Source organism: Theropithecus gelada, chromosome 7b (genome assembly GCF_003255815.1).
Source record: "Theropithecus gelada isolate Dixy chromosome 7b, Tgel_1.0, whole genome shotgun sequence".
NCBI classification, from domain to species: Eukaryota; Metazoa; Chordata; class Mammalia; order Primates; family Cercopithecidae; genus Theropithecus; species Theropithecus gelada.
This window is the reverse complement of record NC_037675.1, coordinates 47,936,685-48,008,773: the sequence shown is the minus strand read 5'-3', so window position 1 is coordinate 48,008,773 and position 72,089 is coordinate 47,936,685.

The following is a 72,089-nucleotide window of genomic DNA, read 5'->3' as shown; positions in this document are numbered from 1 at the left end:
TTGCAGCTGCAGGCAGCAAGAAAAGAGCCACTGTGCCTTAGCCAGATTTCCTTTGAGGGAATTGGATAGAGAGAGAAACTCCAGTATCCTCTAAAAAACTGACAAATAGACCCTATAAAAGACTCGGCACTTGGCCATGAAATATATGAAGAACCAAAGGCATGTGTCTTTACAGTAGAATGATTTATAATCCTTTGGGTATATACTCAGTAATGGGATTGCTGGATTAAATGGTATTTCTGGTTCTAGATCCTTGAGGACTCACCACACTGTCTTTCACAATGGTTGAACTAATTTACACTCCCATCAGCAGTGTGAAAGCATTCCTATTTCTCCACATCCTCTTCAGCATCTGTTGTTTCCTGACTTTTTAATGATCGCCAGCATTTGGCCACTAATTATATGGAGAAACAAGAGTAGTATAAAGAAAACCACCAACAGCTGAAAGGGAACCTGTCTCTCATGACTTGAAGTCATTTAACAAAGAGAATATTGTCTATGTTTACATTCTGTTATCAATAATCTAAACCAAGGGATGGGGGAGAAAAAGAGGAATAAGAGAGCATATAATTTCCTTTTTCCTGATCTAAGTAGCTGAAACTGCTAGTCTAGGTTACACTAATGGAACAGGTGAGAGATTTAAAAAGGATAAATAGCAATTTTCATAATTGGCAGTGATTGAAAAGTTTTGGAAAGAACCTCAGATATCATTAAGGAAATGCCTTAAATATAAGCAAACTTTAAATTATCGTCACTGAAACCCATGTTCATGTGGCTGTAGTCAAATTTTATCTCTCAGCTACTTACCTACCTGTAGCTTGTGTAAGTCTACCTACCTATAGATCTCCCAAATTTCCCATAAAAAATGCCTATCAGTCTTATCTTCCATCTACTTAATAGGAATTTGATTTATACGTACAATGGACTGCCTCAATTTATGCCAATACTCTGCAATTGTAAGCCGTCCATTTTTGAAACAAAATGCCAAAAATGACATTAATAAAAATGCCATTTTCACAGTTATATATATACATTTTTCAAATGATAATTTTAAGTTGTCAAAATATAACAGTCTACAAGGTCAAAATCACCTTATCTAAAAGCAAGGCTGAGATTTTATGAAGTTTTATTCATAAGTACAGTTCATGACATATTTGTAGCAAATGCCATTAGGATTTATTGACAGAACTAGTGAATTTGAAGTCCATGGACCCCTGAACTTGAGGAAATATTTTATTACATAACTGATTTGAAAAAGCCTATGTCTTAAGATCCAGTAATAACACTATAGATATCTATTGTCGAAAAGCTCTGTTATATGAACCAGAAGATATATGCAAAGGGCCTTCATAGCATTGTTCATAGTAGCAAACACTTTTTATCCTTAATTTACATAAAGAGGACAATGAATATATCTATTGTGGTATATTAGCTATGGGAGCTACTATGCTCACTGAGAATCAGTGAATGACATCTACAGCTAAAACATGGATAATTCTCAGAAGATATTGAATGAAAAAAAGAAAATAAGACTCTAAATAATATTTTGTCATTTTTTTAAAGCTCAAAATGCAACAAAACCAGAGGTAATACTGTGTTATGTGTAAATAAATATATGATAGATCTAGTTTTTAAAGGTAATGCTAACTGAAAATTTAGGATAGTAGTTGCATGGGTGGGGCATAACATGGCAGGGGAGGAACAGGGATAATCTATGGAGGGTACTTTATAATAATATTTTATCTTTTAAAGCAAGTCCTTCCAGGTCATTATTCATCAGTATGTCTGGGTTATTCTTGGAATTTTTCCCTTCCAATGATTCTAAATTTGAAAATCAGCTTGTGGGATTACCATAGTCAGTTGCCTTGAAAAACTTATTAAAGTAAATTTATAAAGTTAAAAATATATTACTTTATATTTTATAATTGATAATTTTATTATGGAGGTCTTTGGAGATGTAAGTTTATTATTTGTTGTTTATACTTTTATTCCTATTTCATAGTAGTTTGTTTTGTTTTGTTTTTGTGGGCCTATACTTTGCTTAACTTATCCTTTTGTACACCAAGATCTGTATTGGGTACTTTTTGCTCGTGTTTCTATCCTCTTTCTTTAATTCACACACTTTTGCCACCAGAGAAAATTTGTAGTTGATTCTGCCTGTTCCCTAGGATGCTACCATCCTGAAACCAATTTCTCTTGTCATGAGAGATAAAAAATGTGTGGTTCCCAGGTTGAGCTTTCTGACTTTGCTGTGCCCTCAGGTTTTGTATTTGTGTGTCCCTGATAAATCCACCACCTTACGTACACTAACCATTCACAGCTCTCTGCTCCAGTTCCCATTTGTTTGTTTGCTTCTGGCTTAAGTCCTTGAAGATTTATTTATTTTCTAGTGAACTTAGAAATGTATTAAAAGGTAAGACCGTAGGCAAAATCTAGTTATATCTAGATGGGTGGATCACTTACAGTACATAGTCTTCCATACTGCTAAGTGGAAGTTTTGTGATATATTTTAATTTCATCTCTGTTTCTTGAAAAATACCGTGATATCTATACCCTGGAATCATATTAATGTACACAGATTCATACATAGTATAGTCTTTATAATTTTATTGTCTACTGCAAAAATTTAGATCCAAAATACTTTGTACAAAGTGGTGGATTTTTATTGCCTTATCTTACTTATGTAAGGAAATATGTTTTTCAAAATTCTCTTCTCCATAGGGTGCTTAATCACTATAGAAATTGACATGAAATTTGGAAGGCAGAAATGAAGCAACAATTATAAAATTGGTGCAGGGCCCCAGGCATCATTATGATTCAGAAATGTTGTGTTTGATTTGTTGGTTCACTTAATTGAAGGATGCCAGCTATGTCAGTTCCTCCAGCCCTTGCTACATCTTGCCCTTCACCTCTCTGAAACCCAGGCCAGCCATAAGTGCATCTTTGTGCCGAGTGGCACAGACTTCTATTCACAGACATCGTTGGAGTTAGAGGCACTGACCTGGATTTTAGATTGTCTTCATGGGTTTCAATTTATCCTTGTGAGTTCCATTTGTCCTGTGAGATACTGAGATACTGTTTGTCTATACTTACCTTTACTTTGCATTTTTTTTTCCTCCAAATTGTCTGTCTTACTTGCTTGTAGCAATTTTGTGCTCACCACCAGAAAAGAGGCAATCAGATTGAGGAAATTTCATTGTCCCTGCTTGGTGACTGTGTTAGTCTGTTCTCACACTGCTCTAACGAAATACCTGAGATTGGGTAATTTATGATGAAAAGAGGTTTAATTGACTCACAGTTCTGCAGCCTGCACAGGAAGCATAGCAACATCTGCTAGTGGGGAAGCCTCAGGAAACTCACGATCATGGTGGAAGGCGAAATGGGAGCAGGTGTCTTTCATCGCAGGAACAGAACCAAGAGGTGGCGGGGGAGAAGATGCTACATATTTTAAAACAACCAGATCTCATGAGTACTCATGCACTATGGCAACACAGTATGAAGGGGAAAATCTGCCCCCATGATCTAATTACCTCCTCCCAAGCCCCACCTCCAACATTGGGGATCAATGTGAAATTTGGGCAAGGACACAGATACAAACTATATTAGTGACTTAGGTGACTTTTATCTGATCACACTGTCTCCTTCAGGACTGTTATTTTCCCAGCCTTTCTCACTATTATGCAAAGTCTAACACCTATAATAAATCTCTTATTCTATATTACGCTTAAATCTTCTTCCTTGAGCAAACTAACTGCTATGGCCGTTACGATCATTAAAATCAGGAAAAGATCAAAACTTGGTTCGATGTAGCTATTGAAAAGAGCAAATATATTGGAATATACAGACTTCTGTTTAGATCCTCATTCTGCCCACTACTTCTCCTTTCATCTTGGGCAGTTTATTGAACCTTTCAGGGCCTTAGCTTCATAAACTTCCCATCTGTAAAATAAAGTGGTATTTATGAGAATATGCACTTAGCACAGCTTCTGGGACATAGTACACTCTGAATAATGTTGCCTATTATTATTGTCCTTTCTTATTAAATATTAGAACTTAAAGGAATTCACTATGTATTAGTTAAACTAGTTTATATCATTACTCTGGTTATGAAATTAAAGTGGCACCCATTTTGATTGCAGAATCTCCAAATCTCTTGATGTTATCTTTAAAATTCATGTTTAAAGTGTACATTGTATTTATTTTTTTCTCAGTAAATCTGATAGTGATGAAGTATTTGAATATAAGTGTGAAAGGTATGTAATAGCCATCATATCCAGTATTGCCTGGCATATTCATTCTGATTCTGTACTGAAGACACAAAAAATTTATGTGGAATAACTATTGTAGCTTAGGCAATTCTGCCATATTTTAACTTTTTTGTTGTTATACTTTGTTCTGGGATACATATGCAGAATGTCCAGGTTTGTTACATAGGTATACACGTGCCATGGTGGTTTGCTGCACCCATCAACCACATTAAGTATTTCTCCTAATGCTATCCCTCCCCTAGTGCCCCACCCCCTGACAGACCCCAGTGTGTGATGTTCCCCTCCCTGTGTCCATCTGTTCTCATTGGTCAGCTCCCTTTTATGAGTGAGAACATGTGGTGTTTGGTTTTCTGTTCCTGCATTAGTTTGCTGAGAATGATGGTTTCCAGCTACATCCATGCCCCTGCAAAGGTCATGAACTCATCCTTTTTTATAGCTGCATAGTATTCCATAGTGTATATGTGCCACATTTTCTGTACCCAGTCTAACATTGATGGGCATTTGGGTTGGTTCCAAGTCTTTGCTATTGTGAATATTGCTGCGATAAACATGTGTGCATGTGTCTTTATAGTAGAATGATTTATAATCCTTTGGGTCTATACTCAGTAATGGGATTGCTGGGTCAATGGTATTTCTGGTTCTAGATCCTTGAGGAATCACCACACTGTCTTCCACAATGGTTGAACTAATTTACACTCCCACCAACAGCGTGAAAGCATTCCTATTTCTCCACATCCTCTTCAGCATCTGTCATTTCCTGACTTTTTAATGATTGTCATTCTAACTGGTGTGAGACGGTATCTTATTTAAAGTATATGTTAATATATTTTAAGGCATTTAATCATAATTTTAATTCCACAAGTGATGATGTGTGTTATGAAAAAGAATATTATAAAGTAATTATTTTTATAGCAGTATAAAAATACCAAGATAATTCATTATTTCCAACTTACAAGCTATAGCAGGATATTGATATATATTATATTAGATTGAATGAACCATGAAAAGCTATGATTAAATTGGAGAAAGCATTTCAATTTGTCTTCATGTATTTTAAGAGGTTTATAAAATGAAAGAATGGGCTGTATAAACACAGTGATTTAAAAAACACTGAACTGCAACTGTAAGATCATAAGGAATGTGACCTAGGCATTGTCTTTAATTTGGACTTAACCCTACCAATGCATCAAATTCTCACATAATTGCAAAGTCTTCATGCTAGATTCTGATTTGTAAGATTTTTTCTCTCTCTCCCTCCCCCCACTCACACATACACACACACACACATACACATATGTGTGTATACGTTTTTTACATACACATATATTTGAGATGGTCAGTAACTCAGTAGTCTAGCAAATTTGGAAGTTTCATATTCAATCCAGTCTAATCACAGGCTAATCAACTAAGGGTAGAAGAAAGGAAAAATCACTCTGGAATGAAACCTTTTAAATATCAACTATTTGTCCAAAAATATATTATATTTAAATAAGCATAATATTTTGAACTTTGAGAATAATAATTACTATACTGATCAGATGTTAATATATAAGAAGGAATTAGAAATTATGTGTAGAATTCCTAGTTAAGCTTGCTCTTTGCAAATTACAATAATGCCCCTAAATACTCTTAAAACAAAAGGTAGTCTGAGTAATGTAATAAGGCTCATTATTACCAACCTCAAATTAATCCATTATTCATGTAAATATGGAGTAGCTGTGTGAAAGGTGAATAGTATTCTTTCTTAATACAGATGTACTTTTAGATAAAATATATTCAATTTATTAGGTTAATCTGAATATTAAATACTTTTAGTGGGATGTGGCAGACTGAGACAGAACTGAACCTAGAAATGGAACCCCTGGAATGAAGTTCCAATTTCATCTGAAAGGTAGAACATTCTAACAAAAATGTGGACACAGGTAACAATTGGCAAAGCTGTCATTACAATTGGTGCAATTTCAAGAAGTCTTAGGCATCTTTACAAGCTGGTATGGAAATGTTATGGAAATTCCAGTCCCAACAAGGTTGGTAATATCAGTGCAAGAAAAAAATCTCAATAACTATTAGGATAAAAGTCATAAGAATTGGATTTAGCCACAGGATTTTAGTTTCAGATAGAAGTATTATCAAGACTAACAAAATACTCTCAGGTCTGTAAAAGGGAAAATAGGCTTGTTATTAATACAGTGATTGGTCAACTTGTCAGAATTGGGATAAAAGATCAAAATGTGGTTCATAATTATGGTATGTATAACTGTTTTTAAACTTGAGTAAAAGTGGTCCCTTTATTACTCCATGTGATTTAGAGGATTCCATACATTGCATAGGTTTCTTGGTACACAAGTGCAAGAATCTCTTAATCTCTTTAGGGAAAACATCAATGAATAGAATTGTGGGTGGTAGAATGCTTCAATTTTGCCAAATAACACTAAATCCTTTTCAAAAAAACCATGTGAATTTATTCTTCTACCAGCAATGTATGAGATTCCCATTCCCAAATATTTCCCATAACTTTTTTTGACTTTTTATGCTTTTAAACAATTTTATAATGTTGAAATTATATCTAAATGTGATTTTAATTTTCATTTTTCTGAGGAGCTTTTACAGGTTTTTAAATGTGATTTGGCCATTCATTTTTCTTCTTTTGTGAAACAACATATTCTGTCTTTTGGAAATATTCCGCATGGCTGTTTTCATTTTGCCTTTGAATTTAGAGTTTTTCTGGATATTAGACCTTTATGAAATATGTTTTATATGTTCCTTATGTCTTCTGCTTATCTGTCATTTATCTTTTCAACTTCTTTATGGTGTTTGGATAAGCTGAAATGAAGCTTACTGTATTTATATATATAAATTATTTCCTTTATTGTTTGTATTTTTAAAAAATTTTCTTTAAGATAATTCCTCTATTGTTTTTACCGTTTATATTTTCTTTAAATGTCTTTTTCTGGAGAAGAACTAAGGTGGCCAATAGACACAGCAAGGAAGTGTATCTCCCACCCAGAGACGAGACCATCAAGAAGACCGGCACACTCTGAGCAGATCTTAGAAAGGAAGACACTGCGAATGGGTGGAGGGTGAACATAGATCCTAGGCTGAAGTGGGAAGAAGCTGGGAACCCTGCACAGGGATGCTGAGCACCAGGACTTGTTTCTGGCCCACAGTGGCTCTTGGCGAGTTAAATAGGTGAGGGGTGGCCTACTCTTGCCACAGACCTCCAGAATTCTAGCTTCAGGAGACTCCACAACCCCCATGGACACTTGTGCCACCTTAGAGAGGTGGCAGGGACAGGACTCCAGACTGTGCTGAGCAAAGGTTTGGCATGGGAACAGCTGCATTGGAGCATGGCCAGGGATGCCCAGCCTCAAGGTTCATGACACAGATCTAGGTGACTTTGGCTTTTGTTGACTGTCAGACCTGGACAGATCAGGGCAATCTTGCCTGTGGGAAAAAGCCAGTCTGATCTGAGTGCATCTCTGTCTACCAGCCTCTCCTGGGGTTCCTGCCTGGCCAAGTCTGCTTGGAGCACAGCCCTGGATGCCCAAATGGGGTACTTCCTGGCAGCAGCCACCATAGGTCATTTGCAGGTAGGTCCTGCCTAACTGTTGGAGAGCTTCTGCTGATGGTACCCCACAACATGCACCCACACATAGCTTCCCACATCATTTTACTGGCAGGCACCCACGCACAGACTCTCAACCCTGCTTTGCCATTGCATGAGCAGACCTCAGTGCCCCACCTCCAGCAGTGTACTTGTGCATGCATGGACTTCACTGTAGTCACCCCACTCCTGCCAGTGCACACTGCAGATGCCACTGTCACTGCTCTGACAAAGTGCTTTTGCAGGCAATGCCCATTGGAGTGTTGTTGCCAGCACACCAGGAATACATAGGTTCCCCAAGTGCAGCAGGTGCTTAACTTTGAGGTGCCAGAGAACAAAGCTTTGGGCCTGGTCTCAGCCCTCCAGGGATAGAGTGCAAAGACCAGGAGTGCTGAGCTGAGTCTTGGCCCCCTAAAGTTATTCAGAAACAAAGCCAGGTTACTGAATCCAGCTTATGCTACAGTCAAACCCTCAACAACAGAAAAAGAAAATAAAAGTAAAAAGTCTCATCGAAAGGAGAGCAAGTTCAAAGATTATAAGGAATATTAGCCCACAGAGATGAGAAAGAAACAATGCAAAAACTCTGGCAATTCAAAAACCAGTGTGTCTTCTTACCTCCAAGTGACTGTACTAACTCCCCTGCAATGATTCTTAATGAGGCTCAAATGGCTGAAATGACAGACATAGAATTAAGAATCTGGATGGCAACAAAGATCATTGAGATTCAGGAGGTAGTTGAAACCCAATCCAAAGAATCTAAGGAATATAGTAAAACAAATCCGGTAAAATGATACAAGGGCTGAAAGGTGAAAATGTCACTTTAAGAAAGAACCAAACTGATCTGATAGAGCTGAAAAATTCACACCAAGAATTTCATAATACAATCAGAAGTATTAACGGAAGAATAGACCAAGCTGAGAAAAGAACTTCAGAGTATGAACACCAGTTCTTTGTGTTAATTCAGTCAGATTAAAAAAAAATTAATTAAAAAAAACTCTGAGAAATATGGAATTAGGTAAAGAGATCAAACCTACAACTTATTGGCATCCTTGAATGAGAAGGAGAGAGAAAAAGCAATTTGGAAAACATCTTTGAGGATACTTTACATAAAATATCCCAAACATCTCAAAAGATGTCAACATTCAAATTTGGGAAATGCAAAGAACCCCTGTGAGATACTATATAAGATGACTATCCTCAAGACACGTAGTCATCAGATATTCCAAGGTCAATGCAAAAGACAAAATATTAAAGGCAGCTAGAGAGAAACAGTGGGTCACCTACAAAGGGAAGCACATCAGGCTAACAGCATACCTTTCCGCAGAAACCCTACAAGCCAGAAGAGTTTGAGGGCCTACGTTCAGCTTTCTTAAAGAACAAATTCCAAGTAAGAATTTCATATCCAGCCAAACTAAGCTTCATAAGTGAAGGAAAAATAAAATCTTTTTCAGACAAGCAGATACTAAGGGAATTGTTACCACCAGGTCTGCCCTCAGGAGGTACTTAAGGGAGTGCTAAAACACTAAAAGCCTATTACCAGCCACCACAAAACACATTTAAGTATATAGACCATTGACATTATAAAGTAATTCCTGCATAACATCCAGCTAACAACACAATGACAAAAATCATATCTGCACAAATCAATATAAACCTTGAATATAAATGGGTTAAATGCTCCAGCTGAAAGGCAGAGTGGCAAGTACGATAAAAAAATAAATAAGTGAACCAACTCTGTGCTATCTTGAAGAGACCCATCTCACATGCAATGACATCCATAATTTCAGAGTACAGGAATGTTGAAAAATCTACCAAGCAACTGGAAAACATAAAAAGAGCAGGTATTGCTATTCTTATTTCAGACAAAACAAGTAGGATAAAAAAATAAATAAATAAACCAACTATGTGCTATATTGAAGAGACCCATCTCACATGCAATGACATCCGTAAGTTCAGAGTAAAGGGATGTTGAAAAATCTACCAAGCAAATGAAAAACAAAAAAAGAGCAGGTATTGCCATTCTTATTTCAGACAAAGCAGACTTCAAACCTAGAACAATCAAAAAGGATAAAGATGAGAGGCCAAGGTGGGAGGATCGTTTGAGGTGGGAATTTGAGACAAGCCTGGGCAACAAAGCAAGACACTGCCTCTATTTAAAAAAATAAAGAAAGAAAAAGAAAAGAAAAGAAAATTAGTCAGGTGTTGTGGTGTATGCCTGTAGTCCCATCTGCTTGGAAGGCTGAGTTGGGAGGATCATTTGAGCCTGGGAGGTCAAGGTTGCAGTGAGCCATAATCACTCCACTACACTCCAGCCTGGGCAACAGAATTTAGACCCTGTCTCAAAAAAAAAAAAAAAAAAAAAAAGAAAAGAAAAAAGGAAAACAAACAAAGAAGGGCATTGTGTAATGATAAGAGTTCAATTCAACAAGACGACTTAAATATTCTACATACACACACACACCCCTAACACTGGAGCACTCAGATTCATAAAACAAGTTGTTAGACACCTACAAAGAGACTTAGATGACCACACAACAGTAATGAGAGACTTAATACTCCACTGACAGTCTTAGATGATCATTAAAGCAGAAAACTAACAAAGATATTCAGGATCTAACCTCAATACTTGACTAAATGGACTTAACAGATATCTACAGAGCACTCCATTTAACAACAACAGAATATGCATTCTTCTCATCTGCACATGGCACATATGCCAAATTCACCACGTGCTCAGCTTTACAATCTAAACAAATTTTAAAACAAACAAATCATACCAACCACACTCCCAGACCACAGTGCAATAAAAGTAGAAATCAATACTAAGATCTCTCAGACTATACAATTACATGAAAATTAACCTAATACAGAATGACAATTTTGGGTAAACAGATTAAGGCAGAAATCAAGAAATTATTTGAAAGTAATGAAAACAGAAGTACAACATACCAGAATCTTTGGGAAATATCTAAAGCAGTGTTAACAGGAAACTTTGTAGTACCAACACCTACATAAAAAAGTAAGATACCAAATTAACAACCTAACTTCATACATAAAGGAAACAGAATAACAAGAGCCAACCAAATCCAAGGCTAGCAGAAGAAAATAAATAATAAAAATCAAGTTAAAATGAATGAAATTGAGACATGAAAAACCATATGAAAGAGCAGTGAAACCAAAAGTTGGTTCTATGAAAGAATAAATAAGATTGATAGGCCACAGCTAGATTAATAAAGAAAAAAAGAGAGAAGATTCAAATAAGCACAATCAGAAATGACAAAGGGGACATTACCTCCGATCCTACAGAACTACAAAAAAAAACACCAAAAAACAAAACAAAAAAAAAACTCCTCAGAGACTATTATGAACATCTCTATGCACATAAACTAGAAAACGTAGAAGAAAGAGATAAATTCCTGGAAACATACACTTCCCAAGATTGAACCAGAAAGAAATTAAAACCCTGAACAAACCAATAACAAATTTGGAAATTTAATCAGTAAGAAAGTCTACCAACCAGAAAAATCCCTGGACCAGAAGAATGCACAGCCAAATTCTACCAGACATAAAAGGAAGAGCTGAAACCAATCCTACTGAAACTATTCCAAAAATTTGAGGAAGAGGGACTCCTTCCTAATTCATTCTATGAGCTAGAATAATGCTAATATCAAAACCTGGCAAAGACATAGTGACAATGAAAACTACAGGTCAATATCCTTGATGAGCATAGATGAAAGAATCCTCAACAAAAGGTTGAGTGTGGTGGCTCATCCCTGTAATCCCAGCACTTTGAGGGGCCGACACAAGAGGATCCCTTGAGACTAAGAACTCTTGCCATCAGCTGCATGCCTGAGTGCCAAATATTCAGCAAAGAAAGAATCTCTTAAAGCCCCATAGAAAAAGACTATGCAAGGTACTCTTGAGCACTATATTAGTCTGTTCTCACCCTGCTCATAAAGACATACCCAAGACTGGGTAATTTATAAAGGAAACGGGTTTAATTGACTCAGTTCTGCAGGGCTGGGGAGGCCTGGGGAAACTAACAATCATAGCACAAGGGGAAGCAAACACGTCCTTCTTCACTTGGTGGCAGGAGAGAGAAGTGCCAAGCAGGGGGAAAAGCCCCTTATTAAAAAGTAAAAAAAAAAAAAAAAAAAAAAAAAGGATCGCTTCTCGGCCTTTTGGCTAAGATCAAGTGTAAAAAAAAAAAAGGAGATTTAGGTATAGTAATGGTGGCTTTGCATGGTTAACACAGACATGAGTGTTATGAGATAATTTTCAAGAAAGGTAAAATTATGACTATCATACAGATATAAATATGAATGCATGTTAGACATTTTATTTAACTAATAATGAGGAAACCAGGAAAATTTCATAATAGCTTCAAAAGAGTATCTAAAGAGCAGTTATAATTATAGGAGAAGGACATTAAATTGAATTCATAAATGGAGGTAAAACTGACTTCTTCTACATTGAGGGAGAGAAGTCAGTTTAGCCACTCCCTGACAAGGCAGAGTTTGTATGTCTGAAGAGAAGAACTTTTTTGCTTTGCCATCAGTAACTTACAATTCATACATTTGTAAAACAGCTTCAATGGATGCCAGTCACATAAAGCTAAGTATTGTGCGAGAAAAAAATACATAACTTTTCATCAAAACAATCATTTTCCCAACAGTAACACTAGTGTTTTATTCATGTTCATTTAAATGATTAATATTGTCATATTTAACACAATAGTTGACCCTCTTTGTGTGTGTGAGGGATGAACATTGCAATGTTATCTTTTCTACCTGTTTGTTATTATGTCTCCTTTCAAACTATTGAGATGTCCGTGTTAGTGTTTTTCTATTACATTTTTATGTTCCACTCACGGTGCATCATGTACAACCTAATTTTATTCTCCTTTCTCATAAACCTATTCACACTTCAAGTTTCCGCACACATGTGAAGACTTTGTAGTGCTTCGGTAGCAGAGTGAAAGAAGCAGAGACAGCCCCCCTTGCTTGACAAGTGATGCACTCCAAGCACAGATATGAGACCCATTATTCTATGATTGCTATGTGATTTGTAACTCTGGGCATTTTGTGTGGTGGTATTTTTGTTTTTAAATGGCAATATACTCTCTTTATTGCAGAGCTTCTATTTCAGGAGTGCTCTTGTTTATCATTATTTGAAAGCCCTTTTTACAGATGATAACATTTTAATTTAGTTTCAGGGAAAGGCTTTTGTTTAAGCAATTATGGCTAGTTCTGAATTTTTATTTAAGTCAGCATTAACTAAGAATGTCAGTTTTACTAATTTGTTTTTGAAATTTATGGCAGAACTCAAGGAAACGACAGAGTGATGTGTAGGAGAGGGTTCTACCTTCTAGTCATTATACATGTAATACACTTTTCCTGAATTTGTTGTCTTGTTTTAGAGCTATTTTTGTTTATTTCTTTACTTGTTTTAATATTTCAGAATCCATTCTGTTATTATTGATTCATTTTTGTTTTCTTTCCTGTGTGGCATTTGAACTCTTTGGCACAGAGCTCATGAGTTTCTATGGTCATTTAGATAATGAAGAGATTGAGAGCATGGATTTTGCTTCACATCTCTGACACAAAGTAGTTGCTTAAATTCATAAAGGGCTAGTTTCTTCTCACGTAAAATTGTAGATAAAACTGAAATGTGATAATCTCTGTAAATTTTTCTTAACATGATCATAAAATCCCCAAATATGAAATAATTATTAGCTGTTATTAGATTATCACCCCTTGTTTACCCTTTACCCTTGCTATAGAGCACTTCTGTATCTTTGAGTATAAAATTAGAGCACTAGTACTACTGGAGAAATAGTAATAATGATGATAATAATAGCTAATTATTGGGAATTTACTATATACAATCCATATTAATTATTAAACCTATTTTATAAATGAGGTATACTAGTGACAGAAAGAGTTTTCATCATGATTGTCAGCTTCAGCTTTTTTGTTCTTTCTTTTATTTATTCATCTAATATTTATTTAGTATTTGTTCCTCATCCTACTCAATGTGTGGACATAACATCCTCAACAAGACAGATGAAGTCTCAGCTCTCACCTAAACTCTGATAGAAAAAGATGCATCATAAACAATCAAACAAATTAATCATCAGGGAAGGAAATAAGGCAGGTATTGTAGTACAGTGAATTATTTGTTGAGGGACACTTTTAGTTTAGGTGCTAGAAGAAAATTATCTAAAGACGTGGTCTTTGAACTGAGACCTAAGTAACAAAAAAGAGCTAACCACATGAAGATTTGGGAAAAGACTGAAGAACTACCTAGGTATAGAAGTAGTAATAAGCTTGGCAAGGTCAGGGTGATGTCCTAATACCCTTCTTTCTGGAAAGTGATGGAAGTGATCCAGGAAAAGACAAACAGAAGATCACACACAGTCTTAAAGGGCTCAGTAAGGAGTTTGGTTATTTCCTCTGTGTAAAGTGGAAAGTTCCTGGTAGGTTTTTTATTAGGGAAGTGGCAAGATTCAGCGATGTTTTACGGTTTTATGTTGTACATGGTGATGTCAGTGCATTCAAGAGATTGTAAGGGAATACAAACAGAAACAAAGAACAGGTCAGAGCCTGTTGCAGTAGTCCAGATAGATAGTTTAAACTCAATAAAAAGACAGAATAACATCCCTCCACCATGAAAGACATTCACGATTTAGTTCCTGAAGCAAGTGAATATTTTATGTTAAAATGCAAAGGGGAATTAAGGTGGCAGATAGAATTAAGTTTGCTAATTGTCTGATTTTAAGATTAGATTATCCTGGATTATCTAGGATTGTTAAAGGGTCCTTAAATGGGGAAGAGGGAGGTAGAAAAGCCACAACCAGAGAGATGACTCTTTCTTTCTTGTCTTTTTTTTTTTTTTTTTTTGAGACGGAGTCTCGCTCTGTCGCCCAGGCTGGAGTGCAGTGGCATGATCTCGGCTCACTGCAAGCTCCGCCTCCTGGGTTCACACCATTCTCCTGCCTCAGCTGAGAGATGGCTCATTCATGAGAAAAACCCAACTGGCAATTGCTGGCTATTACGATGCAAGGGAACCTCTAGAGGTTGGGAAAATCAAGAAAATGGACTCTCCTTTAGAGTTTCCGGAAAAGAACCCAGCTGTGGACACCAATAGTAAAACCCAGTTCAGACTTCTGACTACCAGAGCCATAAGATAATAACTTTATGTTGTTTTATGTCACTAAGTGTGTAGCAATTTGTTGCAGTAGCTATACAAAACTCATACAGATAGCTTGAAGTAGAGTGGGACAAAGCCACAAAGAGGAGAGATGAGTGTAGGGAAGTACTTTGGGGCCAGGTTCTATGAAACATGCTGGTGGATTAGATAGGGTGGGATGGAAGCAAAAAATAAATTAAAAAACGCGTTAGAAAAGTTGAGTGTCGTTCGCTGAGAGGTAAGACTGAGAGAAAAACAACTTTAGATGAGGGATATGGGGCAGTAAGATTTCTGTTTCAGGCATGTTATATTTTGTCTCATTGACATCCTATAGACAGGAAGAATCTTCTATTAATAAAGAAATCATTGAGAAAACTCTGAAATTCCCATAAAATTACTGAGCTTAAAAAAAAATTCAAATGTTTAGCATGATATAGATCTGGAATTGACAAACTTTTGTGTAAAGGGCCGGAGAGTAAATATTCTAGGCTTTGTGGGCCACACAGTGTCTGTAATAACTACTCAACACTCTTGTTGACATTTAAAAGTCCTCAGAGACTATATAAAAACAAATGGGCAGGTTGTCTTCCAAATAAGACTAAAAATTCAGCCTGTGAGTTTGATTTGGCCAATGGGGTATAGTTCATCAACCTCTGATGTAGACTCTCAGACCTTTTATTTCAAAATTTGCATTAAAAATGTGTATTCCACTTTATAGAAACAACACTAATATCACAAAAGGAGGAAAAATTGTGCTAGTCATAGAAAGGTAAACCAATGTGTTATGATTTATTAGCTTAGCTAACATTTGTTGTACACTTCCTATGCTAAGAATTTTTCGGCCGGGCGCGGTGGCTCAAGCCTGTAATCCCAGCACTTTGGGAGGCCGAGACGGGCGGATCATGAGGTCAGGAGATCGAGACCATCCTGGCTAACACGGTGAAACCCCGTCTCTACTAAAAAATACAAAAAACTAGCCGGGCGAGGTGGCGGGTGCCTGTAGTCCCAGCTACTTGGGAGGCTGAGGCAGGAGAATGGCGTAAACCTGGGAGGCGGAGCTTGCAGTGAGCTGAGATTCAGCCACTGCACTCCACCCTGGGCGACAGAGCAAGACTCCGTCTCAAAAAAAAAAAAAAAAAAGAATTTTTCTTGTGCTATGTGACTTAAGCTTCTCAAAACCCAGTGAGTTATTTATTACTGTTACTTCTTATTTTACAAATGAAGTAACTGAAGTTTAAGGAATGATCAAATAACCAGGGTTTAGGAAAGATGTATACTCCTTGTTAATCCCTTATCAATTATTATATGACCTACTTTATATCTAGCAGATCTATAATTTCAATCCAAATCTAGGCTGAATTGCTTCATCATTTCACTGGAGTTTGCACAAATATTCTGAGCCCCCTTGGTCTGTTATCTCTAACAATTATGTGAATAGTTATAAGAATGTAAAAGATAAAAGTTTTGGAATGCTCATAGATGACTCTGATAAAATCTAATAAGATCTCTTTTTAAAATAATTAATTCTGAACTTGCATAAACCCCACATCTGAAACATACTGAAGTATGTTTTTAGATAGAACTAATCAGAACATGGTTTCGTTTTATGTAAAGGAGGAGAACACATTTCTTTCACTCTGAATAAAAGACATGGAGGTCTAAGAAAGGTATTAAAATCCTAGACACTGATTAACTGTTAGAAAGAAAGGGAACATATCTCAGCCTTTATTCCCATATAGTAGCCTCAAATTTTCTTCTCCATCTATTTCAAGAGCTACTCTAATTTAAAACATTTCTCTGCTTACCTCTTGTTAAAAAAAAAAGATACGTATTTTTCGACTAAGTGTTTCAAATCCCTCTCTGAAAAATCAGTCTGTGACCCAAATACACTTTTATCATTCTTCATTTAAATAACAAAACATAATTAAAAGGACTGATATTAGAGTCAAGCACAATATTAATCCAACTCTGTTAAAATATATTTACCTGTAAATATAACAGTAGAGTTGATTCTTCTCTACACAGTTCTTAGAATACAATTGAAAGAACAATGCATTGAAACACACAGCATTTTTTTTTTCTTTTTGAGATGGTGTCTCATTCTGTTGCCTAGGCTGGAGTGCAGTGGCATGATCATGTCTCACTGCAGCCTCTACCTCCTGGGCTCAAAGGATCCTCCCACCTCAGCCCCCGATTAGCTGGGAGGCTCAGCTGTTTTGTTTTGTTTTGTTTTTTACTTTTTGTAGAGATACGATCTCACTATATTGCCCAGGCTCATCTCGACCTCCTGGCCTCAAGGGATCCTCCTGCCTTGGTCTTCCAAAGTGCTGAGATTACAGGTGTGTGCCACCACTCCCAGTCTACACAGCATTTTTAGGTGAGAAGGATTGTAACTGCTAATATTAAGTAAAGTAGCGGCAAGAGAGAATGCTGCCTCTCTTGCTGGTGAAGGGCTATTGAAGATTATATAAATCTTCTGATTTGTGATTTTACCTGTAATATTCAACGCAAAATCCACTTTCACATGAATTTCGTATTAGGAAAAAATACCTGAAAATCTGAAGTTCAGTATATAGTGATTAGCAATGTCAGAACAATTACATAGTTGCCTTTCTTGGGGATTTTCTATTTGAAAACCCTTAAACCCGAAGACTTAATGTGTTGTTTATTTCATTGAACATAGAAAATCCTGCATCTATGTCTCTTGGCAGAACAAATTTCATTGTATGTGATAAATAAGTTTCAGAAATTTTTTTGCACAAAGTGATTTCCTTCTGTTAATGCCTAAGTTTTATCTTGGGAAGTTTTTGAGATAACTAGTTTATTAGAGGAAAGCACTTTTGATAGCTTCATATAACATTAGTATTTTTTCTTTAAACAAAATTGCTATTTTTAAAAGGACATTTGCTTTGAAGGCAAGTGTGACTTTTGTCCATAATGTAATGATAGTAAAACACTTTAAATCATTTTTCCCATTACAGTGTAAAATTGATTGTCTAAGTGTTATATAAAAACAAGGATATAAAAGTAGGAAAACTCAAAGGTGCAGATAGATCAGAATTCTCCATTTGTAGTTAATTTAAAGTTTAAAAACAAAACAGAAAGCCAGCCTATATTCCTAGCACTCTAAGACTGGAAAGCCTAGGAGGACAAAGCATAATGAAGATAGTACATGGAAGAGAATGCGCTTGAGGGGTACGTTAGATTTTAGTTCTAAAAAAATCTAGGTCAGGGTCATTGTGAGAGTAAGTAAGTGAGAAATATAAATCAGACAAAGTGTATTTGCCTGGAAATTGCTAATATGGAAAGAGCAAAAACACTCGATAAGCAGAGGAGGCAAAAACATTGTTCTCGCTCACAGTAATGGCTCAGCAGCTTTCTAGCACACTAAAACTAGCTGTAATCACACATTTTCGTTTGCTACTCTCTATCACCCTGATGGCCAATTTATCCACAGTAGCATATTTACAGGCCTGTTTACGGAATTGAAATTCTTTACCAGAGCTGATGCTACATTGCCTGGGAGCACTATAGGATTTAATTGAACCAGCATGAAAGAACTGATGAATGGCTTTGCTTGCAATGAAGGAAGTGGCGCAGGGCAGAATTTCAATGGAAGATTTTAGCCAATACTTAGTGGCCGGGATACAAAATTGCTGACTATTGAAATGTTATCCTCTCTCTTTCTCTCAAGCTTACATGTGCCTAATTATTATTTCCTTTGTCATATCCCCTTGTTTTTCTTTCCATAATGTTTACTGTGCCATCCACCATCGCTCAAGTAGATGTACCATGGCCAAATCAGATATGATTGCAAACGTCAGCCTTTTTACTTTATCATGTCTCACTAAAATATCCTAGAGGGATGGCATTTTCAGATACCTGCCACTCATGGAGTTATTGAGATGGAACATTGTAAATCAGCTGTAACCAAATTATGTATACCTCAGTACTGCACAAAGGTACACAATGCATTTGTGTCCTGTTGCAATCTTTTTTATGCTGATTTCCTTTAGCTGTTTGTTTGTTTAAATTCTTTATTTTTTCTCCTCCCTTATGTGGTTTTCTGTATTAAATATTTACTAATGCCTTAGATTTTTCCCTTGTTATTCATCCTCATGGTCACAGTCTCCCTCTATTATCCTGATGTTTTTACTTTTTTTTGTTTCTCTGTGGCGATTACAACAAATCCCATAAAAGACATCTTTGTACAAAGCATTTCTTTACATTGACAATTTTTCAAACATTTGTTTCTAGTCTTGGGATTTCAAAGTTTTATCAACTTTGTTTTTTCATTTTGTTTTGTCTCTTTTTCTTATTTGAAGGGATTGTTTTGGTTTGTTACTATGTAATGAAAGCAACCCAGGAGTTTTATTTGTGTGTGTGTGTATGTGTGTATGTGTGTGTGTGTGTGTGTGTGTGTATTTCTTTAATGTTTTAATACTGCTGCTTCTAACCTTTCCTTGTTAGAGATTACTGAATGTTAAAAAGTGATTAGTGGAAATTTATATCTCACTTAATTTGGTGAGCTACATAACTAATTCATATTTGTTTTCTCTATGATCTTACCAAAAGCAGGAATAATTTGTCATTCATATATTTTCCTTTTCCACTGGATATTGTTTTTTTTTTTTTTTTTTTACTGTTTTTCTGCTTTGATCTTCTTTCTTCCTTTCCTAGTCTCCATATTTCAGATATAAAATTTTGATTTTTCTTTGATTTAATGCTTCTAGCCCTTAGTCTTTTGAAAAATTTTCACTCCATTCCACCTTGTTAACCTGCTGCTTTGGACATGTTTTCAAATTTGTCCTCATCAAGTGCTGATCTCTCTCTCTTTCTCAATATCTTCTCTTACCTGAATTTTTTTTGTCAGTTATGGTTTGGGTCAATCTCTTGACCTTTATATTTGTCTATCACCAGTTATTTCTTCTGGTTTCTCTGATATTTCATTTGTCTGTCTACATTAGACTTCACAAATTACTACCCTAACTTTTATTGAGCAGTCCTTATGCTCCAGTCATTCACATCTCACTTTTTGTGTTCAGCACACAGATATTCAATCAAAACGTATTTGGCACTGGAAATATCCTCTGGCCATTTATATGGCTCAACAGATCCATATGGCCCTTTCCTCTTCCACAGTTGTAAAGACATTTGCCTAATTTCTGGCCAACTATGGAAGTAGTGGTAAGGATAATGTAAAATTTCTTTTCTTTTTGTCTTGGAAATTATCAGACTACTTTTGAAGATTGTATTATCTAATAATCAGAAACTTATTTTGTACATAACTGGGGGAGCGTGTTGCTTATAAGTTATCTGATTTCTTCACTGCACAATTGCTTTTCCACCTTCTTCCAACTTCCTTTACTTCTTCCTTTTTGTTCTAGGAATGAACCAGAATATGAAGGATGAAAAGCATCAGGGAGAAACACTTCTTTAAATCTCTACTTGAACAAGACTAAGTGTTCTTGTTTTTCTTTAATAGAAATGCATCTTGAAAAAAAAAAGAGAAGGTGAAGTAATATTAAAGATCACATAGGCAATATGTGAGCAAAATATGTAAGAGTTCTAACATGGAAAAAAGTGAAGAAAAAATGTCATGCTGATTGAATATGGACAATACTTTCTCTTTATTATTTTGTCCTACCCAAACTTGCTTGCTTTTCCTGTAATTAATTTAGTTTTAATTTTTGAATTTAATTCCTACTAAAATTAAGTCAGTGCATATGCTTCCTTTTGAATCTACTGCTATTAAGAAAATTGTGTGTAATACCTTAAGTACCCAGCCATGAAAATAGAATAGTCAGCACCACAATAACAAAAGTAACAAACTCGCCTTGCCTTAACTTCCAAGTCCCACATCAGTGTATGTGTGTGTGTAGGGGGGGGTGTGTGTGTGTATACAAAGGGTCACAAAAGAACTGGCAAAGATAAGCCAAAGAAAGATTCTTTGAATGAAAGATGAACTTTCATCAAAATTTTGGGAATTAAAGAGAAATACAAAGCACCAAATTCAAGAAGATTTTGAGGGAGAGAGCAAGGACAGCTAGGTGAAGTAAATAAAGCAAATTTCAGTTAAATGGAATGAGTGAGTTCAGGGGAAAAACAGTACATATAGCCAAGAAATGTTCCCTAAGGTGTGATGATAGAGCCAGGTCACCTCTAATTAAGCGGAGTTACTATAGGTGAGAGGAAACTATTAAAGACACTGTGCTAGTTTGGACATTTTATATGTCATTGAATAATTCAATTCAATAAACATTCCTTGAGTATCTGTCAGAAACTCTGCTAGACTAGGGTGCAAGGTTTAAATGAAGCGTGTTTTCTATGCTTGAGGATTTTATAGCTTACTGTGTGGAGATAAGACATGTATACAGATAGTTAAGACATTGCATATTTTGACAAATTCTATGTTGCTGATAAAGTATAGCAGATTGATATTTTTTGCTAAGATGGAGAATGAAACTTAAAATATGAAATTGAATGTCAGTTTCCCTTCAAGGATGGGTTACGTATTGATATTGGAGAGGAAAGGAAGAGCATTCCAACAGGTTAATATAGGTCACAAAACAAGTCTCAACAAATTCAAAAAAGTAGAAATTATGTCAAATAACTGGCCCTTCAATGATAGGTTACATATTGGTATTGGAGATTAAAGGAAGAGTATTCCAAGTTAAAAGTATATAGTCACGACATAAGTGGCCAAGACCTAAGTGGAAGAATAACAGTGCTTAATTGTGAAAATGTAAAGGAAGAGTTTATTGCAATTATGCAGACATGATAGGAGAAGGTGATTCAGACTAGATGATGGTATGTTATATATTTTATTTTATTCTGTTGGCCATAAAAATCCAGGAAGCATTTTTGATCCATCATCTGACTATAATCATGGTTATGCCTTAAGAAATTAACTTAGCAATAGAGGAGAAGACAAGCTATATGTTGAAGAAGACTAACAATAGATTGATACAATCACCCAAACAAGAGGTAAGAAGAACAATAATAATATTAAAAATTGAAAGAAAGAGTTTTAGAGAATGTAGAACTGATAATTAAACATATAGAGGGAGTAAGAGGAAGAGAAAGTAACTCAATGTTTCTAAGATTGAATGGCTAAAAAGATGTAGTTTTCACTATTAGAAATACAGACATAAAGGAGAAAGAATATGTGACTGGGATACAGTATATAATGAGATATTTTAATACATCTATAATTAATGTCAGATATTCACAAGGTCTTATTTAAACAAAATTATCTACTTGAAACCACTTAATTACTGTAATTTTTTGTTTTGCATTTGATACCATATAAAGACCAATAAACATATGATGCCCTTGGCAAAAATCTGGCCAATTTAACAGGTTAATATAGATCACAAAGCAAGTCTCAACAGAAAACTCGAAATTATATCAAATAATTTTCTGACTGCAATAGACTAGAAATCAATAACAAGAAGAAATTCCGAAAATACCCAAGCACTTGGAAATTAAACAACATACTCCTGAATGACCAATGGCCAATGAAGAAATTAAGAAGGAAATTTTTTAAAAAATGTTGAAACAAATGAAAATGGAAATACAAATGACTAGTGGTCTATCTATTTTGTTGATCTTTTCAAAAAACCAGCTCCTGGATTCATTAATTTTTGAAGGGTTTTTGTGTCTCTATCTCCTCCAGTTCTGCTCTGATCATAGTTATTTGTCGTCTTCTGCTATCTTTTGAATTTGTTTGCTCTTGCTTCTCTAATTCTCTTAATTGTGATGTTAGGGTGTCAATTTTAGATCTTTCCTGAATTCTCTTGTGGGCATTTAGCGATATAAATTTCCCTCTACACATTGCTTTAAATGTGTCCCAGAGATTCTGGTATGTTGTGTCTTTGTTCTCATTGTTTTCAAAGAATATCTTTATTTCTGACTTCATTTTGTTATGTACCCAGTAGTCATTCAGGAGCAGGTTGTTCAGTTTCTGTGTAGTTTTGTGGTTTTGAGCGAGTCTCTTAATCCTGAGGTCTATTTTGATTGCACTGTAGTCTGAGAGACGATTTGTTCTTTTGCGTTTGTTGAGGATTGTTTTACTTCCAATTATGTGGTCAATTTTAGAATAAGTGCAATGTGGTGCTGAGAAGAATGTATATTCTGTTGATTTGGGGTGGAGAGTTCTGTAGATACCTATTAGGCTCTGCTTGGTCCAAAACTGAGTTCAAGTCCTAGATATCCTTGTTCATTTTCTGTCTTGTTGATCTGTCTAATATTGACAGTGGAGTTTCAAAGTCTCCCACTATTATTGTGTGAGAGTCTAAGTCTCTTTGTAGGTCTCTAAGAACTTGCTTTATGATTCCAGGTGCCCATCAATGATTGAGTGGATAAAGAAAATGTGATACACATGGGATACTATGCAGCTGTCAAAAAAGGATGAGTTCATGTCCTCCACTGGGTCATGAATGAACCTGGAAACCATCATTCTCACCAAACTAACACGAGAATGGAAAACCAAACACCGCGTGTTCTCACTCATAAGTGGAAGTTGACCAATGAGAACACATGAACATAAGGAGGGCAACATCACACACTGGGGCTGGTCAGGGAGTGGGGTGCTGGGGGAGGGATAGCATTAGGAGAAATAACTAATGTAGATGATGGGTTGATGGGTGCAGCAAACCACTGTGGCACATGTATACCTATGCAACAAACCATGTTCTGCACATGTACCCCATGTGCATATACTTTAACCTTAAAGTATAATAATAAAAAAAAAGTCTCCCATCATACAAAGGCCCAGAGTCTAATGGCTTTATCAATGAATTCTATCAAATATTTGAGAAGAAATAATACCAATTAAACAACTAAGGAGGAGGGAATATTTCAAACTCATTCTATGACACCAGCATTACCCTGTTACCAAAACTGACAAGGACACAATCAAAAAAGAAAACTATATTCCAATATTACTGATGAACATAGATGCAAAAATACATAGATGCAGTACTGTTCATGATAACCAAGCATACTAGCAACACAATACTAGCAAACTGAATTCATTCAACAACACATTAAAATGATCATTCATTATGATCAAGTGGGATTCATCCTAGAGATGCAAGGAAGATTTAATGTATGCAAATCAATAAACATGATGCATCACATTCACAGAACTAGGAACAAACACCGTATGATTATTTCAATGGATTCTTAAAATGCATTTGATAATATTTAACATTTCTTTATGATGAAAACTTTATCAAACAAACTGGGTATAGAAGGAAATATCTCAAAATAATAAAGGTCATATATTTCAAATTCACAGCTAACATCATATTGAACAAGGACAGATTGAAATCCTTTACCCTTTTCTGGAACAAATATATCCACTATCACAGTTTGTATTCATCATTTTACTAGAAGCTCTGGCCAGATCAATTAGGCAAGGGAAATTAATATAAGGGACATCCAAATTGGAAAGAAAAAGGTCAAATTAGGTTTATTAACAGATGACATGATCTTATATGTAGAAGCTCAACCAAGAAACAAAACTGTTTTAATAAACATATTCAGTAAAGTCACCAGGTACAAAATCAACACACAAAAATCAGTAGAATTTATGTATCTCAGCAGCAAACAATCTGTAAAATAATTCAAGAATGTAATCCCATTTACAATACCAACAAAGAACATAAAATACCTAGAAATCAATTTAACCAAAGAATTAAAAGACCTATACGAGGAAAACTATGAAACCATGATGAAAGAAATTGAAGAGGACACACAAAAAATATAAACATAATACATAGTCATTTATTGGAGGAATTAACATTGTTAAAATGGCAATACTACCCAAAGTGATCTAAGATTCAATGCAATTTCTATCAAACGCCAGACATTTTTCACAAAAATAGAAAAACAACAATTATAAAAATTATATGGGACCACAAAAAAATCCCCAAATAGACAAAGCAATCCTGAGCGAAAAGAACAAAGCTGGAGATATCACATGATCTGATCTCAAAATATACTACAAAACTGTATTAATCAAAGCAGCCTGGTGCTGGCATGAAAACAGCCACATAGATTAATGGAACGCAGAAGCCAGAAACAAATCCATGGATTTATAGCCCACACACTTTGGATAAAGGCACCAAGAATATACAATGGGGAAGACAGTCATAAGAAGAAAAAGGAATCTAGGCTCCTATCCATCACCATACAAAAATTCAAATAAAAATGATTTAAAGAATTAAATCTAAGATCTGAAACAACTGAAAGAAAATATTGGAAAAATGATCCAGGACATTTGTCTGAGAAAAGATTTTTAAAGTAAGTCCTCAAAAGCAAAGACACAAAGCAAAGCTAGATATCAGGCTAAAAAGCTTCTTCACAGCAAAGGAAATAATCAACAAAGTGAAGCTACAACCCACAGAATGGAAGAAAATATTTGCAAAATATTCATCTAACAAGGGATTAATAATCAGAATGTATAAAGAGCTCAAACAGCTCAATAGCAAAAAAACAAATAGTTAAAAGTAGACAAAAGATTGGACTAGACATTTCTCAAATGAAAACATACAAATGGCCAATGGGTATATTAAAAAATGCTCAAAATCACTAATTATGAGAGAAATGTAAACTAAAACAAGAATGAGACATAATTTCTCCCCAATTAAAAGGGCATTCCCATGTTTATTGCAGTACAGTTCATGATAGCCAAGAAATTAATGTTGCCACCACAAATTTATGTGAAAAATAAACACTCCATAATTGGTAATTGACTTTTCAAATGTTAAAATTTGGGGGGATGTTGAGACCAGCTTGGTCAGGGACGCGCTAACCCAGCAGCACTAAAGGAATAAAAGACACACACACACAGAAATATAAAGGTGTGGAGTGGGAAATCAGGGGTCTCACAGCCTTCAGAGCTGACAGCCCCGAACAGAGACTGACCCACTATTTAGTAACAGCAAGCCAGTCATTAGCATTGCCTCTATAGTTATTAAATTAACTACAAGTATCCCTTTTGGGAAACGAAGGAATGGGCCGAATTAAAGGAATTAGGTTGGGCTAGTTAACTGCAGCAGGAGCACGTCCTTAAGGCAAGATCTCTCATGCTATTGTTTGTGGCTTAAGAATGCCTTTAAGCAGTTTTCCACCCTGGGAGGGCCAGGTGTTCCTTGCCCTCATTCTGGCAAATCCACAACATTCCAGCATGGTGTTATGGCCATCATGAACATGTCACAGTGCTGCAGAGATTTTGTTTATGGCCAGTTTTGGGGCCAGTTTATGGCCAGATTTTGGGAGGGCTGTTCCCAAAAGGGGGAGGGCAGGGTTGGGGGAGGAGAGCATAAAGAAAAATAGCTAATTCATGCCGAGCTTAATACCTAGGTGATGGGTTGACAGATGCAGCAAATCACCATTGCACACATTTACCTGTGTAAAAAACCTGCACATTCTGCACATGTACCCTGGAACTAAAAATTTAAAAAAAATAAATAAAGAAAGAATATATGCTAGCGAACAAGTTTAAAATATTTTAAAAAAGGAAATACAACTATTTCCTCTATAGGAAGCAAATAATTTCATAACAATTTTAAAAACCTAGATAATTAAACTGAAGTATTTTAAAGTAGAATTTGACAAATGATTGCTTCAACTTAATATTTTATTTACATATATATAAATTTTGGCTCTGTGGTTCAGAATAATGTTTTTTTCCAAGTCCAGTTCATTTCATTCATTAGAGAGAATACTCTGCATACTATCTTAATATAAATTATGTATTGTTACATAAGACTTTATGTAAGAATACATATGTATTGTTACATATGAACTTACATATGTAAGTTCAAGGAATTTTCTTTTCTTGAAAGGAAGTGGATATATTTTAACAAATACAGAAGTTACACAAAATAGAAAGTTGTTTCATTCATAGAAGTCTACTCAGAAAATCATGGATGCATTAGGACTCCATTCGAATCATGCTTATGAAGTAACATAAGATGTAAAACTATTTTTTAAAGATCAGAGAAAAATCTGAAAAACCTTTCAGCATTTCTCAACTAAACAGCATATACCGAGTGATGTGACAAATTGAAATACTTAATTAAATTTTCCTTATGTATTTGTTTGAAATGTACATGAGTGAGATGAAACATTTGCAATAGTCTGTGGGCTGAATTTTCTCACATTTGTGTTTCACATCTTTTGTGCAGGCCTCCACATGAAGCAAAGTGCTTTCTTGTGATTAAGCGATATAGTAGTTTGGAAAATATGTATCTCATCAAGATTCAGTCTTGAAATGGAAAACCAAAAAGGGGAAATGTCTTGAATAGAAGAGCTCCCAACATAAATATAATATATATATTTTATATGTATGTATTGATTAATAGCGAGTCATGAGCAATATACCAAGCACCAAAACAGCTCTTGTACAGCTGTGCCATATGCATGGCTGAAATGCAAAATCCATAACAGAAGCTGCTGCAAATGAGTGGAGCCTTAATATACACAGAAAACACTTTTACTTGAGTGCTATCTTTGTCTTTATTAGGATATAGAAACTAAAAGCCAGGCCAGACATTGACATATGGACCAAGATATGCAAAGAATTAAGACAGTATCTCTCTCTTACAGTGTGGAAAACGGTTTTGATAAGTAGACTGCCTCTAAGAGTAGTGAGAGTTTGCTTTATCTTGGCCTGTGGTCTGAAATAGTATAGTTTAAGTCGTCTGGGGACCCAGAAATGACTCCAGGTGGTAAAGGAACAAGGGGCAAACTCTCTCAAACCCTTTCCTCTTTCAATAAGAGAAATTTCAGTTTTCACTCTCTTTTCTATTTTTGGTGTCTTTAAATATTTTCTTTGAAGAAAGGCTTCAAAAGCTTTTTTTTTTTCTTTGAGAGGACTTGTTTAAACAACATAATGTCATGAAACTCAATCACGCATATTAAAATGTAAAGAGCTAATATTTTCTAACTTCTTTACCTTTCACATAACTGGGATTATAAATTCTTTGAAAAGACAAATTAATGAGATTGAAGGGTAGAGTGATTTCTGATATCCTTGTACTATACTGTACTTTAAAAATGTTTCTAATTTTGTATAAAAGAATAAAAATTTATTAATTTATAGGGCATTTTTCCCTTGAAAGATGAAAATTATTTTTAGAATTATAGAAATAAACCTAGATCACTCAATATTTGTTACTTTGCTAAAAAGTAAGCAAAGGAATCTTGTTAGTTTTTACTCCAAGAACACTTCCTAGTTCTTCTTTGTCAATTACCGTTTTTCCTTTGTCTGTTGATACGATTTGGCTCTGTGTCCCCACCCAAATCTCATGCTGAATTGTAATCCCTAGTGTTAGGAGAGGGATCTGGTGGGAGATGATGGGACTATGGGGGCAGATTTCCCTTTTTCTGTTCCCGTGATAGTGAGGGTGTTCTCACAAGATCTGGTTGTTTGAAAGTGTGTAGCATGTCTCCGTTCACTCGCTCTCTCTGCTGCCCAGCCATAACAAGACGTGCTTGCTTTCTCTTCACCTTCCACCACAATTGTAAGTTTCCTGAGGCCTCCCAGCCATACTTCCTGTACAGCCTGAGAAACTGTGAGTCAATTAAACCTCGTTTCTTCATAAATTACCCAGTCCTAGGAAGGTTTTTTGTAGCAGTGTGAGAATGGACTAAGAAACCTATCTTGATTTGTTTCTTCCTAAATGAACGTGTCTGGCAACCTGTGGCCAAGTACCACAAAAAATATAAGCCAGAAAAAAATATTTAGTCCTGTGAATAGTGACTAAAAAAACAGATTTGGAAATATGAAGCATAAAAGTTTTAGGGAGCATAAAGGGTCACAACGTCTTACCCATTATCTATTTCATTCATTAGGCAAAGTTACACTCATAGTTTGATATATATATATGATATACAATAGGCTGTTTTGGTATACATGTACATAATGAAATGATTACTACAGTTAAGCAAAGTAACGTATCAATCACCTTCTCTAGTTACCTTTGTGTGTGCGTGTGTGAGTGGTTAGAATATCTAAAATATACTCTCAGAACTTTTCAGTATACAATATTAACTCTAGTGATCATATTCTATATTAGATCTCTAGATATATTCATTCTAGTAACCGCAAATTTGTACCCTCTTTTCATTTTCTTCCCCTCCCTTTCCCTAGTAGCCAAATTTCTACTCTTTGTTTTATGCATTTGATTATTTTTTAGGTTGTACAAATATGTGAGATCACATAGTATTTGTTTCTTTGTGTCTGGCTTATTTCGCCTAGTGTAACATCTTCCAAGTTTATCCCTGTTGTCACAAATGGTGGCATCTCCTTATTTTTAAAAAATATGTATCACAATTCCTTTATCCATCAACTGATGCTTAGATGATTTCCATATCTGGAACTACTGTAAATAGTGCTGCAATAAATATGGAAGCAAAGATATCTTCATGAGGTGATGATTTTAATTACTTTGGGTATATACCCAATAGAGGGATTGTTGGGTCATATGGAAGTTCTATTTTTAATTTTTGAGGAACCTATATACTACTTTACATAATGGCTGTGCCAATTTACATTTCTACCAACAGTGTACAAGTGTTCCCCTTTCTCTACGTCTTCACCAGCACCTGTTATCTCTTTTCTTTTTGATAACAGCTATCCAGACATGTGAGGCGATAGCTCATTATGGTTTATAATTGCATTTTCCTGATTATTAGTGATTTTGAGCACTTTATCCTATAGCTGTTAGACATTTTTAATCTTCTTTGGAAAAATGCCTATTTAGATAATTTGCCCATTTTAAAAATCAGGCTTTGTTTTTGCTATTGGGTTGTGTGAATTCCTTGTATATTTTGGATATCAACCTCTTATCAGACCATATCTCACACATTATCTTACACCATATACAAAAATCAACATAAAATGGGTAAAAAATCTAAATGTAAGACCCGAAATCATAAAACTCTTAGAACAAAACACAAGGGAAAAGTTTCTTTATGTTGTTGGCACAACACCTAGAAAGTCTAGGAAAGAAGCAATCAATAAAATAAAAAAGGAACCTACAGATTGAAAGAAAATATTTGCAAACCACAGTTTGGTCTTAAACATAGGGGAGAAAGTAGGAACCTAGAAGGACAATTGAGAAGATACCATCTGTCTTAAGTGTACATGCAAGAGGAGTTTTAGAAGGGCCATAACACAACCCTAGAAGGAAATGCCAAGTAAACGAGGCGTCTTTTGTAATCACTGTAATTCCACCACTCCAGTACCTAAGTACCCTTCGAACCCAATTTTCTGCTAAAGTGTTTCCGGTACAATAAAACGATTACTATTAAGATGCAAAAAGAGGGAATTGTGATATCTTTTCCAAAAAGAAAGTATATGTTGAATGCATATTTAAACATGGGTAAGGAAAAGAAACAGGAAAAATCTATTATGCACCTACACTATGCTGGACACTTCTCAACTCGGTTATCTAGCATTCACAATAGTTCTATAAGACATTTCATTGTCTTATTTTTACAGATTAATACAGAAAATCTCAGAGAGGTATCTTGTCCACTGTCAAATAGTTCATAAGAAGCCAAACCTGAGTTCGAGCCCAGAACTTGCTGAGTAGAAGACTCATATTTTACATGAACTCCTAGTACCAATCAAATATGAAATTCAACTAAAACCAAGATTAATTCTAATTCTAATAGTAGGTCATTCAGGCACTGTTGGTAGCTGGTTTGGCATTGAAGGTGTCACTTTAATCGTTATATATATATGATTTATATATTAATTATACATGATTTATATATATATGATACATCTATAGAGAGAGATATATATTTTTCATTTCCCTGACCCATATACCATATCACTTTGAGGGGAATATGTGATCACAGTAGAATTAGAAGTGGTATACACTCCCTAGAAACCACCTACTGAAACTGTGTAGTCTCAGGACAGAGAAAAGTTAAAATATATTGTACACATTGTTGCTTTTTTCTTCAATTAAACATATACATGATTGGTAGGTAAAAAAAATAGGAGTATAAAAACGTTTTAGGCTTCTACCAAGACACGACTGTCTAAAGCTTAGTAGTTTTTTCTCTGGTGCAAAATTGAGCTGACATACTTTCATTAAATATAATAATTTCCTTAAATTAAAGAAAGAAAAAAGTCTTATGCAGTTCCAAATTGCTTTCCTGAGTGTTTTCATCTTGAAAACAGCAGGTGAATATGAACAAGTTCAAACCTATTTTTATTTTCTAGTAAATCCCAAATGCCTTAGCTTTGCAAGCTAATAGCATCCAGAAAACATGCTGATGTTGGCAGTAAAGAGAGCCCTGAGAGACACCAGGCACCAGGCTGAGTGAAAGAACACAGCACTGGGTTTTTAAAAAGAAAAATTTAAAGTAATCAATGTAAATATTAAAACTTTAACGTTCATCTCTTCCTAATTCCAAAATTTGAAATAATATATACTAGATGAATTAACCTGAATTTCTTTTTTAGCCTAGATCAAAATGCATTTCAGACTAAAACCAGTTGACGTGATATAAAAAGCACCAGATGTATACAGTGAAATTAACAACTAAAATTTGATCATCCAAATATTTGTTTTATGAATGTATATATAATTATATAAGTATACTTAAATTTATATACATATAAATATACATATAATATATGTATATAAATTTAAACCAGCCATGACTAATTATGAAACTGGAAATAATCCAATGCCATTACCCTTATAAAGTTGACAATCTAAATTCTAGATTCATATCATTTTGCTAAGAATGTGTTGCTTGAATTTTGTGACCCTTAGTAAAACTTATCTTCCAAAGAAAAATAAATGAAAATTTTTTCTGTCCTTTCGATTATGTTCCTAAAAATAGTTGTTATTGTGATTGAATACTTTTCCCTCATTTTGATGTTTGCTAGTTTGATTATTTTAGGTACAAGAAAATTTCTTGTAATTAAAATATAAATTATAGATTTTTAGAATGAACTTAATTTCCCATTGGGCTGCTGAACAAATGATTGATATTGCTGGTTTTTGCACTACATGTGACTTGAAAGCACTGACATTTTGCACGGTTGCTATATTATGAATAATTCTTCTGTTAAAACAACACACTACTCTTAAATGGCAGAGGAAGTGTATATGTATGGATTTTTGAACACATAGCTGAGGATCAAAGGAAAATTTATCTTTTGATAAAGATGGCAATGATGACAGCAAAAATGGAATTTCCCTGTGGAAGCGCCATATAAGCTTTTAGAAGTGGATATATCTTTAATAAGAGAGAAAAATGATTAGAGTAAGTAAAACTATAAACACCTATAAGGGTCATGATCATCAAATTCTATATCAAAGTGCAGACACAGCATGGAGATATTTCAAGTACACAATGGAATATCTTTTCTTCAACCTTCATTTGGGACATATTTGGGCAAGGTTACAGAGAAATGTGGGGACCTAATTCAGCTCATAGCGTTGTTTCAGAAGTTGAAGTCCCAGCTTTGTTGACAGATAGATGACTTGGGGATGCTGCTTACTTTTCATGTAGTGGTCAGGGAATGAGTTATAGCCTTAGTGGAGCGACCTTAGAAGCCAGGGAGGTCTAAAAGCTTGCAATACTTCTCTAACCAGTTTCTTTTTTATTATAATCTTATCTTTGTCAAAAAGAAATGGATCTTCCTTTCTGTGGTTCCCGGCTATATATTCAAAAATATGCTAAAGATATACTACCCCTGCCTTCAATGACTAATCCATTAATGTTGGTGAAAAGATTATTCACAACACATCAATGGAAAAAACTTTCAGTGTATCAAGCTACATATGAAGCAAAAAATGGCAGTGTCAGTCATTCATTCAGTATCTTGATAGAAAATTAGGTTTACTCCAGAATCTATTATTTAGGCTGAAACTTTAAGAAAATTTATTGGAGAGATTGCAAAGGAAATTTCTTGTACCTAAATAACTGCACAAGCAATGATTCCATAGGAATATATAGAGACCTAAAAAAAGGTACATACCATTTGCTTTCTGGATTTATGCTTCTGAGGCCTTTGGGACACTCAGGTTGATATTTGCAAATGGTTGTGGGTATTCACTTATAGAACTCAGATTCAGTTCAATGATCAGTTAACAAACATACCTGAATGTCAGAAATGTGCTTGGCCTGCTGAAGGTTATTGTGATACATGGGTGAATTAAACAGAGTGTGAACCCTATATAGGTTACAGGCTAGTGTGAAAACAGGATAATAAACTCATAATTTGAGGAAAGTACTTCAGTTTTCTTAAATAAGCATACGTTGTGAAAATGTTAACAAAAATGTGAACTATTATGAGACCTACTCCATCTGGGGAATATGAAGAGGCATCACTGGGGCTTTGGCATTTATGATAAGACCAGAAAGAGATATAGGCTTATAGTATTGATTTGTATGTTAGATGATTGGGCCACAGTCATAGATGGGATTTCCCAGTAATAATATTCAGAGTGAGGACAGAAAAACTAATTGCAGAGTCCTTGACTAATACCAGCATTGTATGTTGGAAAGAAAGTGAATGTAGAAAAAGATGCCTTATATTGTAGGAGGAACAACCAGAGGTATAAAGAAAGCCAGGGGTGGAATTATAAAAAGAAAGAAGAGACTTAATAAGAGCAGGGGGATAACCAAACTTGACCAAAATAAAAACTGAAGAGAGGCCATTGGGTTTTACAAATAGAGGATGAACAATAATCCTAACAACATTGAACCGGAAAGTGTTGAGAGAGGAGTGCTAAAGCTAGACAGTATTGGGTCAAGGAGATGAGAAATATGAGACATTAAGTACAACTGTTCTTTCTACAAAACTCATTCTGATGATGATGATGATGGTAATAGTAATAGACGAAGAATAAGGAAGAGAAGACAGAATCTTATTATATCCCTTAACATAAATCAAGTTTTTTAAAAGTAATTTACATGTATTAACTTATTTAGTCTCTATGGATGTAGTTTGTTTACACATGAAGACACTAAGGCATAGAAAGTTTAAGCAATTTGGCCAAAGGTCATAAAGCTGGTAAATCAAGGACCAGGAGTTTGATCTAGGGGGTCTAAATCTAAACTCTATGTCCTGTATCTTTATGCTAGTAAAGAAGGAAAGGTATAGAATACTAGTTCACTGAATCCTTACTATCCTGAACACTTTATATACAGTATCTCAGCTAATGTTAAAAGAATCCAGTGTGGAAGTGAAAATTGATATCTCCACAATTAGAGACGAGGAGACCAAAGCTTAGGAAAATTGGATAACTTCAATAACTCTAAAAGTCACATCCACATCTGCCTAATGTATTATTTCTTTTTTTTTTTTTTTTTTTTTGAGATGGAGTCTCGCTGTGCTCCCAGGCTGGAGTGCAGTGGCGTGATCTCGGCTCACTGCAAGCTCTGCCTCCCGGGTTCACGCCATTCTCCCACCTCAGCCTCCCAAGTAGCTGAGACTACAGGCGCCCGCCACCACGCCTGGCTAGTTTTTTGTATTTTTAGTAGAGACGGGGTTTCACCATGTTAGCCAGGATAGTCTCGATCTCCTGACCTTGTGATCCACCCGCCTCGGCCTCCCAAAGTGCTGGGATTACAGGCTTGAGCCACCGCGCCCGGCCGTATTATTTCTTTCATATTTTCTACCACCTTTATTTGGTTTCTCTCTGTTTCTGAATTTTAGATTCAAAGGAGTGAGTTAATCCTATTACTCTTTTAAACACATTATTATTATCTGTCCATCAATGCACTTAATTATTAACAATGTTTTAAGTAGAGTTGTATAGATTAACACGACTTACATATAAGTCATAAAATGCCATGAAGTGGCTGAATAACATACGGCAAAATTTTCCAGCTACTACTTTACTAAAATATTACATGATCCAACTAGCCTTCTCCCTGACTACTTCACTTTGTGATTCTTTGGGCAGGTCCACTTAATTTGTTATCCATTTCCATTTCTTTCTAAGTGTATTCACACTCTCTCTACCTTGTCTTTGGCATATTAACAAGCTCAAGAATTTATCATATTTAAACACACACACATGCACACTATCCCATGGTGTTCATTTCATTTAGCTCAGTGCTTGCTATTTAACATTTCTAAGCTTTGATTTCCTTGTCTTTAATTGTGAACTGCTGTAAAACACAAATTATGACTCTGAAGGGACATTAAGTCTCTTAGTATCATCACATATCATTTATTCTTGGAAGCTGCAAAACTGTTACAGATGTGTAATGGTTATCATATTATCAAACATGCAACTGTAATCCAACATAAACGATGCGATGAGTATGATAAATGAGTATGTAACAAATTTCTGAGCATATGCCCATGAGGTTGTCCCCAGTCCATATTTTCAAACTGGATAATATTAAAATCTTAGTTAGTTTTCCTCCTTTGTCGTAAATTTGTTGTAAAACATAGTAAGTAGGGGAAACTAACTATAAATTCCCAGATGATATTTACGTTGTTCTTTAAAGTCAACTGTCTATGAAAAATGTAAGATAAGACATTGATTTATAGTGAAAGGAAGGGGTTCAATTTCAATCTCCTGCATATGGCTAGCCAGTTATCCCAGCACCATTTATTTAATACGGAGTCCTTTCCCCATTGCTTATTTCTGCCAGTTTTGTGGAAGATCAGATGTTTGTAGGTGTGCAGCCTTATTCTGGGGCTCTGTCTTCTGTTTCATTGTTCTATGTCTCTGCTTTTGTACCAGTGACATGCTGTTTAGGTTGCTGTAGCCTTGTAGTACAGTTTAAATTCAGGTACAGTAATGTCTCCAGGCTTGTTTTTTGTTTGTTTGTTTGTTTTGTTTTTTCTTAGGATTGCTTTGGCTATTTGGTATCTTTTAAAATTCCACTTGAATTGTAAAACAATGTTTCTTTCTAATTCTTTGAAGAATGTAATTAGTAGTTTGATAAGAATAGCATTAAATCTGTAAACTGCCTTGGGCAGGATGGCCATTTTAACAATATTGATTCTCCTATCTATGAACATCAACCATTTTTCCACTTGTTTGTGTAATCTCTGATTTATTTGAGCAGTGTTTTGTAATTATTGTCTAGGTCTTTTGCCTCCTTGGTTAGCTATGTCCCTAGGTATTTTATTCTTTTTGTGGCTATTGTGAATGAGATTGTGTTATTGATTTGGTTCTCAGCTTGAGCATTGTTGGTGTATAGGAATGCTAGTGATTTTTAAACATTGATTCTGTATCCTGAAACTTTGCTGAAATTGTTTATCAGATCTAGAAGCCTTTGGGCAGATACTATGGGGTTTTCTAGGTGTAGAATCATATCATCTGCAAAAAGGGATAGTTTGACTTCTTCTCTTCCTACTTGGATACCTTTATTTCTTTCTCTTGCCTGATTGCTCTGGCTAGGACTGTCAGTCCTAGGTACAATAGGAGTGGTGAGAGTAGGCATCTTTGTCTCATTCTGGTTTTCAAGGTGAATGCTTCCAGCTTTTGCTCCATTCAGCATGATGTTGGCTGTGCGTTTTTCGTAGACAGTTCTTATTATTTTGAAGTATATTCCTTCAATGCCTAATTTGTTGAGGGTTTTTAACATAAGGGAATGTCAGATGCTATTGAAAGCATTTTCTGCATCTATGGAGATGATCACGTGGTCTTTGTTTAGTTCTGTTTATGTGGTGAATCGCATTTATTGATTTGCATATATTGAACTAACATTGCATCCCAGAGATAAAGTTGACTTAATCATGGTGGATTTCTTTTTTGATGTGCTGCTGTATTTGCTTTGCTAGTATTTTGTTGAGTATTTTTGCATCTATGTTCATCAAGGATATTGGCCTGAAGATTTTTTTTTTTGTGTGTGTGTGTGTGTGTGTATTTGTGTGTGTCTGCCAGGTGTTGGTATTAGGATGATGCTGGCTTCACAGAAGTAGTTTGGGAGGAGTCCCTTCTCCTAAATTTTTTGTAATAGTTTCCGTAGGAATGATACCACCTCTTCTTTATACATTTTGTAGAATTTGGCTGTGAATCTGTCTGGTCCTGGACTTTATGTCCACCAATGGTAGACTGGATAAAGAGAATGTGGTACATATACATCATGGCATACTATGTCCTTTTCAGCAACAATACAGCTAAAGGTTATTATCCTAAGCAAAATAATACAGAAACAGAAAACCAAACACTGCATGTTCTCACTTATAAGCGGGAGCTAAGCACTGAGTACAAATGGACACAAAGAAGGGAACAAAAAACACCAGGGCCTACTTGAAGGTAGAGGGTGGGAGGAGAGTGAGGATTGAAAAACAAACTATCAGATACTCTGCTTATTACTTGAGTGACAAAATAATCTGTACATAAACTTCCGTAACATGCAGTTTACCTATATAACAAACCTGTACATTTACCCTTAAGCCTAAAATAAAAGTAAAAGAAATGAAACACTTATTTATATGGGATTTTGTTTCATTTTATTACATGAACAATTTTATTCATTTGAAAAATTAATCAAGTTCCCAAGTTCAGTATTAAATCTAATAATAGAAAGATTTTATATGATTTATATAATTTTAATATGATATGTATAATTTCTTTGATATGAAATTATTACTTGACTTTTTTAGATAGCCTGTAAATATATCTGTATCTCTACATGGATAACAAGAAAGACAATATACTATATTTGTCAAACATCAATGTGCATTAATAATAAATTTGTCAGAATGGTCATTTAATAACACCATTTCAGGTCAATTAATACAACATTCTTTGCACTAATATGTAAGTACAGAAATTACAATACTGAGCATAAGGTATATATTTCTCCTAGATGTTTTGTTTATTTATAGTTATGAGAGGAAAGCCTACAAATACATAGTCTAAGAACGTTTGAGATGCAAGGGTTATTAAGCAACTGTTCATTTTTGGTTTATCCCATCTATTAATCTGCAAGTTAAGTATAACATAGTATGTCGTTACAAGAAACAGGGTGCATATTATGGAATATTTAATTCTTTTTTTTTTATGAGCGTGGTGAAATAATACAGTCACATTTGACAATGTCACTGACTGGTGAGCTAGACAAGATAAGCTCTTCAATCAAAAAACATATTAGAATTCTGTGAAAGGCAGGGATTGTAATGAAATAGCATGGGATTTTGCATTTGCCAGCTGAGCTCTCGTCCAGAAAAACATCTTTGAGCTTAGGTTTCCTTATCAATGAAATGCTGTGAGGACTGACATACAATTTACACATTTTGGTAAAAACTTAGCACTGAGTCTTGCATAGTAAGGGTGCAGAGGTAGCCACTATTGTATTTTAACCCTCAACATTATACATTTTCATTTATAAATATGTATTTCAATGTAATCTCATACTATCACATAACAACTTTAAAATAAATTTTAACCACTGTTCAGAAATTCTAGTTGACTTTTTAAAAATAACTTTTTATTTTGAAATAGTTTGAGACTCAAGAAATTGCAACAGTGCAGAGTTCCCATATACTCTGTACCCAGCTTCCCCTAATGTAGTATCTTATATAAACATAGTCTATTGTCAAAACCGGTAAATTGATGTTGGTATAATATTATTAACTCAGATACAGACCTTTGAATCGACTTTCAGCATGTATTATTTTGTGTATTATTCTCATTAATGTAATATATGCCAAAGGCATGGATACCTGTATAAATCAGGCTGTCAGCCAGATTGAACTATTTAAAGCACTCATAGTGATAGCCAAGATACAGCATGTATCAAGCCTGTGGTTTGGAAGAATCATCTAGCTAGACCAAATCATTTTTCTGTCATGATCAAAAAATCATTTGTACTTTAACAGTATTTTGGTATTTTCATTTGAAAACACGATACTTGGTAACAAATCTTGGCACTTATCAGCTGAGTAAATTTGGGCAGGTATTTTAATTTTTCTTTGCCTTAGTTTCCTTTTCTAGAAAAAGGAGACCATGATATTATACTACCATATTGTTGTTTTGGTAAAATAAGTTAATATAAGAGTGCTAGTAATTTATCCATTGTCTTTTACCTCCAGGCTTACTATTCTGTTCTCTGCCCTGTGATACTGAGACAGGGACTCTGCAAAATAAGTGTCTCAAACTTCTGTGTCAGAGGAAGGCCAAACACATCTGTACTAGTTAGGTTCTTCCATTGTGAAGTCCAAGCAGGAAACTGGAAGATGAAAGGATGGGAGAAGATGCTATTTTCATGTTTTCAAGTGTTGGTCAGTACATTTCATCAGCTAGTTTATAGCATTCTTCCCTTGCCCCTGCAGGAGTTGCAACAATATCAACACTGCACCCCTTTGACAAAGTGTTTCTTGGCCCATATTTCCTCTCCTAGAGAGTGACACACCTTCACATTGAGTATTTACTGGGTCATATCCCTTTTCAGATACCTGAGCATCAACTGTGTCATTTTCCCCAGACAGCCAAGCACCATCTCTGTAGGTCCTGCTGAGTCCCAGGTTCTGGTCATGTCACTTGTTCCTTTGTGTTCCCTCAGATCTAGTGGTAGTAGATGTTTTATGCAATATTCTAGATGAATCCAGCATTCTTTTTGGTTATTTAGCTTCCTGATACTTTTCTAACCAACTCTGTGTATTAAATTTATTTTTGATATACCTAATGGGGCTTGGTATCCTAATTGGACTTACAGTACTAGGTACTGTACTACCACAATAGGACTACGTTACTTGGTATCAGGAGTGGTGCCAGGGAGAAAGATACTCACATCTAGGATTTGGTATTGGTTTGTTTGTCTTTGACCTGGAGTCAAAGCCAGTTTTGGCTGGGCTACTGGACAATGGCAATGGGAAGTAGTATTCTGACAATATCACATGCAGTAGCATCACCATTAATTAAATTATCACCACAAGTTGTCTGGGGTAAGATAATCAGTTAAAATCAATGCTTTGAGGCCAGATGCAGTGGCTCATGCCTGTAATCCCAGCACTTTGGAAGGCCAAGGTAGGTGGATCACTTGAGGTCAGGAATTTGAGACCAGCCTGACCAATATGGTGAAATCCTGTCTCTACTAAAAATACAAAAATTAGCCAGAAATGGTGGCGCACGCCTGTAATTCTAGCTGGTCAGGAGGCTGAGGTGGAAGAATTGCCCGAACCAGGAGGCAGAGGTTGCAGTGAACGGAGATCACACGACTGCACTCCAGCCTGAGAGGCAGAGCAAGACTCCATCTCAAAAAAAAAAAAAAGATTGATACTTTGAGAACACAAGTGACCACTGAACTTGACTGTGATGGTAGAAACACTGATGGTAAAGACTTTAAGGCATGGTTGTAGTTTCTAACTACACTGTAGAGTTTAAGAAAAGAAAATGAAAAACTGAGGGATTTAAATGATCGGTTAATAATATATCAGAGAACCAGAGACATTTTGTGATAACCTTAAATTAATCTCAAATTTTTATAGCCAAAGTGAATATATAGTTAAAAATCAGACCTCTATTTTAAATATGTAGGTTACAGAAATTATATGTAAGTCTCTTTTGTGTTTATTGAGGCATTGATTAGGAAGTAGTGGGAACTTGAGGCTTGGAATAGTAACATTAGTTCTATTAGAATAAAAGTGAGAATTTTAAACTGCTAAGCCTTTTTGACTCACCCTTTCTGACAGAAGCAGCCAGCCCCTTCTCACTTGAATGTAGATAACAGTCTTCCTGTGCTTAAAGATCTTTATAACCAAACTTGAAGTTGTTGCCTTGCAAGGGGGAAGTTATTTTCCCAAAGACCTAGGGTATTATCTCTCATTGCTTTTAGATTTATAGTGTTGGATCTCAGCATGCTCCAGGGAGGATAAGTGCAAAGTCTGACATAGAAGGAAACATCTTTTACTCCAGAAGAATTGTAAAACTTTGTAATTTTTTATATATAGAATCCTGAAGAACACATGTGTAATGGTCAATTTTAGATGTCAGCTTGACTGGATTAAAGGATACACAGTTGGTGAAGCATTATTTCTGGGTTTGGCTCTAAAAGCTTTTCCAGAAGAAACTGGCATTTGAATTAGTGGACTGAGCAAGGAAGATTCACCCTCACCCAGTGTAGGTGGCACCATCCAATCCTCTGAAGGTCCGGATAGAACAATAAAAGACAGAGGAAAGGCAAATTCTCTTCCCTGACCCTCTCTTTCTCTCCCTATTTAAGCTGAGACATCCATTTACTCCTGCCCTTGGACATCAGAACTCTAAGTTCTCTGGTCTTCAGACCTTAGGACTTGTACCAGTGGCCCTCAGAGTCTCAGTCTGAGGCCAAAGGCATGAGATTTATACCACTGGCTACCCTGGTTCTCAGTCCTTCTGACTTGGACTGAGCCACACTACTGGCTTCCCTGGTTCTCCAGTTGGCCGATGACCTATTGTAGGAATTCTCAGAGTCCGTAATCATGTGAGCCAATTCCCTTGTTAAATCTCCTCTCATCTATCCATCTTTCCATCTGTCTTTCATTCTATCATCTATTGTTGGTTCTGTTTCTCTGGAGAACCCCTACCAATGCAACATGTTCAGGCAGTTCAGGCAGGAATGAGCATACCTTTGATTGGCCCAATTTATAGGTATAGCGGTACATGAACAGATATTTTGGATTTAATGTATTTAGTTTAAGGAGTTTGCTTGAATGCTTGGCTGAAACCCTTGGTCAGTGGTAGCCTAATGTTAATAAGAGTAAGATGCTAGAACTTCCCTGGGATAATACAGAGAAAACAATCCAAAGGCTTAAATACGTGAAAATATAGAGGTGGATTTTATCATCTGCATTCTGCGTATTAATTCCCTATTACATCCCCTGAGGAAGACCAGAAGCTCTCCTTTCAGTAAAGCAGTGGGAAATGAGGGGGCATGAGCATCCTTGAAAAGCTCTGGGTGGCTGCCTCTGTAGGCTGAGGATAATGATGAGAGTTGCTGCCATTGAGATGAGTTCCCTAATTTCAATCAGGATGATGGGACCCCAACTGATATAATAGGCAAGCTCTCTAGTAGAATACCTGCCATAGAGTAAATAATCTATAAATGTTGACTAACATCAATCATATATTTTTAGTTTCCTGATTGAAGAATATTACCTTCCATTTTGCTAACAAGAATGCTGTTGTCGTCCAGTACAATAACCAATAGTAAAGATATTCCATTGGATATATAATACACTTTATATAAGTTAAATTATGCATCTATATATTCTTAGCATTCTCAGCTGAAAAAATGAGAAATATTATTGCCAACTTCAGGTAAAAGAAATGAATGTTCAATTAGATTGCTTAAATGCTTTAATATTTATGAAAGGAATGGATATTTTCAATACATAGCTGGTAATTATTTATAGGAGTGACTGAATTTGTTCCTCTAATTTAAGGACAATAGGCCTCTATTTTATTAGTCTACATGAGTAGTCATGACAGAGGCATCTTGAAGATTTGTGAAGGTATTCTTAGTTACTACAGTAATAGAGATGAGATGCTACTGGCATTAGTGAATAGGGGCTAGGGATGTTATACGTCCTGTAAATCAGGGAACTATATTCTGTCCAGCATTATTTTTAAATATCCTGCCATATTAAACCCCCTACAAATATAAATCAATAATATCTAATTTTAAAATAAGTTTTATTAAGTCCAATTTTAATAATAATTCCAAGACTATAGAGAAAGCTTGTGATGAAGAAGAAAGCTTAATTTTTGAGAAGACTTTTTTTTTTTTTTTTTTGAGGAGTCTCGCTCAGTCGCCTGGGCTCACTGCAAGCTCCCCCTCCCGGGTTCACGCCATTCTCCCGCCTCAGTCTCCCAAGTAGCTGGGACTACAGGCGTCCGCCACCTCGCCCGGCTGATGTTTTGTATTTTTAGTAGAGATGGGGTTTCACTGTGTTAGCCAGGATGGTCTCCATCTCCTGACCTCTTGATCCGCCCGCCTTGGCCTCTCAAAGTGCTGGAATTACAGGCGTGAGCCACTGCGCCCCACCCGACATTTTAAAAAAATTATTGAATAATGTATTAACTTGTACCATACCGTTTATTCTATGGTGTTATGGCATTAGCAACTAAATAAAAATTGAAAATATTTTAGCCTGATAACACAGTACAAAATCAGTAAGTCCTATTGAAAATATTTAACAGAGAAATATGTTTTTTAATAAACTTAAAATAAAATATTTTAAATTAGCATGGACATGTCAGACCCAGAGTTTCTTTATATTTCACTAATAGATATTATTGTAAAAATCTTGCATTATTACTAGTCTCCTGACTTCTAATTTATTTAGCATTGTAATGGAACATCTACAATAGGATTATTTATTGAGATTATTTTTAAAAGTATACTTGGAGCTTTATGTTTTTAATCATACAGATCGATTATATTACTTACAAATTTTATTTCAGAATAGTCAAAGGCAGCACTGGGTCTTACGGGGTCCAGGCCTACAGCTGTGTATGTAATACTCTATTAACATTTTAAAGCTCTTGTTACATACTATGCACAGGGCTAATAACTATTCATGTGAAACCTCTGTTGATTCTCGTAACTAACACTTTGAAATCAATGCTTCTATTATCCATTTATGCTGTCGGCCTCAAGTATTTTAATATAACAAATATTTTAACTTAACACGTTCAAAACTGAACTCCTGAACTTTCTCCCCAAACTGACCATCTCAGTTAATGGGAACACAATGCTTCAAGGAGGAATGAACAAAAACAAAACATCAAAATCAACCAAACAAATACAAAAAAACAAAACAGAACAGTAACAGCACTTCAATCCATATTTGACATGTCTTATTCTTATAACTCCATCTGTTAGGAAATGATATTGACTCTCTATTCAAATTATACTCAAAATACAACCAGAATCCTGCCACTTCCTAACATCTCCATGCTACTTTGGCTCAAGAACCATTTTCTCTCTCTCTCTTTCTCTCCTTAATTACAGGAATATGCTTCTAACTGGTTTCCTTGCTTCTCTACTCTTGTCTCTGAATGTCTATTTTTGAGACAGCAGTGGCCCCTTTGAAACATAATTCAGATCATGACCTGTTCCTGCTTAAAGTACTCCGTGACAACTTTCAGATCACGACCTGTTCCTGCTCAGTCTTCCATGAAAACGTTTTATTCTATCTTGAAGTAAAAGCAGAAATCCTTACAATGGCCTGCAAGGTCCTGTATTGCTGGCACCTGTAAACTCCATAATTTTATATTGTATTTCTCTGCCCTTGTCACTTCACTGTGAATACACTGGCCATGTTGCACGTCTTCATTCACATCTCAAGGTCTTTGAATTCACTGTTTCCTCTGTCTGGCAGGCTTCTTCCTCAAGAATTGTTCTTCACCTCCAAGGTTTTGCTCAAATGTTTCCTTTCCCTTGAAGATTATGTTGGCCAGTCTTCTAAAAATTGAGAAGACATACTTCTCAGCACTAGTACCCTAAACCCTGCTTATTTTTTTTCCCCCACAGATTTTCTTTTGACAAAGGTTTTGCTTTTACAAACCTACATGTACTGTTTGTAAAAGCAAAAATTTCAGTAAAGTTAAATAGGTAAGAATGAGTTCATTCAAGGCTATTGCAATAAGGTAGAGATACTAAAGCACAGTCTGAACTCAATTTTACTGAAACAGAGGACTGGAGAGTTTTTAAGAGCTGGAGTGGGAGAAATAAAAGGCCCTCTGTGTTTGCTAATTGAGCTTACTGTAAGAAAAAGTAAACTTTTTAAAATTTTCACGCTATGAGGTAGTATTACAACTTGGACCAAGGTACTCATTTAAGTCAGGCTCCTACGCTCCCAAAGAGAGCAGGAGATAGAGGCACTATCTTTCTTGACAATTACGTTTCAAAGTATAAAGAAAAAAAATTTCAAAAAAAAAGATAGCCCTGGGTTGTAAAACTGGCAAAAGGCTGTCAGAATATTTATATCTAAAAGGAGCAGATAAGGAATTTGCAATTACAAATTTTCTAAAGTAAATGCTCCAAGACAAAGAGTGGAGGAACGTCAGTGGTTAGGTCATCCGGGTTCTGAAAGGACCTGAGAGAAAGGGCAGTTGGGGGCCTTGATGCAAGAAGAAGACTGTCTAAAGTTTAGTCAAGCTAAGGAGAATGGTAAGGCTGTCTTGGTTATTTTAGGTTGTCTGTTGCCCTCACCCTCACATGTGAAGCAGGGTATTTTTGTTTGTTTTGTTCACTGCTGTTAGAAAAAATACTGGGAAAAATTCCTTCTGCTGAATGGGACTGAGGTAATGATATAATTTGTGCATTTTAATATGGTACAATATTTAAAGTAGAGAAATAACTTGGTTATGAAAAGGTATTAAGTTAAAAGACTAATATTGGAAAAGATAAAGTTTAATTTATAATTGTTGAAGACTAGACATGTAAATACTAGCAAACACTGGTAGACATGTTTTATTTAACATGTTTTTCAATCTGTTTGTCCATCTGGTTCTCTAACCAGCATTTATTTCTTATCATACTGGGAACTCAAATTGAGAACTTGATTGAATTAAAACATGTATAATTCTTCTTTTGCTATAATATCATTTCATTTATTTCTTATACTTTTTTAAGTCCTGATCATCAGAGCACACTGATATAGTGATGGAAAGGCTTTTCTATGTTCCAGCAGATTTTATTTGTGCAGCTAATTTAAACAAATTGAATAATTGCAGTCTGAACCTACCACTGGGCTGTATTTATGAGCTGTCAAGAATGGAACGATACGACAAAGCAGGCAGTTGTGAAGTTAATACATAAACTCTGACTTAAGATTGACTTTAGAAAAAGGCAGATATAAATGTTAGGGAAAAATTATGTATTCTGTCTGATGTAAAATTTGCAGGTAAAGAAAGGCATATTTAAATAATATAAACAGTGCTAAATTCAAAGCATATTTATTATCAGGAGATAAGGCATCATATGGCCCAGCTATTTTAGATTTTATTTTGCCATCTCGATACTACAGTATGTAGATATTAATGAAAAATAAAGAAATTCTATAATTTATTAAAGTATTGTTTTATTTGTTAGATTCATGAGTTTTAGGGTTTATTATGAATATTTATATTTTGAGAAGCCCAACATGTCCTATGATGATTTGAGCTTAGAATATGTGTAAACCATTCATGTTCACAATAATGTACAATTTTGTATATATTTTACATATTAAACACAATAGAAAAACTTCATGTATATTATTTCTGAAACAAAGGATGGTATTAAACCAGAACAGAGCTTGTTGGTGCCAGTTCCTGGTATTTTACAAAAATAAAAAAATGAGACTCCAAAGGGTTAAGGAGTTTGCACAAGGTCACATAATTAGTTAAATGAGAGAGAGTCAAGAGTAAAGGTTACTAGTCTGCTCTGCGGTAGTCATTGCATAGTGCTCTTGGTAAGTGCTGTAATGAAGTACTCATGTGGCTTAAGAAAGCTTATGCCAGTGCTGACTTCTCATTTATTTTGTGCTCCATATCGGTTTTAAAACCTCTCTTCTGGTACTCAAAGGAAGAGCATACTTTGTTAAAGGAAATTAATATTACCATCATCATTCAATATTATCTTCAGGAAACAAAGCCACCCCCATTATTCAAATCCTCAGATGCTTATATTCAGAATAAGCACATTCTAATTATCAGCAAATGGTTAACCTTACAGATTCCTTTTTAATTGCTCTTAATTCTTAATTGATGAGCTATAAATACTCAAAAGAGCTTTTAAATGAGACCTACACTTATTTCTCCTTGAGAAAAGAAGGATTACCATAAAATTTGACATGCTATGAAATATTCATCAGTAAGATAGCCTCTTTGCTATTGAAAACAAAAAGAAGCAGAGCCTTGGATTCTGTAGTTTAGCTACAGAAATGAATTTCAAATGCGTTTCAAAATGCTTAATTTTAACTCTTCTTCATTCTCTGAAACTCTCTAGAGGAAATGTGTATGAGTTATGAAAAAACAGTGTTAAAATCACAAAATTGATCTGAAGTTTCATAGCCAATAAGACTTTCCTCTGATGTCCTCTGATTGTGCAAGCTACTCTCAAATATCCCACATTTTTTAAAGGAGAGACATGTGGAATACCTGAGTAATCTCTATTTTTTTCCATACAAATTATTTTAGAAGTGATTTCCACTCTGGATTTTGAGAAACAAAATGATATCTAATAGGCGATAAGAAGACATATGAAAACAAATTAAATAAAACCATTGGAACTGAATGCATTTTTATTACATATATAAATCTTCTGTTCTTTTATTAAGTCCTGAAAAGATTTATTAAATTTTCCTTGATTTGAGAAACACTTCAGAATTGTAATAAAAAAGATGAATGGATTTTAATCCAGTTTTCATAATGATACAATGGGTTGATTGCAGTATTTTGATGTGGGGAATATAAAGATACTATAAAAGATTTATCTTTAAATTGCAATTTTTGAAAGTTGTAATAGATTCTGTAGTACATTCAATTGTCATTAACCACTGGGTTTCCTCTTTAATATTTGTCTATCAAATGATCAATTTTTAATTCAGATGAATTATCAAGAACACATTTTTTTAAAAAACATCAAAAACGATAAAAAAATCTTGAAAACATTGCATTCTTGTTACATATAAAACCATAGGCATAATAAATAAAAAAGCAATATTGCTATATTTACTGTAATTCTATTTTTGAGGCTGTGTTTTACATAATATCCTCTTTTTTGAGACCTAAAGAAAAAAATTTTCTCCATTTTTAAGCCAAAATTTGATGTGTTTTCACAAGACTTTCATATATTTTACCCCACTGACATTGTGAATTTTGTGTGTGTGTATGTGTGTGCGCTTGTCCCTGAAAAACATAGATTCACATTTGTAACTCAATTCTAGTAACAATAAAGGGCTATAATGTATTCCAGTGGGGAAGGGGAGGGCACCACTCTGCTCCCATTGGTTATCAATAATTACCCAAATTACTCATGTTTCAGGTTTCATTTAGTAGAACTTCCTTCCCTCCCTTCTGACTCACTGATTCAGTCACATGAACTGAACTAGAGCTATCTACTTTCATCCATCTTCTTCCATTCACTCAACAAATATAAGTTGAGAGCTTAGTACACGTCAAGCTCTCTTGGAGGTCTTGTAACTATAGAGGTAAGAAAAAGTGGAAAATTCCTTCCCCTCATAAAACTTAAAATCTAGAGAGAAAAAACAGACAACAAACAAACACAAAATGTATTTTTCAACTGGTATTCGGTACAATAACATTTACTAAAGAGGTTAAAGGAATATGTTATACATGGTATTTATGAAAGTCCTCTCTGATTAGGTGACACGAGTAGGAACCTATAGGAAGAAAAGGTTTGAACTGTGGGGATTTTTGGGAAAATATGCTTGGCTTATTCAAGTAAAGCAAGGAAGTCAATGTGGCTAGAATGAAGTGAGGTAGGTGAAAGTAATAGAAGAAAAACTATCAGATTATGTATAGTTTTATGAAGACTTTAGCTTTTTCTTTGAATGCTATAGTAAACTGCTGGAAGGTGTTGAAAAATCGTGTTAACATTTGATTTATATTTCTAAGGATCATTCTCAGTGCTGTTTGGAGAAGAGTCTTTAGAAGTGCAATGGTGGAGAACGGAGATCACTTAAGATACTACCGAAATTCTCCAAAATGCTAGAAGTAAGGTAGTGAGATGTAATTGGATTTGGGTATATTTTGAAATGTGGTGATTGATTAGATGTAGAAAGTGAAAGAAAGATGTTTCAAGGATCACACCAGCTTTGGAGCCTGAACAACTAGTATAATGGAGTTGGCATATATTGAGTTGGGGAGACTGTGAAAAGAGCATGTTTGGAAGGAGTATGGAGAGTTTTTCTTTGGACATGCTAATTCTGAGATGCCTAATAGACTGCCAAGCAATTTTAGTAGTCATTTGGATAAAAAGTCTAATACAAGGAATAAGTCTCAATTGGAAATATAAATTTGTAATCACCAAATTTACAGATGATTTTTAAAGACATGGTAGTGCATATAATTTATTCAGACAGCATAGATAGAGAAGATGTGGAAACCATACCAAAATTTAAAGTTGGTGAATAAAGGGGAACCAGCATTTTTTAAAAATTTAAAATCATTGATTAGAAGAAAAAATAAGACAAAACAAATTTCCTGGATAAAACAATTGATAAAGTGATGGCATCTTAGTTTGAACTCCCTTGAAAGCAGAGCCTGAGATAAGAACTGGGAAAGGATAGTTTATTTGGGACATTATCATGAAGCCAGAATGAGGGAATGGCAAGAATGATACAGGGAAAGATCAACATAGACGTGCATTATTAATCTGGTTACCACTGTGGAAACTAGGGCTTCTCAGAATTATCCAAAGCTCCCCTTCCCCAGTTCCCATTCTCCATTGATGGAGGATTGCTCTCTGGAGCATTGACTTCCCTATCTTACCTGGCTTCTTAGGTACATGGGCTCTTATGGCTTCATGAAGTCCCTGAGAATGAAAGCATAATAACAGCTGGATTTAGGTTGAGGTGGAATAGTTCCAGAATAAGTCTGAACTTTCAAAGCACTGTCTAATGATGCTGCAGCTGAAATCAGAGCCAGCAATGGAATGGGATGTGGGGGTAGGTCATGAGACACCAGGGGAAATTACTGAAATATCTGACCCAAAGTAGCTAATATTAGCATTTTACCCCCACAGCCATACTGATGGATTTATGGCTGGCTGTATGACACAACCTGAGCCAGAGTCTTTCTCTAATTTTAATTTGTCCTGTAAGGAAATAACCTTTGCTTTCTATTTGTTCACTTATGAGTTTATAAACTCTTGGCCAACTAAAACCATTCTCCTATTACAAGGAAATCACTATAGCCATAGGAAAAAATCAATAAAAGAGAATAAAGAGACAATATACAAATTGGGAGAAAATATTTACAAAGCATACATTTAACAAGGGGCTAATATCTAAAACATATGAGGAACTCAAACAACTCAACAGCAAAGAAACAAATAACTCAATTAAAAAGTTGGCAAAGGACCCGAACAGACATCTTTCAAAAAAATTGAGAAATGGCCAACAGATATATGAGAAAATGCTCAATATCTCCAATAGTCAGGGAAATGCAAATTAAAACCACAATGAGATACCAACTCACATCTGTTAGAATTGCTATTAGAAAAATGACAAATGATACCAAGTGTCAGCAAGGATGTGGAAAATAGGGAACTCTTGTACACTGTTGGTGGAAATGTAGCTTAGTACAGCTATTTTGGTATTATGGAGATTTCTCAGAAAACTAAAAATAAGATTACCATTTGATCCAGCAATCTCATCTCTGAGTATGCAGTGAAAGGAACTGAAATTAGTATGTTGAATAGATATCTGCATTATTATACTTATTTCAGCATTATTTACAATTGCTAGGATATGGAAGTGTCCTAAGTAACCATCAATAGGTGAATAAAGAAAATGTGATATTGTATATACAATGAAGTATTATACTGACTTAAAACAGGAGGAAATGCCATAATTTGTAACAACATGGATGGAACTGGAGGACATTATGATGAATTAGTCAGGTACAGAAAGAAAAATATTGTATGATCTTATTTACATATATCATCTAAGAAAATCAATCTCATGAAAACAGAACAGAAGGGTGGTTACTAGAGGCAGGTTAGGGAAGGAGGAGGGATGGGGAGAGAGAAAATGTTTATCAAAATGTTCAAAGTCTCAGTTAGACTACAGGAATAAGTTTGAGTGATCGATTGCACAACACAGTGACCACAGTTAATTATAATATATTGTATATTTCAAAATTACTGAAAGTATAAATTTTTAATATTCTCACCTCAAAAAATGACAAATTAATTAGGTGATAGGATGTTAATTAGCTTGATTAAACTTCTTCAATGAATACAATAGAACAAAAACCACATTGTACCCCATAATAATATACAATTATTATTTGTCAATTAAGAATAATTTTTTAAATGAAAGAGGAAAAAATATGAATGTAGATAATCTTAAAACTGTTCCTGTCTCTCGATCCAGTGACTGATGACTTCAGAGTTGCTCTCATCTTCATGTTTCATAATGATAGCTTCTTTAGTCTGAGCTACCTTGATGTTCTATAGCAACTCTCATTTATAATTAACGTAGCTTGAGCTGCTTTTCTGTTAACAATTAAGAGAATCCTGACATATACAAAGAATTCTGTCATACAGTACCTTTAAAAATATGTTCTACTTTCATTTTTATATTTATTCCAATTTCCTTAGCTACTCACTCTTAATTATTTAGTATTGATGTTATAACTTAAGAATGTGCATGAGCCACTTAATCTATTTGCAAAATATAATAGGCTATGAATAAATTTTGTATAAAACAACTATGTTTACTTTATAAAAATAACTCCTTTTTTTTTTTTTTTTTTTGAGACAGAGTCTTGCTCTGTCTCCCAGGCTGGAGTGCAGTGGCGCGATCTCAGCTCACTGCAACCTCCGCCTCCACGGTTCAATCTATTCTCTTGCCTCAGCCTCCTGAGTAGCTGGGACTACAGGCGTGTGCCACCATGCACAGCTAATTTTTGTATTTTTAGTAGAGACAGGTTTTCACCATGTTGGTCAGGCTGGTCTCCAACTCCTGAACTTGTGATCTGCCCACCTTGGCCTCCCAAAGTGCTGGGATTACAGGCATGAGCCACCGCGCCCTGCAAAAATAACTTTTAAGATAAAGCAACATATAGTAAAACTCACATGTTTTATTAGCTATAACTTTATATTGAATCAATGAAAATGATAAATAATTGTTCCATTATGAGTGGTGTTTCACTATAGATATAAATTTACTGTAATAAATATTATAAGGTAGGTCTCTGCTTAAATGTACCCGAAGGAGATTATTTGGTGATTGACGTAGTAAAACAAAGCATAATGAAACTTACAATGCAGTTCTGCAGATTGGACCTGAAAAGTGCATAATATTGACGTTTCAAGATTTGGACAAACAGGGGACTTAATAATTCAACGAGAATTTTTTTTTTCATGGATAACCAGTTTATGTAGTTGGATAAGTAAAGTATTTCAAGGTAATGACCATTTTTTCTAGTTTGCCAAACCAAAGTTATATGATATATAGTTTTAATACTAGATTCAGATGATTTTATTTTACTTTAGTGTTCCTTTTTTGGGGCACTTATGTACACCCAGGTGATTTTTGACAAATTAAAATAATAACTGGCTACTGAATGATATTGAGTCTTTGGAATCACACTGCCAGTGTGGGTGGCCTGGTCCCTGCTTATAGTTTTCCTTGGGCAAGCAACTTAGTCTCAACTGTATCCAATTTATAGGAATGTGTGTGTATTTAATGAGTTAGCATATGTTAAACAGCACCTTGAATTTAGTAAAGTGGACAATAAATATTGTACAAATATTTGTACAAATGATTATGATGAACAATAAAAGTATTGAAGACCATTTTAATTCTTCTGTATAAACTGGGCTTTGGGACTTTTATGCACTAGGATGTTAGTGAAGATGCACTGTTTTCTACAACCTATTTTTTTCCTCTGCTTTGATTTCCTTACTTAACATGCAGCATGATATCTGGTAGTAACTTATTTAGAAAAGACATATGTGTAGTAAATCTTATTGAGACTTGGTATGTCTAAAATGAGTTTAATCTCTTTTCTCACGTCAGTGATTGTTTGCTGGTTTTAAATTCCTCTATTTATATATATTTCTTCAGATGTGTTCAGACCCCTCTACCAGGCTACCACTCTGTCCCATGAGATTGTTAATTCAGATTCCAATTTATGTCCCAGGTCTTTATTTCCAACTTTTCTGGGAAGTTGTCTGGAACAAAGTCGGCCCATGTCCAGACTTGACCTGTCGTCGTTCAGAACCTATATTAGGGAAAGCAAAACATGGAAGTATATATAGTGAACCTGTCTTCCAGCTGCCAGCCCACAATTGATTTACAACAAAAAATTAGGGTTTAAATGGGGTGTCTGTATCTTTGCCACAGTGTGCACACATCCCAGATATTGTACCTGGGAGTTTCTGGTGAATGCTTTTTCTTTCCTATTTCTTGGAATACTAAAATGCATTCGCAAAAGGGAAGCTTTGTGTTGACTTACAGTCGACTATTTTGTGGGATAAAATTATGTTATTTCTGAGGACTCTGTTCTGTTCCATTGGTCTATATCTCTGTTTTGGTACCAGTACCATGCTGTTTTGGTTACTGTAGCCTTGTAGTATAGTTTGAAGTCAGGTAGCATGATGCCTCCAGCTTTGTTCTTTTGACTTAGGATTGTCTTGGAGATGTGGGCTCTTTTTTGGTTCCGTATGAACTTTAAAGCAGTTTTTTCCAATTCTGTGAAGAAACTCATTTGTAGCTTGATGGGGATGGCATTGAATCTATAAATAACCTTGGGCAGTATGGCCATTTTCACGATATTGATTCTTCCTATCCATGAGCATGGTATGTTCTTCCATTTGTTTGTGTCCTCTTTTATTTCACTGAGCAGTGGTTTGTAGTTCTCCTTGAAGAGGTCCTTTACATCCCTTGTAAGTTGGATTCCTAGGTATTTGATTCCCTTTGAAGCAATTGTGAATGGAAGTTCATTCCTGATTTGGCTCTCTGTTTGCCTGTTACTGGTGTATAAGAATGCTTGTGATTTTTGCACATTAATTTTGTATCCTGAGACTTTGCTGAAGTTGCTTATCAGCTTAAGGAGATTTTGGGTTGAGACAATGGGGTTTTCTAAATATACAATCATGTCATCTGCAAACAGGGACAATTTGACTTCTTCTTTTCCTAACTGAATACCCTTTATTTCTTTCTCTTGCCTGATTGCTCTAGCCAGAACTTCCAACACTATGTTGAATAGGAGTGGTGAGAGAGGGCATCCCTGTCTTGTGCCAGTTTTCAAAGGGAATTTTTCCAGTTTTTGCCCATTCAGTATGATATTGGCTGTGGGTTTGTCATAAATAGCTCTTATTATTTTGAGGTACGTTCCGTCAATACCGAATTTATTGAGTGTTTTTAGCATGAAGGGCTGTTGAATTTTGTCAAAAGCCTTTTCTGCATCTATTGAGATAATCATGTGGTTCTTGTCTTTGGTTCTGTTTATATGCTGGATTATGTTTATTGATTTGCGAATGTTGAACCAGCCTTGCATCCCAGGGATGAAGCCCACTTGATCATGGTGGATAAGCTTTTTGATGTGTTGCTGAATCCGGTTTGCCAGTATTTTATTGAGGATTTTTGCATCGATGTTCATCAGGGATATTGGTCTAAAATTCTCTTTTTTTGTTGTATCTCTGCCAGGCTTTGGTATCAGGATGATGTTGGCCTCATAAAATGAGTTAGGGAGGATTCCCTCTTTTTCTATTGATTGGAATAGTTTCAGAAGGAATGGTACCAGCTCCTCCTTGTACCTCTGGTAGAATTCGGCTGTGAATCCATCTGGTCCTGGACTTTTTTTGGTTGGTAGGCTATTAATTATTGCCTCAATTTCAGAGCCTACTATTGGTCTATTCAGGGATTCTACTTCTTCCTGGTTTGGTCTTGGAAGAGTGTAAGTGTCCAGGAAATTATCCATTTCTTCTAGATTTTCCAGTTTATTTGCATAGAGGTGTTTATAGTATTCTCTGATGGTAGTTTGTATTTCTGTGGGGTCGGTGGTGATATCCCCTTTATCATTTTTTATTGCGTCAGAAATAATACCACACATCTACAGCCATCTGATCTTTGACAAACCTGAGAGAAACAAGAAATGGGGAAAGGATTCCCTATTTAATAAATGGTGCTGGGAAAATTGGCTAGCCATAAGTAGAAAGCTGAAACTGGATCCTTTCCTTACTCCTTATACGAAAATTAATTCAAGATAGATTAGAGACTTAAATGTTAGACCTAATACCATAAAAATCCTAGAGGAAAACCTAGGTAGTACCATTCAGGACATAGGCATGGGCAAAGACTTCATGTCTAAAACACCAAAAGCAACGGCAGCAAAAGCCAAAATTGACAAATGGGATCTCATTAAACTAAAGAGCTTCTGCACAGCAAAAGAAACTACCATCAGAGTGAACAGGCAACCTACAGAATGGGAGAAAATTTTTGCAATCTACTCATCTGACAAAGGGCTAATATCCAGAACCTACAAAGAACTCAAACAAATTTACAAGAAAAAAACAAACAACCCCATCAAAAAGTGGGCAAAGGATATGAACAGACATTTCTCAAAAGAAGACATTCATACAGCCAACAGACACATGAAAAAATGCTCATCATCACTGGCCATCAGAGAAATGCAAATCAAAACCACAATGAGATACCATCTCACACCAGTTAGAATGGCAAGCATTAAAAAGTCAGGAAACAACAGGTGCTGGAGAGGATGTGGAGAAATAGGAACACTTTTACACTGTTGGTGGGATTGTAAACTAGTTCAACCATTATGGAAAACAGTATGGCGATTCCTCAAGGATCTAGAACTAGATGTACCATATGACCCAGCCATCCCATTACTGGGGATATACCCAAAGGATTATAAATCATGCTGATATAAAGACACATGCACACGTATGTTTATTGCGGCACTATTCACAATAGCAAAGACTTGGAATCAACCCAAATGTTCATCAGTGACAGACTGGATTAAGAAAATGTGGCACATATACAGCATGGAATACCATGCAGCCATAAAAAAGGATGAGTTTGTGTCCTTTGTAGGGACATGGATGCAGCTGGAAACCATCATTCTCAGCAAACTATCACAAGAACAGAAAACCAAACACCGCATGTTCTCACTCATAGGTGGGAACTGAACAATGAGATCACTTGGACTCGGGAAGGGGAACATCACACACTGGGGCCTATCATGGGGAGGGGGGAGGGGGGAGGGATTGCATTGGGAGTTATACCTGATGTAAATGAGGAGTTGATGGGTGCTGTCGAGTTGATGGCTGCAGCACACCAACATGGCACAAGTATACATATGTAACAAACCTGCACGTTATGCACATGTACCCTAGAACTCAAAGTATAATAATAAAAAAAAAAAATGAAAAAAAGATTTAAAAAAATTATGTTATTTCTGTAGAATTTGCAGACTGAAAGTTGGACTTGTTTTAAGTATAGCATAATTAAGGTAATACTCTCTATTTCTGCTTAGGATACTCATTTATAAAATCACTTCTTATTTTTAAAGAGAATATAGGCTGTTCTAGATGTCTTGATGGATAAAATGAAATGCTGATATAGGTAAGAGCTACTTACTTGAAAAGTGCTTCAGTCCTCTGCTTAGGGAGGGAATATTTCCAATGGTATTGTGTATTCCATATAGGTTATTTGATAGTGTTGTCCTCAATATGGGCAGAATCCAGGTATGGTGGAGCTAGTTTTTTAAAAAAGGAATGTAAAAAGAAGGGTCAGTTCTTCTGTCTTTCAAAGATGTCTTTGACATCCATTGATCAACTGCTATAGCAAAGTCTGCAGGGAAAACCACAGAAATATTTGAGGAGTGTCTGTGTGCTTTTTGTAAGGGTATTAACAGTTCAGGAACATTTAAGACTTCTGTTCAAATTTCCTGGACAGGAAGAAAAGTGATTGGTTAAATATAATTGCAGCTCAGGATATGTGTAAAAGTACCACTGAGAGAAAAGGCTGGAATGATTATTTGGGAACATGTTTCAGGAGTTCCTTGGCAGAGGGTTTAAACCAAAACTAGAAATTAGTAAAGAGTTATTAAAGACCTTTGAGCATAAGAGTTGTGAAGTGAAAATGGGATTAACCTGTCATATATCTAGGATGAAATGTAGCACGGAGATTAAAGGAGAATGGAAATTAGTTCAAAATAACTGCTGCAGTCTCTAAATAAAAGAGTTGACAGTTAAACATGAAGGTATATGTGGGAAAACACTGTAAAGAAAGAATCCTTAAGACTTAGCAAATAATTAGCTATATGAAATGTGGACTTAGAACTAAACAAGAAATTTCTCAGAATTTCAACCTAGATGACAAAGAAAATGGTGAGGACAGAGTAGAGAAAATTCAGGTATAAAATATAATGTTCAGAAAAAGTGAAGTTTCAGTATCACTTTCTGTTTTTGTTTTTGTTTTTTGAGACAGAGTCTCACTCTCTCACCCTGATTGAAGTGCAATAGCATGATCTTGGCTCACTGCAACCTCCACCTTCTGGGTTCAAGGAGAGTAGCTGGAACTACAGGCCTGTGCCACCACGACTGAATATTTTTTTGTATTTTTACTAGAAACAGGGTTTTGTCTTGTTGGCCAGGCTGGTCTCGAACTCTTGACTTAAAGTGATCTGCCTGCCACGACCTCCCAAAGTGCTGGGCTTACAGGCTAAGCCACTGCGCCCAGCCTGAAGTTTCACTTTCACTGTTGAAATGAAATTATCATTTCACTTAGGATACATTGCAATTAATATGTTAACACTAAAAAGCTTTCAAGCAGTTTATTGGATATAAGCAGTTTATTGGAAAGTCTTCAATCCAAGACACATTCCTGATTTAGAAATCAATAAGTAATATTTTATTTTATTTTATATTATTTTATTTTATTTGAAGCAGGGTCTAGCCCTCTCACCCAGGTGGGAGTGCAGTGGCAGGATCATGGCTCATTGCAGCCTCGTCCTCCTGGGTTCAAGCAATCCTAGTTTTTAATTTTTTGTTTTGTTTTGTTTTGTAGAGACAAGGTCTCACTATGTTGCCAGGCTGGTCTCAAATTCCTGGGCTCAAGCGATTCATCCTGCTTTGAGCTCCCGAAGTACTGGAATTACAGGCATGAGCTATTGGGCCTGGCCTGTAAGTAATTTTAAATTACACTAATTGATAAATTAAAAATATAAATCTCTATAGTTAGCATAAATACAAGCATAAGGAAAAGAACTAAAAATGGGTTTAGGTGATAAATTAATTAAGCAATTTTGGAATGTATACCATTAATAGTTAAAAGTCATTTATATTATTGTATGCAAGTAACATGCAACATGAAAATAAAAGGAGCTTTATTTACAATGGTGAATAGAATTGGTTTGAGATTAATTTAACTTAAGCAAGGCTATTTATGCAAAACCAATTATAAAACACTAATGAAAAAATTAAGAAAGATAAAGACATGAATAATTATAAGGTTTTGATCCTTGCTGGGAAGACTAAATATAGTAAGGTTGACAGCACCCCTAAGTTAACATATAGACAAGTTGTTTCTACTCAACATTCTTGTGATATATTTCATAAAACTTGCATCAAAGAAAGGAAACTCCTGCTGGAAATGCAAGCCAAAGTTCTTTTTTTTTAAGGTATTGGCAGTAGACATGCCCTTCAAAATTTTTGAAGTATATTAAAAATTTAACTTCTCTAACATGTACAGTATTATATTTCAACAGAAAAGACAATAATCTGTTTTCCAAAAATTAATGTTTCAAAAAATTGATTCAAACTTTTATACTAAGCTTAAGCAAAGAGATAAAAATCATTTCAAAAAATTAATTCAAACTTTTATGCTAAGCTTAAGCAAAGAGATAAAATCAGCAATGAGAAAGTGTTTCATTAAAAAAATATTAGTATAATTAAATATGAGAATGAGGACAATGTGAAACAGATCCGATACCACATGTCATAATGTATGCTGGATAAATACATGATATATATATATAAACAAAATAATCAAAAATCATTTTTATGACAAGGATAGATACAATATTTTAAATAAATCAGAAGGATGGCTATATATTATATTCTGGTATATGTATACAATAAAATATAATTAAAATAAATATTAAAAGCAAAGCAAATAAATCAGGAAAATATTTACAAACATAACAGAGATTAGCAATTATCCAAATGCAAAGAGTGTATTAAGCTATGTTAATCTAATGGACCAATTATACTTGAAAAATAGAAAAAAAAAAGTTCAATTGAAATGTATAGCTTATTCTTAGATATTTACATGTCTGTTTATACAAATATTTTGTAAGCTTTTTGAGTCAGAATTTATGACACACTAGTGTTTTTATCCCAAAACAATTAATAGAATGCCCAAAATATGCTAGTTGGGTTGAGTAAACAAAGTGGATTAGTTCAAAGTATAAAGGGAACTCATGTTCTCATTAACAAATAAAAAATAAAGAGCTAATAAAAATAATACTGCATAAGAACCAGTAATTTTCTTTCAACAATGGAATTACTCTCAGAAATTTAAGCAAATAAAGAATTGTTTGGATATTATATGGAGGGGCTCATATATTCAAAGGAAAAGCTACTGAAGTAGGCTTAGTAAAGTCCAAGAGTAATACAGCTCTGGGGATCTTGGTATTGAAACAAGTGTACATCCACCAGGATAAATCAGCTGGAGTCATTTTTAGTCTTGAGATCAATGTTTCATGTTTAGGGAAGAGCCTGTGGTAGGTTGGCCTACTCAAACCATGTGGATGTAGAGTAGGGAAATACTGATTTTACAAAACCTCTGACTATTACTAGAACAGTGAGAAAGATACTGAACAACCCAAAGCAATAAGGTTATGTATAGATACTGTTACTCACCTATTTAAAATAATAAAGATAAATTGTATATAATTTAGGTATACTTATATGTTGGCAGTAGCACTGTAAATCTCATCAATCTTTCAGGAGAGCCAATTTTTTATATGTAATATGTCCTAAAGAAAATTATTCCCGTACAGTATTTCCCCAATAAAATACTCCTTGGGAAATGTGGTCCATGGAACTTGTCCCCCACTTCCTCTGTCCCTTATTTTATCAAAATATTCTGAGAAATGATATTTATTACTTTGAATATGAAAAAAGTAATGGCCAATAAGACATGTCTAAGCAAATTGATTCTGCATAATATGAAATAGTAACTGTGAACAATGAAAGTCCCTCAAGAGAATGAGGCAGGAAAATGGGGTCCGGAGGCAGGGAACATAAGCCAATTCACACTTCAGCTATGACAGGAAATATCCTCTCTATAGGGTGTAAGCCAAGTAAATGACTTTGTAACTTTACTTCATCTTCTTCATTTACATAGGGCTTACTCCAAGTAACCAATGGAATCCTCTAGAGGGTATTTAAACTCCCCAAAATTCTTTAACAGGGCCCTTGAGCTCCTATGCTGGGGCCAACTCCCACACTGTGGAGTGTACTTTCATTTTCGATAAATCCCTTCATTCCTTCCTTATCTTTGTGCATTTTTTCCAATTCTTTCTTCAAGACACCAAGAACCTGGACACCCTACCCTGGTCACATACTTTAGTGATCCAGCCAGGAGGAAGAGGCAAGCCCTAAGTTTGGAACTTATTTTTCTCCTGTCTCCTTTTCCCTTTTGCTTCATACTGGGGAATCAATCGCGCTCTCTCTCTCTCTCTCTCTCTCCTTTCTAACTCAGGACCCTTGGTGAGAAGCGCCTAAACATGGAAGCAACTGGAGGTTTCTGGCCAAGGCCAGTGAAACTAAGGGGTTTCCATGGGGAGAAGCCTAACTGCCTCCGCCCAGCTCACTTAAGGGATCTGGGTCTTTTTCATTTTTGTTCTCTCTTTTTCAGCCTTTAAGCAGCTGTTTCCTAGTAGCTCCTTGGAAATTGAGGGCAATTGGCTGGGGTCCCTACCTGACATTCCCTGAAGGCCTAGGAATGAATGGAAATAATTGCCCTGCCCAGAGTGGGAAGGACTCCTTTTTTTTTTTTTTTTTTTTTTAAATCTTTTCTGCCCTTGGTCACTGATCCCTACATGTGGTGCAGCTCAAAGCAAATTTCCACATTTTTCAGGCTACTTATACTTTCTTATTTTATGCTAAATTCTTCCTTTCCCCTATTCAGCTGGCTAAGGGCAAAATAAATCCACCCAAACAGCAGTTCCTATCATTAAAGTTCATGGAATGGGAAGCATGGGAAAGTGTGACCTTATCAAATTATAAGAATGATGAAAGTTGGGAATTACACCCAGGTACCAAAGGTAAACTCACTGTAGGCTCTGGCGGGAAAGCATGTAAAGTGGCACCAGTGCCCACCTAAAGTCAGAGACTTCTGACACTCTACGATTGGACCCCACAAGAGGACACTTGAGGGGATCCAGTGTACCTCAACCCCTCCAAAGAGGATGCTCTTAGCAAAGGTCCTGGGGTCTAGTATTAAAAGTATTAAATACTCCTTAAAATTTTATCTCATCATTGCAATACTTTTTGGCCCTAATATTGTTTTGAATCTGGAGTTTATGGTCTACTCGGTAGTGGGATGGCATTGCATGTATCCAGGCTCTTGTGCTGCTGTCCTAAGCAAGGGGCCTGGTTAACATGTGACATCCTCTTTTGGTACTATTTGGTCCCAGTGCTCTTTGGAGTCTGGGGAGGTTTGGCCTTTAAGAAACCATCATTCTTAGCAAACTGTCACAAGAATAGAAAACCAAACACCACGTGTTCTCACTCATAGGTGGCAAATGAACAATGAGATCACTTGGACGCAGGAAGGGGAACATCACATACCAGGGCCTATTGTGGGATGGGGGGAGGGGGGAGGGATAGCATTAGGAGAGATACCTAATGTAAATGACGAGTTAATGGGTGCAGCACACCAACATGGCACATGTATACATGTGTAACAAACCTGCACATTGTGCACATGTACCCTAGAACTTAGAGTATAATAAAAAACAAAACAAAACAAAATAAAAACAAAAAATAAAAAATAAATTACAACATCACAATGGGAAAATGGCCAGAAATCTTTCTTATGAAAGACATCAAAAGGAGTTACCCTTGTAGGTTAATTTTTGTGTAATTGCTTAATAATGTATACAGTTAAGTTATAGTTGAGCACAGCTTAGAAAAGAAACTAGTACCCAAATTAGCCCTTTCTACTTTCATAAAAAGCAGACATACTCAAAATGAATTGGGCCTGTCTGCACACCCAAATCTCAGAAACAAGCATGAATTTTCAAAATGCACACATACTAAAAAACATTTTAATTAAGATCAGAAAAACCGAGTCTTAATCCTTGCCCTACCATTTATTTCGTCGGCAACCAATAACCAGTCATAACACTCTTTCAAAGCCTCAGTGCTGTCATTTGTAAAGGGGAGAATAAAACACTTTTATAACTTAAAAAAAAAGAATAATTAATGAATTGCATTTCTGAAAGTTAGTATTGATTTACATTTAAGAGTAAACAATCAATGTGACGTTATTGATTAGTAATATGAATACTAAATTTTTAATGTAATTTCCCCATGTGATATGGTTTTGTTATTTTAACACTCTACCACCTAATTCTTTAAACTCCTATTGAACATTTACTCTATAGGCTTTATAATAAAATTCTACCAAACAAACAAACAAACAAACAAAATCAAACTGCCATGGAGACTGCTTTACCCGAAATTTTGGTTCACAGCCTTCATTGGATTATCTACTGGGGCAAAGTAAAACTGGCAAGCTTGTATTGCTGTCTCATGGCTGAGGATCCAAGCTATTGGATCTTCGTTTATGTGTGTGTATGCGTGTCTAGATGTGTTTATTTATATGTACACTTATTATTACATGTTGTGTCTACCAAATTGGCTTATAAGTAAAATAAGTCTAAGCATTTTTCAAGTTCACGTGACTTAAAGTATAACTTTACTGAACAAGCTAGCTTTAAAATTATTGGTGGAATAAAAATAGAAATGCCTTTAGAATTGTCAGCATACATTTTGTCTGAATTTTATGTTTGTCTTTGCTAGATATTTTTAAATGTCAGTGTTAATTTCAAGCTGAGAACTGCTTGGGGTGAGCTTGCCTCCTGCTTTATTCAAAGTCTCACTGAGATAAATGCGTATCTGATTACTTCCTTTGAACAGGCTAATCAGAAACTCAAAAGAATGCAACGGTTTGTCTCCCACCTACCTGTGATCTGAAAGCCCCCAAACTCCCTCCCCAACTGAGTTGTCCTGCTTTTCCAGACCAAATCAATGTTCATTTTACATATGTGGATTGATGGCTCATGTCTCCCTTGCTAAAAGTGAAAATTAAGGCTGGGCACAGTGGCTCACACTGTAATCCCAGCACTTTGGGAGGCTGAGGCGGGTGGATTGCTTGAGGCCAGGAATTCAAGAACAGTCTGGCCAAGATGGTGAAATTCTGTCTCTATTAAAAATACAAAAAGCCAGGCATGGTGACCCATGCTTGTAATCCCAGCTCCTCTGGAGGCTGAGACAGGAGAATCGCTTTAACCGGGGAGACAGAGGTTGCAGTGAGTCAAGATCATGCCACTGCACTCCAGCCTGGGCCACAGAGTGAGACTCTGTTACCAAAACAAACAAACAAACAAAAAAAGGTAAAAATTTAGTACAGTGAATGTGATAAATATTTTAGGCTAACTTTTTGTGTAAATTAAAATCTTAAACTTAGTTTTGATGCTCATTTAATATCTTGGTCATTTCCAATTAAGAAAGGATTGTGATTTGGGAAATATGTTTCTAAAACTGTGGAATTGTTCTGATCTATAAATGCTCATTTCTGATAGGTCAGGATTTCTTGCTTTTTAGGGTTTCACTAAAGTTTTAGTTTACTAAGGATAAAAATTCTAGTTCTAAGGATAAAAGTTCTGTATACAAAATGTGCCATAAAGGGTTATATTATTATTGAAGAAAGAATAATTTTGTCTAATTCAGAAGTTATCTAAAAGTTGGTTCAAATTACAGATGTGCAAAGGTTACTTATGAAACAGTGTAGTTAGGAATTATTAAGTAAGGGAGAAAGATGTGGAAAAAGTTTAAATAATAAAATATTTCTTAAAATCTGATAGAGAATTGGAGACATTTGGCTAATTAACACTTTCATAGTTAAAGCTCTTAATCTTGATTAAAGTAAAATAAGAAGTATCCGGGCATGGTGGTGGGCACCCATAATCCCAGCTACTCAGGAGGCTGAGGCAGGAGAATCGCTTGAACCTGGGAGACAGAGGTTGCAGTGAGGCAAGATCATGCCACTGCACTCCAGCCTGGGTGACAGAGCGAGACTCAGTTTCAAAAAAAATAAAATGAAAGAGAGAGGGGGGGGGAGGGAGAGAGAGAGAGAGAGAGAAAGAAAAGAAAAGAAAAGAAAAGAAAAGAAAAGAAAAGAAATGTGTTGGCAGTTTGACAATTGATTTTTTAATAGAGTTAAGCATGAAGCTTTAAAATTTGGGGTCAAATTTCATATACGTGCTTGCATTGCTTCACACTATATTTGCTGTTTTGTGTGGATAGTGTCTTTAGAGTACTTATTGGTCATGTGCCTGAAATGAATTTCTTGATTGTACAGAATATATGATAATATTGGTGAACTTAAGGATATCGAATTGTGTATTAGGAATAAAATACTTACGTGGGTTTTCTGAGACCCTAGGTAACACTGTAGCCTTCAGGGTAAATTAAGTAGAAAAACTTAGGGTTGGTTTCCTGTTTATTTTTTTTAGCTTCTAGCTTTCATTTGTTTGCTGTTTACTCTTCATTTATCTGAAATTCCTAGGCTACCTTTGTTTGGCCCACAAGAACTGATAGAGCACACCAGACTTTTAACCTTAAACTAACTTTGGATTTTAGGCTTCCTGATAATTTCAGTGTATTGAGCATACTTTCATAAATGGAATTTGAGTCATATTTCTCTCTCTCTGCCTAATTGGTCCAAAATTTGTAAACTATTTGTGAATATTCTTAATTCATGGCAATGTGTTTGTTTGATACAGTCAAGCAGGGTCACTAGGGCTGCTCAGGGAGAGAGAACCCAGGAACATGGCATGCCAGCAAAAGGGTAAGAATTTCTTACCAGCCAGTCTCTGGCCTCTTTCTCTCTATGTAAACTGGTTAAATAAAAAGTAAAAGTCAGTTTATCTCCTCTGTAAAGTTTTACATTAATTTGTTTAATAATAAGAGCTTAAATCAAATACTTTGTCAGAAAAGTGAAAAGCATAATGTCTTTTATTTAGTTCATGTGACTTGAGTAATCTTTTGGGAAATAAACAGTTTTAAAGATTATTGGTAAAATACAAATGTCTTCAAAATGTAAACATGTGGTCTAAATTACATTCAAATATTAGGTTTTCTAAATACTTTAAGGTCATAAACTGTTTCTTTGGCTTTTGGAAATTGTTTAACTTGCCTGCTTTCCAGCTAGGTAAGGCCTGGGGACATGTGGAGTTGGCCACACCTATCTAGCTATGCTGGAAATAGTCAAACCTTTTCAGAACATAACTTTCCAGGTTTTATGTTAAAATTAAAACTGCTAAGAGTCGCCTTTGTAACATGCAATTGTGACTACTAGAAACAGTTATATATGCAAGGTATGTACGAACAGTAAACTGTGGTTTTTTTTTTCTGTAAAAGGTTATAAAAGGATTTTGCTTTGTTAAAATTTCTGAGTCATCATTTTGGCAAAATATATAATTTATGGTAATCTGGAATTCCAAAATCAAACTTCAGTTTCAAAATTCTCTTTCCAAATGCCTTGCTTTTTGGATGGATCAGAGAGCCCTTGAAAACATCCAGAAAAGAGGTAAACAGAATTGTTTGACATTTTTAGGTACATGGGATTGCCATAATGAAGTTGAGTCTTCTTTAGGTTATATTTTTGTGAATAATGCTAATATATGTTCCAAAATTGTATGGGATTTCTAAAATTCTAATGTCTAAGTATTGTTATTATGGTATTGTAAACCACAGGAATAACCAAATTTCCTTGTCAGTGCTATGCACTTATTTGGAAAAACAACTGGTATTCAAGAGCATAGAAGTCTAATGTTGATTAAGCATGGATTCATGGAGAACCAGGTGGCCATCTTGTCTTTCCTGAGTCCTTAAAGCTCTCATTATTAAAAGTTCTGCATTCCATGACTCACCATAGAAAAGATAAAATGATCCAGATTGAATACAATGGTGTAGTGACTTCCAAATTACTAATAGTTTATTATCAGTGTTTGGTCCCATATACCTGGGAAAACAGTTAAAGCTTCAGGTACATTTGGTCACCTGATGGGCCATTTAAACCTTTTTAAAAGGGATTTCATTCAATTGTTATTTTCCATGCATGTTTTCTGGTTGAATAGAAGTTTTCCCATGCAAGAATGCTGATGTTGTAACAGTAGATTATTAAGCAACAGTGTATTTTCACCAGGTGAAAAAGCTTTTTATGGTTTGGATCTTCTGAAAACATCAGTGAAAGACTGTCCTTGCCATCCAGACTACAACAAAAACTTTGGGACCTTGAACTTTGGGTTTATAATCACATAAATGAGAAGGGTCCCTCTACATTCTCAGAACTGTACACTCATTGGAACCCTTAATGTAGTACTAACCAGGAAATTTCTTCAATAAAGAAGATGGAATCCTTAATGTGAATAGCTTTTTCCAAGTTGACAGATGAAGACTTCTATCATGAAACTCCTATCTTTGAGTATTTTCTCTTGCTTATGCCTCTATAAACAATACAAGTGGAAAAGGGGTCTGTTATGTGCACTTATGGGATGTACTTTTATTTGTGAAGGAGTTACAGCCAGCCTTATACATGGATAAACTTATACTTTGATAGATTAAAGATGAAGGCCCAATGTAGGTAAGAAACTTTAATGGTAGGTATGTTGCTTCATAATCAGTCAAAAACAAACACTGGTTGACTCCTCTTAACCCACATCATGGGTTAAAGAGAACATTGCCAGAAGGCCTTCACTCTTCTAAAAGGGATCATTTGTTAGTTCCTTTTTCCGTGCTTTAAAGTAAAAGAGGCAATGATTAGAAATGTATTTCCCATGATAACGTCTATAGCAAATTCTACTGTAAAGACTACAGTTACACAACAGATTTTAAATTATTTTGTGAAAGTTATAGTAGAATTGGCTAAACAAAGAAGTAGCTGTGCAGCCACTAACACTTGTAGCCTATGGAAAAATTCATCAAATGAAGATTATAGAAATTCAGTGGTAGGGGATTAACAAAGAGACTGCTTAGTTAAGTGAGCAAACTCTTTATCTAGCTCATTCTTTGATCCATTTGATTTTAGGAGGTTTGGCTTGTGGGAAACTTGGGTAAGCAGCATACTCCAAACTCTTGGTATTATCCTTGCAGTAGTCATAACAATAGTCTCCCTGGTACACTGTATTTTCTCAAAGGTTTTAAATGCTTGCATGCAGCCATCTCTAGAATGTCATATGGTCTCTTTTCAACTGGAATGACAGGAGCTAAAAGAAATGTGCAACCATGAAGACACACTAACCTATGAATGATGTGTTGAGACAAGAAACCCAAAATGATGGTAACTGAGAATGGCACTAAGACCCTAGGTTTTGGTCACACTCTCACCTGAGTGAGAACCTGACCAAAACGGGGGAGTTTTTTTTTTTCTAAACAAAATTCTGGGGGCCATTGTTTTGGACTAAGCTCATTCTCTAGGCCCCAACAGACCAAACCAAACCAAAATGGAGTTGCTTGTGCATTAAGGAAAGACATCGGTTCTAGAACAAACCAGGTTTTACTTTTTTCTCCTGCAAATTTTTGTAACAAACATTTTTGATAGCATAGGTATCCACCCCATGAAGTTCCCAATAAATCTTTTAACCAAATTCATTTCCTCTTGCCTAGAGACCATCAAGCTTCACATAATCATGCAACAAAGGTTCCAGCCAGTTCCAAGTGAAGACACCAGCCCTGGCCATCAAGAAGCTACCTTGCCTCCACCAGACAGAGCAGGGCGAGAGTTCCATGATCCTCAATAGGTAGGGACTACACCCCAAGCCAGCATGAAGCAGACACAGAAAAAAGACCATTGGTTTCTCAGCCTCCCATAAAGATTTATGGGGTCACATCTCTCAGAGGGGAGATGAGGCAGGAAAAGAGGGTCTGGAGGCAGGGAACATAAGGCCAATTCACACTTCAGCTATGACAGGAAATATCCTCTCCATAGGGTGTAGGCCAAGTAAATAACTTTGTAACTTTACTTTATCCTCTTCATTTACATGGAATGTGCCCCAAGTAACGAATGGAATCCTCTAGCGGACATTTAAACTCCCTAAAATTCTTTAACGGGGCCCTTGAGCCCCTATGCTCGGGCCCACTCCCACACTGTGGAGTGTACTTTCATTTTCGATAAATCTCTTTATTCCTTCCTTTGTGCATTTTGTCCAATTCTTTCTTCAAGACGCCAAGAACCTGGACACCCTCCAGTGGTGACAAGAAGAGACTACAGATTTCTCCCTCATGAAAATAAGAAAACAACCAGAAACATTCTGAAATTTCTGTAATATGTGAAGCAGAGGGAGTCAAGTTGAAAGAAAAGGCCATTAATGCTGAAACACCTATGTTGTCACACTGGAAAAGGAAGGACTTTCAGAGAAATATGTAAATAATTTCCTCCCACTCTGTCCCAAGGCAAGGGAAGAAGTTTCTGAAAGTCAGAGCTTTGGGCAGGGAATTGTGTGAAAATTGGAAAGGGACAAAGAAGAATATTGGTGCGCCAAATGCACTTCAAAAGGTAAAGTGAGGAACTTAACATTACAGGTTCTTGATATTGTTAGTATGAAAATGAAACGAGGAAAAATCTCTAACTAGTTTTGTTTTGATAAAACACTCAGGAGTGAAAATCACTAAGGTTTTAGTATAAGCTTTTAGTATAACCCTACTAAATCACTAAGCTTTTAGTATAAGCCTACTTTCAACTTATAACTTATAGCTCTTACCAAATGAAATCACTTCTAAGAAACCACAGCAGGGCCGCAGAAGAACCTGGCCACCAAAAGGCCTAGCTGCAGCATTTTACCCCCAAGTTTGCTTATTCAGGAAATTCAATTCAATTCATTCATTGAATGGATTTAACTTTAATACTAAACCAGGCTCATTGCCACTTCCTGAGGATTGATCAGATGATCGTGAAAATCAATGAAATATTGATCTATACAATTGCTGAAGGAGTCCAATATAAATGTCAATATGACTCATTTGTTTTTATTTTTTAAATCAAGGGTGCATATAATAATTCCCTAAAAAGTTTTCTTAAAATACCCCGGATCATAGGCCTCTCTGGATTTCCTGATTCTGATTTGGGACATGCCAAGGTGTGTCAGGCAAGCACAGTTTTAGAAAATAAAAATCTCAGCATGTAATTATGAAGCATAACACATATTGAGAACTGCTGATGTAGATTATCACATGCAAGCATGAGGAGATTCAGTACAGAGGTTGATTCAGTACAGAGGTTGAGGTCCTCTGATTCAGTACAGAGGTTGAGGTCCCCAGGGAAAGGAAGTTGATGCCAAATGCAAAAGATTACATTAATAATTTGTCTTGGACAGCTCAGGCTACCATAACAGAATACCAGAGACTGCATGACTTAACAGAAATTTATTTTGTCACAATTCTGGAGGCTTGTTCAACTCCAAAATTTGTTTCCTGGTGAGGACCTTCTTCCTGACTTGCAGACAGCCACCTTCTCACTTTGTCTTCAAGTGGCAGGTTGGGGAGGGGGAGACAGAAAGTGGTGAGAGAAAGTGACAAAGAGATCTTTATTTTTTAAAATAAATCTACTAATTACATCATGAAGACTCCACCCTCATGACCTTCTATGACACTAATTACTTCTAAATGACTCATCTTCAGATAGCATCATATTGGGGATTATGGCCTCATATATGAATTTGGGAGAGAGGGGGATATAATTAAGTTCATAGCATAGTTTAATTTGTATTATCAGTGTGATTCAAGATGTTGTTAAGTTACATTATCCAGAGTAGGCTGTAGTATAAAATGAACTATCAGAGTAACTTTTAGATAAAAACAGTGCAGAAAATTCTAGCACCATGCTTGAAAATGAATGCAATAGAGAAAAAGTTATAAAGAGAGAAAAACTATAGAAAAAAATTATCAATTTGGGAAAAAAATAGGAAGAAGGAAAAAGCAAGAAAGCAATATGAATATAATATATTGAAAATGATAGAAAAACTAATATCAAACACACATGTAATTATAACAAATAAGTATAGGTTAAATAGAAGTGTGTTTTTTATTTAAAGAAACATACTGCATAAAAAGGATTTTAAAAAAGAGATAATAAAAGGTATAAAATTCATCTAACATAAGTAATTTGATGAATGTTCAAATTTGGTTTACCTTTTTTTTATTTTGCAAAATTTTAACAACAGAAGATAGATTAAATAATTAAGTAATTGGCTGGGCGTGGTGGCTCACGCCTGTAATCCCAGCGCTTTGGGAGGCCGAGGCGGGCAGATCACAAGGTCAGGAGATAGAGACCACAGTGAAACCCCGTCTCTACAAAAAGTACAAAAAACTAGCCGGGCGAGGTGGCGGGCGCCTGTAGTCCCAGCTACTCAGGAGGCTGAGGCAGGAGAATGGCGTGAACCCGGGAGGCGGAGCTTGCAGTGAGCCGAGATCCCGCCACTGCACTCCAGCCTGGGCGGCAGAGAGAGACTCCGTCTCAAAAAAAAAAAATAAATAATTAAATAATTAAGTAATTAATAAGAGACTATTATACAGCTATAATTAAGGTCAGATTATAAATATGTGTATAAACATGAAAAGATATCCCTGGCATACTGATGAGTTAACAACTGACTATATAGCAGTAGTTATAATTGGCTTTCATGGAATAAAACTAAAAATAATGCTATTTGATTGATGCAGAATATGTGTAAAGACTTTTGATGTTCTCTTACATGCACATCTATTGAATTTTCATGTCATACATGTACTATTTCTTTTAGAATAAGTAAACACAAAAATATTTTTATCACAAAATATAAAGAACTAATAAATTATGAAGAGTAAACATAGAACAGATGAATACAATAAAAATCACCTATGATCCTTCCAGAACTACAGGCAGTAATAATATTTCACTGAACCATACTGTGTTAATCTCTGTGTTACCAGCGCCTAACACAGAGCCTGATATACAATACATGTGCAATACATATTTGTTAAATGGAACTGAACTAAGATCCTACCATGAACGTTTATGTAAAATATCATGTTAATAAGGTTCTATATACTGCTTACAATATTTGTTGTGATTGCAATTATGTAGCCAAGTATAGATATGTATACACTGTTAATAAACACTGAAAGAGAATCAGGAGTAATGGGAATATTTGGAATACTGTATTATTTTAATCAAAAAAAATTTATACAGTTTTTGTATGGTCCTATTCTATCTGCTTACAGTAGTAATAAAGGCAGCCAGGTTCCTACCTTCCTGGATCCTGCAATCTAATAAAGAGACATAGGAGAAATAAAGAAATAATAAAGGAGATAATTACAGATTGGTGTAAATTCTATAACAAATAACCAAGGAGGGCCATTATAGGACACATGTGCTGGGAGAGAAATTTAAAGGAATAAGTACAAAGGCTTTACAATGATGGCACAGTCAAAGAAAATTCACTAGAATTAGCTATCAGTGCTCTAGGGGAGAGGAAAAGGAGCTGAAGTAAAAGAAATGGGAAGATAACAGGTAATCCAGGTATTTGTACTCACGATAAAATATTTGAATTTTGTTCAATATGTAATTAGAAACCACTGAAGGATTTAACACAGTGACGTAATTTGGTTTACATTTTGACCTTCTTAAAACATATACATTTTAATAAGATCATTCTGGCTCTTCTGTGAGTGTAAAAGATTTTGAGAGGTAGAAGCAAGGGTGGAAAATAAGAGATCAGTAAGGAAATTACAATAGTCCAAGTAAAGGATGATGTTTTTGATCAGATGGAAGCAATGGAGAAGGAAATACATGGACAAATTAGAGATGTATGTGAGAGAAGCTGGGCTTACACCTGTAATCCCAGCACACTGGGAGGCCCAGGTGGGTGGATCATGAGGTCAGGAGTTCGAGACCAGCCTGGCCAAGACGGTGAAACCTCGCCTCTACTAAAGTTAGCCAGATGTGGTAGTGCTCCTGTAATATGCAGCCATGACTCTCTACAAAAATTAGCCAGATGTGGTGGCGCGCCTGTAGTCTCAGCTACTCAGGAGGCTTAGGC